The 67,756-nt window shown below is 37.1% G+C and overlaps 1 protein-coding gene across 1 annotated transcript; it reads left to right on the forward strand.

The window, feature by feature from the left end:
* Positions 1–32,407: 32,407 nt before the first annotated feature.
* Positions 32,408–45,342, forward strand: LOC109011667 (WAT1-related protein At3g28050-like). Its single transcript, XM_018992953.2, has 7 exons — positions 32,408–32,790; positions 32,878–32,943; positions 33,140–33,253; positions 44,063–44,300; positions 44,392–44,550; positions 44,644–44,795; positions 44,901–45,342. The coding sequence occupies exons 1-7, from the start codon at positions 32,618–32,620 to the stop codon at positions 45,052–45,054; spliced, it is 1,056 nt and encodes a 351-aa protein (XP_018848498.1). The 5' UTR covers positions 32,408–32,617; the 3' UTR covers positions 45,055–45,342.
* Positions 45,343–67,756: the final 22,414 nt, after the last annotated feature.

The following is a 67,756-nucleotide window of genomic DNA, read 5'->3' on the forward strand; positions in this document are numbered from 1 at the left end:
TATTTTTCTTCGGTGCCATAAATAATAAACCTTAAAAAAATTAACAACAAAAAGAATGTAGAAATAATAAATGTGTAAATAAATTAAATACAATAGTTCAACTGTTAAAAATTAAAATGATTACAAATTTAATAGTAATAATAATCATTGAATTTAATCAAAGGTGGCAGTTTCGAAATTCTCCTATTATATTTTAAATAAGGAGAATACAGAAAGTGACGCCCTGTTTGAGGATTCCTACGAACTTTTCTTGATGTTTCTCCCTTTTCAAAGAATTTTTGGCAAGAATATTGACTTATAGGTGCTTTGTATTGGTTTAACACCAAACTTGGAGCACATCGACTTTTGAACGGACTAAATCGGGCTTGAAATGACTCCGAACGACCCGAAATACCAAATTTGGCATGAACCGGTTCAGAAAATCAAGTCAATTGGTTCAAACTGGGTCCAGGAGAAGAAAATTGGTGGTCAACGACACGGTCAATGGCTTGGTCAATAGCTCGGTCAGCAGCTCAGCTTGGGGATTGGCTTGCGGCTCAGCTTGAAGGGGGGGATCGGCACCGTTTGAAGAAGACCGTTGCTTCTCTTCAGTGGTCAAAATGACACTGTCGTTTGGCACTATGGGCTGAACGACTACATCGTTGAGCCCATACAATTTTGAATTTTGAGGACCGTTGGACGAAACGGTGTCGTTTCGTCTAGGGTCTTCTTCCTCGCGCTGGGCCTCTTCCGAAACTGTAAAATTAGTATCCTCACTTCCGTCTGGCGAAATGGTCATCGGCGTTATGGATTCCGACGTGCTTTCGAGATCCACGAAGTCTAGCAGGGGAGATGAACTCGGGCCCCCCCCCCCCCCCGAAACAGTGACAATGGGTGATAAAAAATTAGAAAATGCACTATTTCTTTGCATAAAAATATGTCAATAATTTTCTTCAAAATATTTCAACAATTTTTTTCAAAATAATAATAATTTATAAGATTGTGAAGATTTTCAGTATACTCTAGACCTCCCACTGTGATTTGAAAGAGTTTATCTCTTGGATTAAAAAGCCTCCGAAGATGATTATAATATATAAGTGTGGTAAGTATTTGTCTATTTATCGACTTCTCAATGTGTGAAAAAATTTCCCCTGACATGACCTGACTCTTGATACCATTGTAGAATTATGAAGAACAAAGAGAAACGAAATTTTGGCAAAATGGTGATACTCCCATGAGGGTATTTGTCCACAAGTTGGTGATGGACAAAGGGAATTAAGTGAGTGTAATTGCGCACCAGTGACCCCTATTTATAGGTCATCATGCACCGGTTGGCAAATAGCACAACCATTGGTAACTCAATGGTTGACAAATGACACAAACTTAAGAAATGACACAACTTTTTGACTAAATTAAAAGGTTGTGTCGTTTGACACTTCCTTAACCGTCAGCCTCATGAAACCATCAGTATAAAGAGGGGTCATTTCAAGGGGTACATCGTTTAATGATCACACCCCTTAAAATTACAAAGAATATAGAGATTAATATAATATACAGATTTACAGCAAATTTATACCATTACATCCTAAGGATTAATTGCAATCAACTATCCTTCTAGAGTATTGATATGTGCTATATTCATTTTTCCCATCTTGGTCACGCGGAGATTGAGCTAACTTGCCATTTGTGGAACATTGAGATTTGACAGAATCATATATGTTAACAATGATGGCCTGATTTTTGTGCTGATACCGGTACGAAGTTTGTGAGGTTTTTCTAAGTGGAAAAGGCATGATCATGAAAGAGCTGGAAGCCACGACTTTCCATGAATCTAGCTTAAATCTAACCAATAATAACAAAGTACTGTTGTGTAAGGGTGGTAGCAAATGAAAAGAAAGCCAAAGAATGATAAAGATTTTGAATTTACGAGACAAAATGAGCAACAACACGTAACATGTTTTCCATGATTAGGATCATGCCCTAGAGTACGTACAAATATTATTATTGCCTTGTAGAGAGAGAGAGACAAAGAGCGTCAAAAATTGCGAAGACAAATGTTCACAAAGAGGGTGTAACTTGGGGTGGACGGTGAGATCAGAAGCTTGTCAGATGCCTGAAATTAACACTGCAAATTTTGTTTGGATCAAAGAGAAAAAACTAGAAGCTGGCATGCATCAAGTCATGGAAGGAATTTCTGGTCACAATATTAGCCTAAAAAAGCTTGTAACTATCCAAAAACCAAAAGTAAAAACGAAAAAAAGGGACCAAAATTAGAAAGAAAGATCAAAATCCTATGGTTTTTTTTTAGGCTAACCTTTTGGTCACTGTAAAACCAAGTTTTTCTTTCCAAAACATCATAACCCTGAACTCCTACACCCACAACAACTTTTGCAAGTCATCAATGTAGCAAAAAGGTCCCCGGCCACATTATTATAAGTACCTCAACATGGGCATATAACTTAAAATCTGTCCTAAAACATGAACAGTACTACTGCCCTATCAATCTGAGCCATTCATCATAAAACATTGGAATCCATACTTTATAAGTAAAGTCGATATGAACATTTCGAACTGTTAATTTTATCAACCGATCGAGATTGTTTAATTAGAACCTTTAGTTCATTAATTATAGACTTGATTTATCCACCCTCAATCGAAGTCAATATATAAGATAGGACCACTATCTTAGTCAATCTATTGGACAATCGATCGACATGAGGATCCAACTAGCTACTACCCTTATTGTGAATACAGATGTTTGACACCCTTTCCAGTGAGGCTTAGAAAGATTTTACTCAGCTCTCCGTCAACACCATCTCCTTTCACTATCATCATCAATCAACATCATAAATAAAGCAGACCTGTCGACAACGATGACATAATTACTAGTTTATGCTGATCCACCTTCTTGCTGTAATCATGTCCTTAAACCTAAGGAAAGATTTTGTTGATTACATTATCTACAAATCATATATTCAACCGCATTTATCACTTAATCTGACTTTAAGATTAACAGGAAAAACGGCTTGTTAATTTGTCTCTTATTTAGAATTAAGCTGATGATCATCAGATGATCTGTCATTATTCATATACATTATATGGTGGTCTAGTGTGAGATAGGGCATGATTAATGCAGCACTTGGCATGGGTGGGGGTGGGGGAAAACCTTTTGATGATGCTAGCTTCTTTAGCCAATAGAGCTTTGAAAGAGACTCACAATCATAGAGAGATGGAATAGGCATCTTAACGCTCTGTGCATGAGGACAATATGACTGAGATTTGCAAGGTACCAAAGAGATAGGGACATTTGATCTAATCACACTGAAATTGTCCCCTCCCCCCCTTTTTTTTTTTTCGTCCATATCTCTCTCCCTCTTTCACACAAACAAAAATGGAAGTGCGCAAGATCAGAGAGAGGGAGAGAGAAATGATCATAAGGGCTAACAAATCGAAAGACACCTTGCATCTTCCCCCCTAACTACCAACCATATTGTATTTGTCTGAAAGTTTATGATTATAATTTTTATTATTTTTTCTCACTCTTAAAGACTGTCTCCACCGATCTCTGTCATTCTTTCATGTCAAAACATTACCGCTAGTAATTTGACCTTGTAAAAAGATGACAACTTCGATCAATATATATATATATATATAGTATTATATTTACTTACAATTTTATTTATAAGATTCATTTTGTTAGTTTTATTTTAAAATTTAGATTTTGAATTTTAAATTTCATGATTTTCAACATATATATATATGATCAATAACTGACATACAAAAAGTAAGTTTCTTGTAAGTTTCTTTTTTAAATACATTTAGTATTTTATATATACATATATACACGTTGGCAGTGGAGAGATGGCACATGGGGCATGTCCAGTGCAAGTGGGATGCTCTTCTTCGCTTTTGTTCTCTGTTTATCAGGAAAAGAACAGAGAATATATGGGAACTGGGGCTAATATATTTATATATATATATATATATATATATATATGTATGTATATTTGCATGTTCACACACTTTTAGTTTTTTGTTTGGGTCTGAATGGTGGATTAGATTCTGATCTCTACTCTTCCTCAGAGAGCAGCAGGCCCAGCGTTTTTGGGCCCCAAACTGCTGGGGAGCTATGATCGTCGATCGAGATATTACGTTGGAAAACATGGTACATGCTGAAAGATCGAGTACCACCATCTTTATTTCAGACTGCACTAATACTTACGTACGAACCAGTTGCAACATGCTCATCCAATAGGGTAGCTATTTAGGTGGGCCATGGCCCAGTTCCAATATCTATGAGGGTTTGTTTTGTAGAGGTTTGCTTGGTGCATAGTGCAGTTAGTAGGAACCAGCCATGCAGTCACTGTTGTACGGGTGAGGGTAAAGAAAAGTCAAACTTTTAAGGAATATCACATTGATCTCTTCATTCCGGGAATGCAGAACATTGCTAATTAAATGTATTGCTTTCGAACAAGCTGGCGCTTAATCGAGGACTTTTGACTCTTTTTATATAAAATGGAATCATGCATCAATTTTAGTTCAAAGTACGCAGGATCGATGAAGAAAAGGTAATATTTTTGTGGCAGCTAAGCGCAGTGATCAGAAGAACAGCTCATGAGTTTCTAAATTAATTTTTTCTGATTTACAGATATGGTACTTTTGAAGAATTCCCTCAAGCAGCCATCAAGCATTTGGTTCTCAACATAAATGAATTTTATCCACCAACTCATGATCTGCCATCAGAACTCTATGCCAAACATCATAATGATCTCTCTACATCTCTCTCTCTCTCTCTCTCTCTCTTCACATTGATGGTAATATATATATATATATATAAATATATATATAGGCTTCATTCATATCCCAAACATGCACCAACAACCAGCTATGACTTATGGTTTTTTTGTTAAAACTATGCAGCACAATAACCTGCTCACATACTCTATACGCATGCATGGTTTGCATCTCTTCCAGCTTTCAACTAAAACCGATTCCATTGCGCGATCATACGTTTAGCCCGAAAGGAGAGAAAAAGAAGAAGAAAGAAAACAAAACAACAAAGCCGGCCGGTCACGAAAGGTCCACATAAATGATATTATCTGTGCATGATACATAAAGCACCAATAATATTGTCACAATATTCTGCATCGATAGACCATTTCTAATAATATTGCAGAAACGAGAAAGCTTTATATCTTCTCGTGTTTTATGAATAATGAAATGGAACCCAGCGTTAGGGCACTATCAAAGAAAAAAGGGTCCACCGGTAGCAGACCAAATGGTAACCTTTTATTGCTTTAAATTTCTTTAATTTAAGCATAAGTCAGTGTAGTGGGGGCATAGTACTTGGTACTAGCAGCCAATGGGATGCACTGAGTAGTCCCTCTCAATCCGTCCCTGACCGATGGATCATCTGCAAGACACACGTCAAAGGATAGGAGAGGGGTCACAGATCACGGTGTAGTACTTGTAAAAACTAGTCCCCCCCTCAAGGGACAACTGCATCTTCTTCCACGGCTCTTGGCATGACTTCCACGCGTTTAAGATCAGTATACTTTTCCTATGCGTGGCATCCTATCTTTGGCTCAGCTACTGTTCAAACAGCAATCTTTTTGTTTTAGGGCATATAATTGACGTTGGAGTTTTGGAAAGTGCCTGTCTAGCTTATGAATTTTGGCCAGACAGCTAAGTCAAGTCAGACTAATTAATTGCTCCTCTTTCTATATTATCAGCAGTGATCTCTTACTTGATGCTCCTCTTCTCCTATTATCCCAAATTCCCATTTCCATTTCTAATTAACATGCATGCATGCATGCTCGGGCGGGTTTGGCGATGTTATTAATGAATAGAAATCTAAGAACAGATAAAGCTGAAGGAATATTTATGATGATTTACACAATTGCTTCAAACCAAGTTCTGACTTTCGCTTTTCAACCACATATCGAGCTTCCGAATGCTGGTGCAACTCTATTCCTTTTGAATGGACCTTGGCCCATTTACTAAGTAACTAAAATGGAAAACCCGTTCACCAATGGACTAACCTATCCACACAAAATCAGCAGCCCAAAAGAAGGCAGACCAGCGAAATCCTTCGTAGAACATGAAACAAGAGATTCGAGGGATGTCTCCCCACTTTGGTCACCCCCATTTCAGGATCGAGGACTTTTCCTTCTTACATCCACCACTCAAAGCCATGCCTCTTTGGTGTGTTGGTGCAAAAGGGCTGCAAAAGAAGAAAATAGTGATAGAAAAGAGTTTGCTTTAAAGCGCATTATAATGTTACTTTTCATAAGATAATATTTGCCCACATCAGTAATGATATACACATGGATTACTAGTAAATTTACCTCAAAGATAAAATGAAATCCAGAATAAATCTACTGCGTTATGTCAAACAAAACTATACCCAATGTAACATCCCGTACCCAGAGGGCTAGGAAGTTATTTCGTGTCACCTAAAATCATCTCCCAAAACCATAATATATATAGTTCAAAGTCTCTATAAAACATAAATCTCATAATTCAAAATAACTACTCCAATATAATTACTCTAAGACTCCACAAAGTGTAACACCCAAGCTCAGCACCGAGCTAGGTCAAGCCTGCCTACTATTAATTTATTCAAATTAATATGCACAGGTAGCCCACTTGAGATTTAACGAGTAACTTTGAATAGGCTATGGGCCCAAAATTTATTTTGGTGGAATATGGATTTTTTTTTCGCATAAATTATGTTTAACGGGCCAATATTTTGGAAACCTCATTTGAGATTTATTGGATCATCTTGTATTAGTCCAGGAGTTATAATATTTTGTTAGCTAAGATCTTTAATTAGGCTCGAGAGTCAAAAAGTTTATTTTAAGGCATATTAGGATTTAGGGGATGATTTTGGGTTCAATAAATGAGTTCATTTATTTTAAGGCATATAAGTCCATTTTTATAATTTATAGACTAAGTGCTTTTTATTTTTGTAGTGACCCAAGAATTTATTCTAAAAGCCTAAGCCGAGCTACGTACTCAATATCTATGTACGTTTCTTCCTCCTTTAGGGTTTCCAGTGACTTATATATAAAACCTCAAATGCCATGAAAATCATTTCTTAAAATCTACAAAATCTGAAACCTTAACTCTAATAAAAATCAATCTTAATGTTTGCAGAATCCAAAACCTCATATTTCCAAAAAAAACTCATTTCATAAAGTATGTAGAATCTGAAACTGGCGCTGAAACCTTAAATCTCATCAAAGTCACCTTTTGAAGTCTGCAGAATTCCAAAGCCTTAGATCTTATCAAAATCATCGTTAAAGTTTGCAGATCAAAACTAGCTCTTATATCAACTGTAACGCCCCGTATCCGAAAGGTCAGGAAGTTACTTCCTTTTACCTAAAATCATCTCCCAACAACATAATATATATACTCCAAAGTCTATAAAACATAAATCTCATTGATTAAAAATAGCTACTCCAATATAAATACTTTGAGACTCCACAAACTCTCAAAATAAACATCAACCTTCTAAAATACCAGATCAACAAAACAAAACAAATGTACTGACTAAAACTTTATGATAATTAAAGTACCCTCTTTGTACTTAACCCATTATGATCACATAGCCGTTCTCATGCTTCATATTCTTGATCCTACCAAGATATATGAAAATATTGTGGAAATAAGGGATGAGTTATCAACAACTCAGTAAGCAGTAAGCATAAACTAATCTGTAAACATGAGCCAATAGCAGAATGCAGACCAAAACTTGTTATAAAAAAATCAGAGTGACAGTTCAAAAATATATGATCAACTGAGCAAAAACATAATGTGAAATCTTTCGCTTATTATTCTCGAAATCCGGAGTGTACACACAAGAAAGACAATGCAGAAAAACCATTTTGTTTCCAAAGTGGATGCACTAGAAATAGTGAAATTGGTACAAAGACCACAGTTTTACACCCGTGATAAGGTCGGAATGGAACAACATGTCATGCCAGAGGTTTTCAAATGCAACATTATATCATAACAGAGTACTGAACAGATAGAGATCATCATCATCTAATCATGCACAAATTTTTCAGATTTCATATTCGTTATTTTTGTATAACTGAAAACATAATGCTAAAAATTGCTCATGTCTACATTAGTCATGACATGAATTTTTTTCTTTTCTTATACATATATTATGAGTAATGCAGATAAAATGATCGAGGTTGTTTTCAAGTTTTTCATAAACAAATATGCATGTTTTTCATAAAATCAACATCGATCCATTCTTTTCATACAAAGTCTAGCATAAGAGCACTGCTTACCTGAAATTTTTAACATTTTTTAATTTCCTCACAATAATGCCAAGCGAATATCATTCATCACCTATAAAATAGGCACGTAACTTGTGTCAATATCCAATCGTACTTAAATTTCTACTTAACAACGTACTTGAAATTAAATCCTCAAATACTAATGGCCTATTTTCATAAAGCCTAATACCATCGTAATCCAAAAATCACATTAACTGTAAAATATCAACCTTAAAATTGTAAACCATGTATTCTCCAGATAGTCTAACATTTCATAAACCCGAATTATCTTAAATCTATGTACTCTGTTAAACCTAAAACACTAACAACTCAAACTCATAGCCCATTTAAAATTACATAGCCCATAATATATACCACAAAGGGAGAGAGCATTCAAAATTAGATAGAGAGAGAGAGAGAGAGAGAGAGAGAGAGAGAGAGAGAGATGCTTACGGTCAATAAGAACATAGTCTTTCTCACATTGCAGGTCATGTTGTGATGGTGGCACTGTGAGAGGATTATTTCTAACATGCTTTGTTGTTGCTGGCGGTGGTGTCTTGAAGAGGCTGAATATGGAAGTGAGGATCATGGTGGCTGACTACTCTTCCTTTTGGTGCCGAGCCAAATCAGGAAATAAGGTAATAAATCATGGCATGAAGGTGGCTAGGCGACTAGTTATGGCTTAGTAGCGGCATTTTCTTTGGAGGTTGGATAGGTGAGGAGGGTTGCAATTCTCCAGTTTGTTATGCTTGGAGGAACGGTTGAGCTCTATTTAAGGTTGTCAAAACAGAGGATGGTTAGGCGTATTGTTTGTGGGCTTGAGTCTCGGTCTTCATAGTTGCTCACAGTGGTCTGATTTTGGGTTGTATTAAGTTATGAGTAATCATGCACATGAGGTGTTTGACAAAAGATGTAAAAGAATTCCTCTGTTTGTATTACTGAAAGGCTATGTATGAAAAATTTTGTACAATGCATATATATAGGAAAAATTGCAACAAACTATTATTCCATGGCTCTTGGATCTTCTGCCACTTGTCTTTCTAGTTTGTTTTCCTTGTTGCTAGAATATGCCTTATTGCCTTGTTGTATTCTTCTAGACTTTTCCGAGATGGTTGTGGTCTTGCTATGAGTCTAGTGCTGCCTGCTTCTGCTGGTGGACGAGTCCTAGTGCTACCTTCTTCCTCTTGTGGTGCAACAGATTCTTTTGATGCTTCACTTTCCTTAACAGTCCTCCTCGATTCAAGTGGCATCGAGGAGATGGTGAGGCTTGAACGGAGTAAATTGAAGCGTGCAATAGACAATGATTTGGTCAAGATATCTGCTAGCTGATCTTTGCTAGATACAAAAGACACTTTAAGGGTTTTGGCAGCAACCCTATCTCTTACAAAATGATAATCTAATTCTACATGCTTAGTGCGAGCATGAAGAATTGGATTTACAGACAAATATGCTACTCCCAAATTGTCACACCATAAAGTCGATGGATCATTCAAAAAAATTCTCCATTCTTTTAAAAGACATTGAATCCAGAGTACCTCACAAGTAGTGTTAGCAATTGCCTTGTATTTTGCCTCAGTGGAAGATCTGGCTATGGTTGGCTACTTTTTGGAACCCCAAGAAACCAAATTTGAACCAAAGAATATACAAAAACCTCTTGTGGATTTTCTATCATCAGGGCAACCAACCCAGTCCGCATCAAAGAAAGCCGATAGAGTGAGTGGAGATGATTTAGAGAAATAAAGACAAAAATTGGATATAAGTCTAAGATACCTAAGAATTCTTTTGACGCCTTCCCAATGGGAAATTTTTGGATTACATATATATTGGCAAACTTTGTTTACAACAAATGATATGCCAGGTCGAGTAAAAGATAAATATTGTAGGCTACCCACAACACTTCTATAAAGATGTGGATCCTCAAATGAAGATCCATCAAAGGCTTAAATTTTAGTGGACATTGACATTGGAGTAGAAACAGTTTTTGAATTGTGCATATTGGTTCTATGAAGCAGATCAGAAATATATTTGGATTGACACAAAAACAAGCCATCATTATTTCTATGAATTTGAATGCCTAAGAAATAATGTAATGGACCTAAATGCTTAACAGGAAATGAGGTGCCAAGAGCAAGAATGAAATCTGAAATGAGACTAGAGCTGGATCTAGTTACTATAATATCATCTACATAGATGAGAACAAACATCATATGTGAACCATTTTCATAGATGAACAAAGAAGTATCGGAATTCGATTTTGTGAAACCAGGTAAAAGAAGCTTATTGCTAAGTTTGGGAAACCATGCCCGAGGGGCCTGTTTTAGGCCATAAATGGCCTTTTTCAGTTTGCACACATTAGAGGGATAGTCAGGATGTGGGTTGCTGCATATATTTGGCTTCCTCCAGTTCCTTGTGCAAAAATGCATTTTGTATGTTTAATTGTTGCAATGACCAATTTGATGAAACAACAAGGGAAATTAGTATGCGAATGATGGTAGGTTTGACTACGGGTGAGAAAGTCTCATTGTAGTCTATCCCAGCTTGTTGGTGAAACCCTTTGGGTACAAGGCAAGCCTTGAGCCTTTCTAATGTTCCATCAGCCTTCCTCTTTGTTTTAAGTGTCCATTTGGGACCCATAACATTAAAGGAGGGTGATGGAGGAACCAAATTCCAGGTTTTATTGTGTAATAGTGCATGAAATCAAGCTACATGGCTTCACGCCATTCTGAAAATTTCATTGCTTCAGTGTATGAAGTTGGTTCTTCAGGACCATTGTGTGCGCGGAAGTCGTGTATGAAGTGAGTGAGGTGGAGAGTTTTTGTGTGGGCGACGAAATGGTGACATCCATACGAGTGAGAGGTTTGTAAGTGTTTACCTGAGAGCGAGTAACCATAGGATGTGTGGAAATCGAAGGAGGAACCACATGAGGACTCAGGGAGGGAGAGTTGGAGGCAAACCCATGCAATGGAAATGATTGATCGAGAGACCTAGATGGGGAATCTGGAATCCCGGATGAAGGAGAGGGTAAATGAGGGGAGTGTGTATCGGGTTGTGTCTAAGGGTTTGGGCTAGAAGTGTGTGGGCTTGAAAAGTCTAAGTTTGGAGTCGGATGGTGCAAGTATGGTGTGGTGCCATGTATCAACGAGGAGACTGGGCTTGAGATGGACGGTGTGGGCCTAAGTACTAGAATAGAATAGTTGAGTGGGAAGCATGGTATTAATGGAGCTGTGTGAGATCGATTTTTGTGAAGCGGGAAAGGAGCTGATTGTTGTATAGAGGAGATGGATTTGGACTGGGTTGCAAAAGGGAATTGGTTTTCATTAAACAATACATCTCTAGAAATGTAGGTCAAACTCGAAGAAGGACCCAAACAAAAATATCCCTTATGATCTAGGCTGTAGCCCATGAAGACACACAAGGTGGATCGAATGGCCAATTTATACCAGCTAAATGGTCATAAATTGGGCCAATAGGTCGATCCAAATACTCGAAGAAATTTATAATTTGGAATTTTTTTAAAAGTGCTTGGAAATGGGATATATTTTGTAAGACTGGTGTATGCATTCTATTAATGAGAAAAACTGATGTTTTAAAAGCTTCTGACCAATATTGAAAAGGCAGTGAGGCATGAGCCAATAGTGAAATCCTGGTTTCAACTATGTGTAGATGACATCTCTCAACTGTCCCGTTTTGGGCTTGAGAATATGGACATGTGATGCGATGAATGATCCCATAGGATTGAAGGATTTTATTGAGAGGTCAAAATTCACCTCCCCAGTCATATTGAACCGATTTGATTTTAGATGAAAAATAATTACAAATAAACTGGATAAAAGCAACAAAAATGGATGACACATCAGATTTTGACTGAATTGAAAACAACCATATATATTTTGTGTGATCATCAATAATAGAAAATTAAAACCTACAACCAGATGAAGATAACATTGGGGCTGGACCCCACACATCTAAAAACATTAAATCAAAGGGACACTTAGATCTAGAGGGAGATGTAGGATGCGGTAGTGCATGAAGTTTGGATTAATAACAAGCAGTGCATGGCCGAACAACTTTATTGGACTGAAGTGTAAGATGAAAATGCCTAACAATGAAGTTTGTGGCTCGAGTGGAAGGATGCCCAAGTTGGTGGTGCCAGTGATTAGTGGATGTGCGCTCACCAATTCAAGCTTGAGGAGAAACAGAGATGGAATTGGAGTTGTTGGTGGTTGCACGTAAGACATACAAACCATCTTTAACGGGGCCCTGAAGTAGAACCGCCTGAGTGTGAGAATCCTTCACAAGAAAAAAAGTTGAGTGAAATTCAAAATATACAAATTGTCTTGACAAAACTGTAGGATAGATAATAAATTCTTGGTAATTGAAGGAACATGCAGTAGTTTAGAGAGTAAGAAAGTGCCAGATGGAGTATGAATTTGTGCCAAACCAGTATGTTGAATTGACATTGTTGAACCATCACCAATACTAACTTGGTCTGTGCCCTGATAGGAAATAGAATCTAGATTGAGGTTATTGAAATCTAAGGTAAAATGGTGAGTGGCAGCGGTATCGGGAAACCAGGAGATGAGATACGGAGGAGGTGGTGAGGCAGTGGTCATATTGGCGAAAAAGGTGGTGGGAGGAGATGTTTGATAACTTTGGTTGAATCGATGATTACAGACAACAACAGTATGACCTGGTTTGTTACAAACCTGACACAAAGGACACGGTCTAGGCGATTAGAAAAATAATGGGGCTTACCCCTACCACCCCAACTGCGACCCTTAAAGTTTCTGCCACCCTTACCACGATAAGAAGGTGTAGAAGGGGCAAAGGGTTTGGTGGTGGTGAGGTTTGCAGAGAGAGAGAATTTCCACTGAGCAAAGTAGTTGTCTGGTGGGTTAGGCGAGACTCATGGGTAAGAAGGTAACTATAAATCTGATGGGGGGAGAGAGGTTCGACTCTTGTGGTAAAGGAGGTGACAAGTGAGTCATAATCAGTACCGAGACCTATAAGGAGGTAGATCGTGAACTCAGATGAGGAAAGGGGTTGCCCAGCAGCTCCCATAGACGCAACAAGTGTTTGAGCTTTTTGGAAATAATCAGAGATGGACTCGAGACCTTTTTAAAAAGTAGCAAGCTGATACTGAGTGTTCATTATATGAGCACTAGATTGTGCAACAAACAACTTGTGTAGAAGCGTCCAGACCTCTTTCGAGGTGGTGCACTCCAAAACTTAAGCAAGAACTTGCTCCGACAGAGATGAGTTAATGGCAAAGAGGACTAGCTAGTCAGTGATGATCCATTTTGAGTGTTCAGGGTTCTCTTTTCCATCAATCATGGGGAGAGGCATTGCAACTGAGCCACCCATATGATGAAAGAGCTTATGACCTTTCAAGAAAGGCACCATTTAAGCCTTCCATAACAGGTAATTTTGTATAGTTAATTTGATGTTGACGAAGTTATTGGCTAAGTTGAGAATGGAGGGATTGACGGTGGTGGAATGGTTGGGAGGAGATTTTAGAGGTATCAAGAGTTGCCATTGGGCTTGTGTGAAAAAAAAAAAAAAGGGAAGACGCGAGTCTTTAGAATGCTCTGATTACCATATTAAGTTATGAGTAATCATGCACATGGGGTGTTCGACAAAAGATGTAAAATAATTCCTCTGTTTGTATTATGGAAAGGTTATGTATAAACAAGTCTATACAATGCGTATATATAGAAAAATTGCAACAAACTATTATTCCATAGCTCTTGGATCTTTTGCCACCTGTCCTTCTATTCTGTTTCCTTGTTGCTAGAATATGACTTATTGCTCTGTTGTATTCTTCTAGACTTTTTCAAGATGGTTGTGCTCCTGCTACGAGTCCTAGTGTTGCCTACTTCTTCTGGTGGACGAGTCCCTATGCTGCCTTCTTCCTCTTGTGGTGCAACAGATTCTTTTGATGCTTCACTTTTCTTGACAAGTTGGAAGGCTCGAAGATTGGCGGCTACAGTGCTGGCTGGTGATGGCAAAATAGGAAAAATTGGCAATAGAGCTTGACCTGAAAAGAGGGAGGGAGAGCGAGAAAGAAAGAGACGTTGGGGTTGGGTAGGGCTTGGGCACAGAAATCACACACACACACACATAGAGAGAGAGAGAGAGAGAGAGAGAGAGAGAGCAATTGTGGAGGTTGAGAAAATTTATTAGAGAGTGGGGCACACATAGATAGAGAGAGATTGTGAGATTAAGGAAAAGGGTTAGAGTAAAATAAGGAAAAGGAAGTGACGGGGGGAAAGGGAACTTGAGGGGGAAAAAATCTACAAAATCGGCGTTGTTTTACTTCTACGGGCTGGCTTTTATGGGAGGCCTGGGCCTTGCTTGAGCATGGGTGTTACACCCAAATACTCTCAGATTATATTATTCAACCAAGAGATTAGAAATTTGTTATCTGAAGAAAGAATAGATATTAATAAACAGTTTTGAAGAAATGAGAAACCTTTGAGAGAGAATTTTGAAATGGAGTTTTAAGATTTTTCTATTCGCCTGCTGGTCTATTTATAAATGACCAAATAATGAGAACGGTTTCATTGAATTTGGTTCCGAATAGATATATATTGCATTTGTTACCAAATCCCACAAAGGTTGGACTTGATCTGATAGTTACCATGTGTCTCCACCAACCGCATGGGCCTTATAAACTTTCTATAAATTTTATCTTTCTAAAATAATTGATAACTTCCAAAATAAGTTTCAAAAATAATATTAGTAATAAAAAAAAAAGGTCTTTTGAACATCTAATTTTAGGCCAATCTCATTGACAATCTACACGAGAATGACCTAGGTGATGCTGAAATAGATAGGACAAGGCCTACATCATGAAAAAAAGTCGAGGATTTTTACTTTTCTTCAACATTCTACTTGTTGAAGCTGTGTGAGTTGCTGTACTTAATAATGTTATATGAAAGTTGATATACTCACCAAATCAACATCAACACATCACTAGACTTGTCAGACTTTATTTATTATGATGTGCAATTAGATACACATGTACATAGCTTAGTTAGTTAACCAACTTAGATAGCTCAATTTATTACTTGGAAAGTTCTAGTGCATACAAATGTATAAATAGATTTTACTGTATAGAAAATACACAATATCAATATTACTCTTATTTTTCATAGTCTCTCGAAGGTTCTCTCCAGATTTTGAGATCTTAGTTTCTTATTTTCATTTTGATAGCAGTCTGCATCAGATTATTCATGGTATCAGAGCAGTAACTCTATTGTTGCTTCTGATCTTGATCTCTGATTTGTACTCATCTGGTATGAATTCTTCTTCATCATCTTTTCTTGGATCAGAGGATTTCTCTAGTCCATTTTTCTTGCATAATGGTGATAATTCGGGCTCGATTCTGGTTAATCAGCCTTTAGTTGGAGACAATTACCATTTTTGGGAGTAGAGCTATTCATATGGCACTCTGTGCTAAGAGTAAAATAGGTTTTATAGATGGATCTATCTCTCAGCCTGTTTTACCAATAGATCCACTCCATGGACCATGGAAACAATGGAATAGCATATTATTGTCTTGGCTACTGAATTCCTTATCCAAAGAGATTGCCACTAGTGTTCTTTACATGAATACTGCTAAGGAGAAGTGGGATGACTTGAAGGAAAGGTTTTCTCACAATAATGGCCCTAGGGTTTTCCAATTGCATAAGGGAATTTTAGTTCTTTCTCAAGATGATCTTACAGTGAGTGCTTATTTGACAAAGCTAAAGGCTTATTGGGATGAACTCCAAAATTACATACCCTTGCCAAATTGCACTTGTGGTGCCTTGAAGACTCTTGTTGATTATCAACAACAAGAGTATATAATGCAGTTTCTAATGGGGCTAAATAAATCATTCACATGTAAGGGGTCAAATACTTCTCATTAATCCATTGCCACTAATAAATAAAATTTTTTCTTTGGTGCTTCAAGAATAAAGACAAGGAGAAATTTCTTCTATTTCGTCTCCAAATATTGAATCAACAGCTTTACTAACAAAATCTTTTGTTCCTAAGAATGGTGGTAGATCTTCAAGAAAAGATAGGCCTTTATGTACTCATTGTGGTGTAGCAGAACACACAATAGAGAAATGTTTCAAGGTACACAACTATCCACTTGGTTTTAGATCAAACAAACCAAGGTCTACAGGTCATCAAGTCTCTGTACAATCATATCAGAATATGCCACAGTTGCCTATTTCAAAGGAGCAGTGTTAGCAACTTTTGTGCTTCTTACAACAACATTCTTTTCCTGAGGTTTCATCATCTAATCCCTCTATAAGTAATAATAGTGTTCCTTCTCATGAATCTTTGGTGAATCTTTCAGGTAATTTTTCATTTCTGTTATCTCTTGATGTTCACTCTGTTTTCTCTGCAACATATTAGTTCATTTCCTTTTCCAAATTTCATCTCACTCCGTGGATAATTGATATAGGAGCCATTGATCATATTGTTTGTTATATTTCATTTTTTACTACAATTACATCCTCTGTTAAGTCTACCGTCAAATTACCAAATGGTAATCTTGTCTTTGTTACTCATAAAAGTGTTGTGCAATTGTCTAGCTCTTTGGTTCTTACTAATGTTTTGTGTGTTCCTAGCTTTTCTTTCAGTCTTTTATTAGCTAGTCAATTGACTCGTTCACTCAATTGCTGTCTCATTTTTCTTCCTGAATATTGCTTCATTCAAGACCTGTCCTCATGGAAGATTATTGGACTGGGGTAGAGAAAGTAAAGGAGCTTATTACTTGCAGCAAAAGCCTTTCTCCAAACCAGCTCATAATACTTCATTATCTGCTTCAGTTTTTGTTCCACATTGTAATTTTCCTTATATTCCATTGTCTACTTCTCATTTGTGGCATTGTAGACTTGGTCACTTGTCTATTCCTAGATCGCAACTATTAAACAAGTTTGTACCTACAATTACAGTTGCTGATGATTTCCATTCTTCAATTTGTCCATTATCCAAATAGCATAGTTACCTTTTCCTCATAGTCATTCTTTTTCTACTCGTATTTTTGCTTTAATTCATTGCGATATATGGGGGTCCTTTTTCCACCACTTCCCTTAATGGTTCACGATATCTACTCATCATTGTAGATGACTTTTCCAAATCTACTTGGGTTTATCTCATGAAATGCAAATCTGATACTAGGAATACTTTTTGTTTTTTTCTTAATCTTGTTGTGACTCGATTCAATACTAAGATCTAGATAATTCGAACTAATAATGGACTAGAATTTTCTATGTCTGATGTCTATTTTGCTCGTGGTATTATTCATCAAAAGAGTTGTATAGCCACTCCACAACAAAATGGTGTTGTTGAGAGAAAACAACATCTTCTAAACATGGCTAGAGCTCTTCGTTTTCAAGCTCATTTGCCCTTATAATTTTGGTGTGATTGTGTCTTACATACTACTTACTTAATAAATCGAATTCCCACTCCCATTCTCTCTAACAAATCTCCACTTGAAATCCTATTTTCTGTTTCTCCTACATACACTCACTTGCGTGTCTTTGGTTGTTTGTGCTATGCCACTACCATTTCTCATTCTCGTTCCAAGTTTGATCCAAGAGCTAAACCTTGTATTTTTCTTGGTTATCCTTTTGGTGTCAAAGCTTACAAGCTTTATGATTTGTCTTCTCATATAGTCTTCCTTTCTTGGGATATTATCTTTCATGAGAATATTTTTCCTTTTTCTTCTTTAGCTTTGCTTCCTTCTGCTTCTTTGCCTTTGTCGTCTCCTATTTTTCCTCCCCCTATTCCTCTTTCTTCTAATGATAGTGGTAATGCTTCTCAGACTACTCCTCAACCTAATTCTACTTCTGTGCCATCAACTATTAATCCTAAATCTGATCCACCTAGAAGGTCTTGTAGGATTCGTCATCCTTCTTCTTACTTGCAGCAGTATCATCGTAATCTCTTATGTTCTTCTACACGTATAGTCTCTTCCCTAGACAATGTTTCTTCTACTTCAAATTCTTCTCTTTACCCTCTGTCTTCTATTTTGTCATATAATCGTCTTTCTCCTTTACATAGAGTTTTTACTGCTTCTATTTCTTCACATGATGAACCTCAATCATTTTCTTAAGTTGTTAAGTATGAACATTAGCGCCATGGCTAGTGAGATTGAAGCCCTTGAAACTAGTCACACATGGTCTCTTTCTACTCTACCTCCTGGTAAAGTAGCCATAGGTTGCAAATGGGTTTACAAAGTGAAATATAAAGCTGATGTTTCAATCAAGAGATACAAGACAAGACTTGTTGCTAAAGGTTTTACACAACAAGAGGGCTAAGATTATCTGGAGACTTTCTCTCCAGTAGCTAAGCTTAACACTGTTCGTGTTCTTCTTGATGTGGCCGCAATTAAACAATGGCATTTGTTTCAGTTAGATGTGAACAATAATTTTTTACATGGTGATTTAGTTGAGGAGTATATGCAAATTCCTCCTAGTTTTGCTCAAGAGGGGGAGTCTAAAGTTTGTAGGCTACACAAGTCTTTGTATGGCTTGAAACAAACATCTAGACAATGGTTTGCTAAATTGTCTATCTTTGTTGCTTCTCTTGGTTTTGAGCAATGTAAGTGAGATTACTCCATGTTTGTCAAGTCTTCTCGAGATCATTTTATAGTAATGTTAGCATATGTTGATGATACAATCTTGGCAGGAAATGATTTAAAAACCATCTCTGCATTGAAGGCAAAGCTTGATGATGAATTCAAGATTAAAGACTTGGGGAACCTGAAATATTTTTAGGCTTGGAGATTGTGCGTTCTGCATAAGGAATCTCTATATGCCAAAGGAAGTATGCCTTAGATGTTATTAAAGATGCTGACATGCTTGGAGCATGACCAGTAAAGTTTGCCATGGAACAAAATTTAAAGCTTAATCAATCTGATGGAGCTGTACTCACAAACCCAACAGTTTATAGAAGATTAGCTGGGAGACTTTTATACTTGACCTTCACTAGACCGGATCTGTCTTATTCAGCTCAAGTGTTGAGTCAATTTATGGATAAACCACATGAACCCCATTTGGCTACTGCTTATCGAGTTTTGAGATATATCAAAGGCAGTCCAAGGCAAGAATTGTTCTATTCATCCTCTTCATATCTTCATTTGAAAAGTTTTTGTTATTCAGATTGGGTAGGATGCCTAGATACACGGCGATCACTTACTGGTTATTGTGTTTTTATAGGAGATTCACTTATTTCTTGGTAAATCAATAAACAAACCACAATATCTCGAAGCGCAATAGAATCTGAATACCGAGCTATGGCAGCTACTTGTTGTGAAATCAGTTAGTTGTTGTCATTGTTTCATGAGTTGAAATTACCACATTCACGACCTGTTTTACTATATTGTGACAATCAGGCGGCTCTACATATAGCTGCAAATCTTGTATTTCATGAAAGAACAAAGCACATTGAGTTGGATTGTCATTTAGTGAGAGAGAAAGTACAAGCCGGAATTGTCAAGACCTTTTATATTTCTTCAAAGCATTAGCTTAGTGACCTTTTCACAAAACCACTTGGTTGTGATGCTTTCCATAGATTACTTGGCAATATGGGCATTCTTAATATACATGCTCCACCTTGAGGGTGAGTGTCAGAGTTTATTTATTATGATGTGTAATTAGATACAGATGTACATAGCTTGCTTAGTTAACCGACTTAGATAGCTTAATTTATTACTTGGAAGCTTCTAGTGCATACAAGTGTATAAATAGATTTTACTGTACAGAAAATATACAATATCAATATTACTCTTATTTTTCATAGTCTCTCAAAAGTTCTTTCAGATCTTGAGATCTTAGTTTCTTAGTTTCGTTTTGTTAGCATTTGCATCAGATTCTTCAAGACTCACCCTCTACAGTGCCTTCCAGAATATCAATGTGTAAAAAAAACAAGAAAAAAAATGGTAAGTTGTCCCCTAAATGTGCCTCCAAGTTTACCCCCGGACACATTTGGAGGCAACCTAGCACCACCCAAAGCAAAATACCATTGTCAAAGTTCTAATCAATCAATGGTATGAATGGCTAGCTTTTCTATTTTGTTTTTGGTTTTGGTTGGAGAGCCTGATTGATAGAGCAAACACCCAGCAAAAGCATCATCATTACAGTAAATTAACTTAAAACTGTGGATCTGATGGGGTTTAGAAAGGTGGAAATAGAAATGGACTCAAAATTGGTAGTGAAATGGCTGAAAAAGAAACATTGTGGTTTATGGTATTTGGAGGATTTTTTAGAAGAGATTCTGCAGAGATTGGAGGGGATTCAGTTCTCTATTAATCATATTTTTAGAGAATCTAATGTCGTTGCGGATGATTTACCAAAAATGGGTGCTAAAGGTTTGAACAAGTTATGGGTCGGCAATGATGGAATTCCGACTTCAATCAAATGATTAATTAGACTTGACATAGGAAGTGTTCCTTATATTTGTTTTTGTTCATATTTCATAATGATTCTTGTATTTTTTTTTTTTATTGGCTGTCTTTGCCTATGTTAGGGGAAATAAATGTACCGCTGGGATGAATTTATTGTTTATTTGTAAGTCCCTAGCATTGATGAGTTGTGTATATGGTATTTCTTAGCCATAAATAAGGATTCATTAATAAACTTGGGCGGGGATCACTCCTAGACATGTGATCACTCTCTCTTTATTAAAAAAAAAAAACTTAAAACAACTGCATGTACAGTATGCAGTAAATGAATAAGATTAAATGAGTTTGATTCTCATGCTTTGAAATGGGGGCAAGCCCAAGAAAGAAGAGGGATGAAGATGCAGCAGGAATTCCCAAGGAATAAATAAAAGGGAATGTACAACATAACAAGTTTAAATCAAGATATTTGAAATTCCATTAGGTTGTGTTTACATTGACGAATTTGCATTTAGGCTAACATGTTTAAATCAAGATATTTGAAATGTTTTGATTTTGAAATTCTTTGTTTGGATAAATTTTATAAATGAACGGATTTGAAATTCTATTTATTAAAATTTCTTCTTAATAAATAGAATAATTTGGAGTGATTAAAATCCTGCTTCAATATAATGTCATATAATAAACATCTGTCGTTTGTTCCAAATTCATCCTAAACCTGTATGTTCTTGCTAAATATTTGCTTATGATCTTAAGCCACTTTGAAATGCATGTATTTATTAGAATGACAAGATGGGGATAGTGTTCTTACACACAAGAACCATATTCTGATCGAATCATGTATGGACAGACAATAGCATGACTTATACCCTAAATCCATCCCCATTTCAATACCCAACCCTTAAAATATTATTTGATCTAAGGCAGCTCTGAGCCACAAACTAACAGGTAGATTGAAGATATTTAAATTCAAAATCGCAAAGAATTCTAGCAAAAAGCGAGGAGGAGGAGTAGTAGTTGGCCGAGTAGTCACCACTCTTATCCAATATCCATAGCAAGCAACTCTGGTAATTAATTAAATAGGAAGGCTAAAGTGGACCAAATGGTAGTGACTCCTCAACTTGTTGAGGTTGATCTCTGCAAGCATATACAAGAACAACATCAATAATATAGAGAGGCTTAAAAGTGAGCCCAAAGGCAACAAGCACAATGATTGACATAAAGTGTGTTGAGTTCCAATTTGCTCTCTCAACCTGCTCCCAATGATCGAAAACACATGAAAGATATAGATAAATTATAAGTTATTGTGTTGTGTCTTTGCGCGAGTGAGAGAGAGAGAGAGAGAGAGAGGAAAATGTAGAGGCATGAGTGTCAATTGGGTTCCATGGACATCCCAACAGGTGAATCCCAATTTCCCAACCCCATCTTTCTTTCTTTCTTATGTAAATGTAATATTTAATTAAATGCGGCATCTTAAGTTTGATATATATAGTACGCTTTTTTCTCCACTTACCGTGTATGTAGGTGGTAACCCTAACACTTGCGGTCAGAGGTATGTTTTTGTTTGCGATGGCTGGTTTTGGTGGAAGTATTATTTTTTATAATTGAAGTTTGATTTGTTAGTTTTTTTAGAATTCGAAACTGCAAGTGTTATTATGATAATTTAAGTGTAGAACATCTTGGTGTGAAATCAACGATCACAAACGAAATAAAAGCAAATACTAGCAAACAATCACAAAACACAAATTAATGTAGCTTGACAATGTGTATACATTCACAAAATTGCAAGAATTTTATTCAAGAGAAAATTACAACCACACAGGCTGAGTTACAAGAGTACCACTCTACTCACATAATCTCAACTCTCACTTTCTAGGGCTTTTCTCTCTTAATATGCTCTCACACATTCGCCTCTCTTTATTTTCTATGATCTATTGAAAGGTACACACAAGAGAACAAACATTACATATATATATATAGAGAAAACGACGCTGAAAATCCTAAACATCAAAATTGGGTTCTTTGCTCGAGTGAGTGTTGAGCATGCCTTGAGCAAACAACCAATCAAACATTGGATCGAGTAGTCTGTCAAGCATTGCTCGAGTGAATACTAGGGTTAGTGCTTCGCTCGAGCCCAGCATCACGCGAACCTTGAGCAAAAACTTTGTCTAATCTTCGCTCGAGCCCACTGTCGAGCGCACCTCAAGCGAACTCATGGGTTGAGCTTCACTCAAGCGATAGTCGAGAGAACTTTCTTTCTACGCCTTATCTACTCACAAACCAAGCTCCACATGCAACCCAACAATCTCCCACTTGAAGACTGGTTCTCCAAATGCCAACTACTATTTCCAGTACAAGCCCTAGCACCTTGACAACTCACAGCTCCAATCTTTAAGCTAAAAGATGCACTGAAGTCGAGCCCGACTTCACTCTCTCAAGTGCATCACCCTCAGTTAACACATTTACTGGGCAACTCACAACTCCTACTGCACTAGGAATATCTGATCACAAATCGACCCTTTCAACCTTAGCCAACTTCCACTTGCGAGATCTCCCGTCTAGCAAGATTTTCTTGTTCTTTCGTGGCTCACCACCGTTTGCCAGTAGGATATAGTTCAAGGTAGGTGTCCACCGTGGAAGTATAGTTCTCTTGGCAACTATGAGAGCATCAACTATAGGTGTATACATCCCTGGAATACTAGACACTCTGCTCCCATGTCTCACACATTTGCTCCGCACCATGGTCTAAGAAGATTTCCTTAGGCTTATATGAGGAACAACAAAATTAACTCCAATTTGCTTCCCCATCTAATTCAGGCGACCCAGCCTGCTTTGACACACCTTTATATTTTCCTGCACATTACTAGACCTTGATGTTAAATAGAAAGTATTAGCTCTCTTACCACGTGCCAAGACCAGCGCACCCTTTATGACCTTCCACGCTCCTTTAGAAAATGTTATTGTATGATTGTTGTCGTCGAACTGTCCCACAGAGATCAGGCTTCTCTTCAGATCTGGAACGTGTCTGACATGCTGCAAAGTCCACGTGCTCCTATTCGGAACTGTGATGCGTACATCGCCCACTACCACTACATCCAATGCCTCTCCATCAACCGTGTACATCTTCCCAAAATCACTAGCAACATAGTTCTGCATGATCTCTCGATGTGAGGTGCTATGAAACGAAGCTTCTGAATCTAACACTCAATCGTTAATCAGATTGTGCACTACAAGAAACAGAGTGTCTTGTATTTCTTTAGCCACTGTGTTCACAGGGTCATCATCAGTACATTCCTGATTCTGACAGTCTGTCGTACATTCCTGATTCTGACAGTCTGTCTTGATGTGGCCCAGCTTGCCACAACTTCAGTAAGTGATCAGCTACCCAGATCTCGTCCTGCTCTTGCACCTGTTCTTGGATTTGTCAGGTCCCCGACCCCAATCGTCAACACTCAAGGCCAAACTCGTACTAGAAAACTCCCCCAAAGTCTTTCATGCGTACCTCCTTAGCAAGAATCATGTCATGTACGCCATCATAATTAGTTTCATCTTGCCAGCTAAATTACTCACCGCCATCCTCATGACCTCCTAACTATTTGACAGTGATGCCAACAGAATCAATGATTTAATCCCATCATCAAACTCAATATCTATAAAAGACTATTGATTTGTGATCGTATTAAAGTTATTCAAGTGTTAGGCTACAGACATACTTTCTGACATCTTCAAATTGAACAACTTCTTCATCATATACACCTTGTTATTTGGTGAAGGCTTTTCATATATACCAGACAGAGCCATCATGAGATTCGTCGTGGTCCTCTCCTTAATAACATTGAGTGTAGCAGATCTTGACAGTGTCAGCCGAATAACCCCTAGAACATGTCAATCTAACAGGTTCCAATCAGTATCGTCCATGCTCTCCGACTTCTTTGCCAACAATGAAAGATAGAGTCTCTTTCCATAGAGGTAGTCCTCTATCTGCATTCTCCAGTACCTGAAGTCAATGTTGTCAAACTTCTTGATCCTAGGTGCTTTTACTTCTTCTCCAGCTATCATTCTCCCCTAAACTCGAACCTTGACTCTTCATACCATTTGTTTTGAAGCTAGTGATGACAAACGAAATAAAAGCAAACACTAGCATACAATCACAATACACAAATTAACATGGTTCGGTAACGTGCCTACATCTATAGAGTTGTAGGGAATTTTATTCCAGATGAGATTACAATAACACACAATGAGTTATAACAGTACCACTCTACTCACACAATCTCAACTCTCACTTTCTAGGGCCTTTTCTCTCTCTCAATATGCTCTCACACATTTGCCTCTCTTTTTAAACTCTGATCTACTGAATTGTACACACAAGAGAACAAAGATTACATATATATATATAGAGAAAACGACACTAAAAATCCTGAACATCAAAATTGGGTTCTTCGCTTGAGCGGGTGTCGGGCGCGCCTCGAGTAAACAACCAATTGAACATTTGCTCAAGCAGTCTGTTAAGTGCTGCTCTAGCGAATACTAGGGTTAGTGTTTCGCTCGAGCCCAACATCACTCGAACCTTAAGCTAACAATCTATCAGATTTTTGCTCAAGCCCATTGTCGAGCATACCTCAAGCGAACTCACGAGTTGAGTTTCGCTTGAGCGCTAGGTCGAGCGACAGTCGAACGAACTTTTTGTCTATACTTTTTCTAGCCTTTTCTACTCACAAACCATGCTCCACATGCAACCCAACACATTTCTTAGAGCACTGGCCGCAATGGATGTTTTAAAACATCTAGTGAGAAAAAAAAAATATATAATATGTTGTAAAATTATCTCTGCTTCGGAATAGTTGAAAACATAGTTAAACTAGTTAGAGTCACTCTATACCAATAAATTTATTGGATACTGCAGCCTATGTATCCCATAAACTAATCTTATAAATAATCCACATTTATGTATAACTCAATGTGTATAGGAACTAAATTATGTAAGCTACCCAAATTACATTTTCTAGCTAAAAATTAATAAGAAAATGACATAATATATAGGATATCAATGTTCTAGGCTTCAAAAAGAGTAGTAAATGAGTAGTAGGAGGGTAGTAATCTTATTATTATCTTAGTTCAAGTATGTACTGAACTACTAAAAGCAGCCGCTTATAGGTCAATAGTGCAAAAAAGTGGGCACAAATATTTCGAAAACCTAATTATTGTTTAAGTATTGTTTTTCATCTCTCGTTAATTTGGTTATTTTTTATTTTATTTTTTTAAAAAGTGAAAATTGGTGTGTTTAAGAAGCAATTAATATTGTAATTAGATTTGATACTACATGAGGGGATCAGAAGGCTAATGAACTAAACAAGATGAGATGGGTTGGGACTGGGGGGTTACAACACTAGTCATCCTGCCCAAAAGATCTCTCTCATTTTTTCTCTATTTTCTTTTTTAAGTAAAAGAAATCAAAATATGGAAAATGTTTAGGTCACCACACTTTTGTTTTTTTAGATTTCTGTTTGTTTATATTTTAGTATTGTAAACTATATATCTATTTCAAAACAAGAAACAAATATCCCACATAGAAATTAACTTTTATTGGGATGTTGACTTCTGGTGGGTCCATTGTCAACGCTTTGTGTTGCAACACGCTGCAAAAATATGGCCACAAACATCGATACGCAAGAGAGCAGTTTATCTTGGGAATCACTTAAAATTAAAAGAGTAATGATATATATATATATATATAATATTATAATATATTATCTAATATATTACATAATAATGTTATAAAATAAATATATTTTTTATAAAATGATATTATTTTTATAAAATATTTTATAAAAATATTCTTTATTTAAAATATAATTATATAAAATATTATAAAAAATATTGTATGTAAATCATTCTCTAAATTATAATAGCACTAGCAGTAAACTCAATTTAAGTAAATTTTAGACAAGATTTAGTTAGGTTGTACAATAATTTATTATAGTAGACTTAATAAATGAACATAATTTTAATTTTCATTATTTTCACTGGCCAACATCCCTTCTTGCTAGCTAAATATTATTTTATCATAAAAAATTCAAATTTATGAACTCCTAAAAAATTATTATTTTTAACAAAAGATTCATCTGACCAGTTCCCTTCCTCTCCGTCAAGTTCTCCAACATGAGCATATCAGGATGCATTTCTGTATGAACTCCTAGCATCACTGCAGAGAACGTTTGTGAGGTTCAACTTTTCTTTCATACAAGGGATGAAACCTAAAACAGAATTAAATATTACAGAAGAATACCAGAAACTATCGAAACAAATGTTCGAGAGTGTTAGAATTAAAATAAATGAAAATATCAAAATTAATATTTTAATAAAATAATGACATATTTATTGAGTATGTTATTTGGTGTTATTAAAAAATGACAAGCTAAATTTATAAAAGTGAATTCTTTAGTTAAATTTTAGCCAAACTTTGTTGATTTCACTACAAGTGCTTTGATTGGTTGTGAAATCTATTTCAATTTATCTCAAATTAATTAATTATTATTTTTGTTAAGAATAATGTTAGTGTGTCATCTCATTTTGCCCTTTCATTTTGATAGCGCATGTATTTAAACTTTTTTATTTTTTAGTTTTTGCTTACTGATTAAGGAAGTGACTATTAATGTATTGATAATTTTTTAAAAAAAATATTTAAAGACGTTAAGAAAATGTGAAAAATAAAAAATAAAAAATAAAAAAATAGATTTTGCCTAGGGGCTGAGCGGTCACTGTTGAGCGGCATCCTAGCAGTACTCTTTTTTTAATTTATTACAAAAAGTTAAACATATTTCAACCTATTTTATATATTTAAACACATCTCAATAGGATCTACAAAATACTACTATTTACATATCAATTCAAATTATCTGAGATCAACTCAGCACCCAAACACAGTCTTACTTTATATGTTGTGAGATAAACTTATAAAAAACAATTTCTAAAATCAATAGATATGAGATATTATAAAAACAATATCAGTTTGTATTTTTTTTTTTTTATAAATCTAACACTTCTAATTTAAATAGGAAAAATTTAATTAGCATCTCATACACTACACCGAACACCATATATTTTTTATTTTTTTCCTATAATAAGTATATGGTGTGTGTGTATATAGGGTTGTAATCGAGCTTAGCCGAGTCGGTTTTTGACTTGCCAAGCTCGACTCAACTCAAAATACTCAAACTCGAGATTTCTTTTTATTCTTTGTTCGAGTTCGACTCGATAAGCTAAACTCTCAACTCGAGCTCGAACTCGAGCTCGAGCTCGTCCCACAAACGAGTTTGAATTGTTTATTTTTTCAATAAGATTTAATAATTAATAAATTAAATAAATAAACAAATAAAAGACATAATATTGAATTTATACAACTAACAAGTAGAACCTCTATTGAATTATAAAATTATAAATATTTTTTAAATAATTAATATCTAACTAGTTGATATTTATCCAAATAATAATATATTATATGTTTACATCTATTATTAATACATTACACATAATATGATAGCATATATCTATTTCATATATGGTTCTCACATACTACTAGTATATGAAATTATTAAATTTTATCGACTAATTATTATATAAATTATAAAATATACCTATGAAGTATATTCACTATATAGACATAAGTAATTAGATTACATGTTATATATTTAATTATAAGAGTGGTATGCTTATATTATTACCTAATACATATATATATGTATATATACATATGTGTATATATATAGTTATCAATATATGAATGAGTTTTAATCAAGTCAAGCTAACGAGTCAACTCGAGCATAAATGAGCGGACCTTAACGAACCTTAGCCGAGTCGAGTTGAGTTTTGTCGAGTATGTGTTATTTACAAATCGAGCATGTATCTGCTTTCAAGAACGAGTTTTTTTTTCATGAATCGAGTTCGATTCAAATTTAATCGAGTAAATATCGAACGGATTATCGAATAGACTGATTCATTTACATGCCTGTATAAATATATATATATTTACACAGCCATTTTTGACTTTGTATCGAAAGAAGAGACGTGACAACCTAGAAAAATCCACCACTAACAAAGAGAAAAGGAAATATCACAATTAACCAAGGACTTTTTGCACAAAGTTAGGTACATGCACAAGAAAAAGAGTCTTCTTTTTTGTGTTCTTCTTCATTTTCTCTTCTTTGAGTTGTGAGAAAGAATTTAGAGAGTTTTTGTAGTCTACACTTTAAATGGTGAATTGCTCCCTCCAAAATCTCTATAGGCCTCAATGTCGGATTATATATACAAATTCTTGTATTTCCCATTTTATTTATTTTTCCTTCATTTACTCTTGTGCGACTTCTATCTTTCTGCCATTATGTACTATACAACCAACTATTTACTACATTTAATGAATTGTAAGTTTGTAACATATAAATTTATTTGAGTACTTATTAAATAATTCCAGAACACGGATTCATGTAAAATCCATTAAAACGGTACTTATACGAGTAATTTTAATTATGTAACATGTACGAGATTAGGGGCTCGTTCGGACATCTAGGCCTTTTTTTGGGGTAACAATGAATTATCAAGATTTTTCATAATTTTATTCTCAAATAACAATCAAACATAAAACATTTTATAATTTCAATTTTTAAATTTTTTTTATCTAATTATTACCTAATTATTATCCAATCACAAAATCCAATACAACTTTTTCCAAACTTAAAAAAAAAAAAAATTTAAATTTTAACATAAAAATAATATTCCACCGTTTTTTTAATTTTATAATTTTATAATTTAATTTTTTTCTCTAGTCCTTTCCTAAAAGAGTTGTGGTATATACAATTATTTTTGCATACTCTTTGTGCACTCCAAAGATGTGATTAACTGCTTCACCTTTTTTAATATAAAATAACTACTTTGACTAATCATATCGGTAGAGTGCATAAAGAGTATGCAAAAGTGACTGTACATAGAATTTTTGTTCCTAAAATCCATTAAAATATCTTAACTCAAACCATTTCATTATTTTTCACAAACTATTTCACTATTATTCACAAAAATTTAAGATATTCTCAAGGTCCATTTGGCAACACAACTATTCTAAAATATTCTCAGAAATTTCATTTCCTAACATCACTCAAATATAAAATATTTTCGATTTCAAATCTTCAATTTTTTTATATAATTATTATCTAATTATTACAAATTTTACAAATTTTAAACAAGATACAAAAATACTATTTTTTTTTTCAAATTTCAAAACAAAAATAACATTAAAAATCATATTCAAACAATTTTTTAACTTATAATATTTTTCTTCAACTTTTTATCTTTCATTTCCAAAACTTGAATAAAACATCTTAACTCAAACTATTTTAATACTATTAACAATTATATTGAGATAATCTAAATATTCAAATGGGTTAAGTGTCAGAACTAGCCTACGTGTCTAAATATGGAAAATGATTGTTGGACCGATGAAAGTGACCGATTGGATTTTTTAATTTTTTTTTACTTAATGGTTAAAGAAGTGATTATTAGTAAATTAATAATTTTCTTTTATTTTTTAAAAACTTTTAAAAATATATAAAAAATGAGTGAAAGAAAGGGAAAATGAAAATAAAAAATGCATTTGCACTAATCCGTCGTTATTATTGGTTAAATCTCTTGTTCGAGTAGCACGTTCCAAAAAATATTGAGAAAAGATATTTACAATTGTGAATTGTACAACTATCGCGTAATCGCTTTGAAAAAAGTGAATAAAATATATGGCCAACATGAAAAAATTAATTTTTTAATAGTGAATCATATTATTTTTCAAAACGATTACGCGACGTTTACGCTGTTCACGATTGTATGTAGAATTATTCAAAAATATCACTCCGTTCAATAGTAATCATTTTTGAGAATATTTGCAAATTGCTTATCTTGACCTTTCCTCTCCCTACTCGTGTTCCCAGCCACTCCCTCTGTTTTCTATTTGCAAGATAAAAATTTCTGGATTTGCAACTAATTTTTCCAATAAAAAACAGTATTGGTAATATTAAAAGAGAAGTCTATGTGATTCTTCAAATTTATTTTATAAAAAAAATATAATTTAAGATAGCATATATCACTTGTTTACTTGTTTATTTTTTATAATTCACTAATATATTTGTCATATTAAGAGCATTCCAATCTGGTTTCCTATATTCTCAAAATCTCTAAATTTTAGACTTAACTTTTTGACAAAATAAGCACTCTTTCCGGTTCTCTATTTTAAGGTATAGGTTAAAATGTGATATATTTGGGAAGTTACTATTTATTCTTTAAAAAAAAAAGCTTGTTGCAAGCGCCCCTATGCAAGCGGCGTGCAAGCGGGGCCTACGTGGCATAAAGAAAACGAATCGTTTTGTTTTCGATTGGGTTTTCGTCTCCTCAGTTCCCCGCATTTCCCTCCCACCCTCTCTTTTCCCTCAATCAATTCACGAGCCCGCATGGGCAGCAGCAGCACACGGCAGCGCACTCAGTGGTGGTACCGCCCGCTACCTCGGCGAGACGGGACCCCCCCGATAAGGCTTGGGTCGTTAGGAGCGGTTGGCGGCGGTTTGACGACTGCGGGCGAGGGATGAGTTGGTTAGACATAATGGGTTATCATCAGAGAAAAATGGGTACAAGAAAATCTCGGTCTCTTTTCTCTCAGAGCAGAGAATGAATTTGAAACTCGGAAAAGAAAAAAAGTTCTTAATTTGGATCGTGAACGAGGGAGAGAATGAAGCCGTGGAGAGGAAATTGATCGGTCGTCCCTTGGCCTAGGTATCTATCTACTGAAAAGGAGATCTCCCCACCAAGACAATATCAGATGGCAGGAAACGAAAGCCCGGTCTCCAGAGAAGATGCCAGAGGTACGGTGAGGGGAAATGGTGAGCAGAAAGACGAAGGCCGTGCTGGAGGGACACGACAAACTGGCCTCGGTGGAGGTCGTTCAGGAGATATACACCAAAGACCGAGAGGCGAAGAATACGGTGGGGAGTAAACGATATCTATTGGCTATCTGATTTTTTGGAGAACTGGAATTGGAAGTTTTGACTGCTTCTTGCCTTTCTTTTCTTTAACATACATATATATATATATATATATATATATATGGGTCCTACGAGACGATGAGTGGGAGTACGAAGCTATGAGCACGAAGTCGGACGCTGAAAGAAGAGATTGCGGGGAAGGAGATGTTTCTATATATTATTTCGAAAAAGCTTGTTGCAAGCGCCCCTATGCATCGAAAAATCAGAGTGTTCTGTTTTCTTTATTTCTTTAATTTTTTTTTTAATTTAATCGGCTGACGTGGCGTAATACCACGTCAGCCGTTTGCACGCCGCTTGCGTTCGGCGACTGTGCCTAGAAGAAGTGTTCTTTAAATTTGTTTTTATATATATTTTATAGGGAATAGTTAAATATGTAGAAATAAAGTAATAGAAATAATAATAAAGAAAGAATAGAAAAATATTATTTTAAAAGAATAGAAAAAGGATAAGAAATTAAATATAAGATGTTTTAAAGATTAGTAAAATTTAAAAAAAAATTATAAAAATTATGATTTTTAACTAAAATTTTAAAAAAATTATAAGAAATCGAAAGTGAATGCTATAAAGTAATGCATAAAGCGACACGTAGGAAAAAACAAAGGAAGAAGTCGAGAGAGGATTCTTAATTGTCACGTTTTATGGGAGCCAGAGCCACTCATGGATCACCACGGGACGTCCAGGAATGGAGTTGCTTTATCCCGCATCTCCTGCCCTTTCGTTGTCGTATTAGTTTTTGTTGGATATTATATTTCTTTACTCGACCAAATGCCATAGATCCTACCCATTTCCAATAGATTATCGAGTAGAGGGTTTGACTCGTTTTCTTTCATTATCTGTTGAACACTAGCGGTGTAGCAAAGAAAGAGCGAGAGATGCAGGGCTTGGGAGTAGTCGCAGCATTGGTGACAGTACAGTTCCTGGAAGTTGGCTTGAACACTATGGTCAAAGCAGCCATGAGTAGAGGGATGAGTAACTATATTTTTGTTGTTTACTCGAACGCCCTCGCCATCTTCGTCCTTCTCCTAGCTTCTATAATCTATTACAGGTTTATATATTCATCTGCCAGCTCCAACTTTCCAGCTCACCAACTTCCTGCAACACTTTCTTTAACATCTTCTACTTTGATTTGCAGAAAAAGAAGTCTTCCTCCACTAAAATTTTCAATAGTCTTTAGAATCTTTGTGCTCGGCTTGCTGAGGTAATGTTTAAGATTATATTTTCAGTATTCTTAAGAATTTTTGTTCTTGGCTTGCTAAGATACTGTATAAGATTATAATTAGGGAGTTATAAATGGGTTTCTAATTGGGGGTCTGATAATTTGATCATAAATGTGCACCTGCAGCCCTGCCGACACTAATTTATAATCAATCATAATTTTTTGGGCGACTTTGTAGTTGCTCTGTGCAGACCTTCATGTACACTGGGATTGGGTACAGCTCCCCAACTCTGGCCTCAGCAGTAGTTGATCTGATGCCAGCTTTTACCTTCATTCTGGCTATCATCTCCAGGTGCATCTCCTCTCTGTTCACACTGCCACATGCTTAAGCTACTACTCTCACCAGTCTGAATATGCTACCAAATTCAAATGTGTTGGTTGAAACTTTTTTCACAGCTAAAATATTCTTGTTAAACAATGTTGCTACTAAATTCAGAAAAATATCCTGTAATTGGTGGAGTGCCCACTGTTAAGTCCATCATTTTGGACCAGAAATATGTTTGTAAGGTGTTTAAATACAAATTCCATGATACATGCTGGCATTGGTTATTAGATCCTAAAATAGCATTGGGACGTGATTGACTAATAAGTTGCCAGTGGACAATGGAGAAGCTAAGATTTTTATTTAGACGCATCGTATATGCAACTCTAAAATATAACATATTTGTAAAGATGAGAATATGTTTTAACCGACTATTAACTAAGTATAGGATAGCAAATTTAACTTGTATAGATGATTTGTTGCAGTAATACTGGCTAAATTTATTGGAAATGGTGATCATCTTTTATAAATTGTTTCTGGCACCAGTAAAACCTTTGATGTCACTTTACCATATAATCTTGACATCGCCAAGGTTCCTGGGCCCCTTTCGTCAACCTTCTGATATTAAATTCCTAGAATAACCTGCTATACACCAACCTATATTTTGGTGGATCAAGATCAACCTATATTTTGTAAACATGATTGGTCATAAGGTGGTAATCCTAAATTTTAAAGAAATAGTGCACAATTATAGTTCCGTATTGTATAAACATATCAACACTAAGGAATTAGTTCTTTAGTCTAAGTGGGAGCTTACCCCATAGTTCTTAAACCTAAGTTGGATTTTCTGCAAAGTGGTGGCTTCCGCCTAAGGAGGTCTTACTACATGCCTATGTGGAGAAGTTATGCGGTTAGAAGATAACTCATAGAAAAATGTGGGGCGAGTTTCTTCAATGAAGTTGTTTTTCTAGTTTTGAGGTTTTGGATACATTGGGGATCAGAGTTTCAAATGTCTCTCATCACCGTTATACTTCATCTTATGTTGGTGGAAATTCCCATAGACTATATCTGATTATGGATGTAAGCCTTTGTATTGAACTACTTATATCTTATGTTAGTCAAAATTGATGCTTTAACTTTCACTTTGTCTTGGTCTTGATGAATTTCGTATTACTCCATTGGGAGAGTGTGGGTGGGTCTCTGAATGAGTTGCCTCTAATAATTTCTGTATTGGTGCAACACTTTGTACGAATGATACACTTATGTTTGGACTTATATTCAAAGTATCACTTTCTCATAACAAACGCGCATCAAAGCAGTGGGCTCTTCATTGGGATTTGGAGATGTTTCAGTTTGGTGTTTGGGTTGTGTTAAGAATTGAACACTTTATTTCTGAAAAGCTTCAATTACAGTGTAAGGACATCTAAAATATATAGATACAGTCCTAGTCTTTCTATGGTAAATATTAAAAAGGAAATAATTACAATTGAATGACAAATTTTCTAAATAATTACAATTAAAAAAAAACAAATTTCCTAAGATCAAGAGATTGCTAATTTGGTGGGATTTGATTCTGTCAATACTCTCCCTCAAGTTGGTGCATGGAGATTCGTAATGCCCAACTTGTGTAGAAAGTGTTGGAAAAGTTTCTGTCCCAAGGCTTTGGTGAAGATATCAGCGACTTGCTCATGAGAAGATGTGTGAACGGCTGTAAGGAGGCCGGCCCGAATTTTATCACGAACAAGGTGACAATCAATTTCAATGTGTTTGATGCGCTCGTGAAAAATAGGGTTGTGAGCGATATGTAGAGCGGATTGATTGTCACAATAATGATTGATAGGCTCAGAATGAGAGACGCCAAGGTTTGTGAGGAGTTGTTTAAGCCAGGTGAGTTCGCAAGTGGTAACTGCCATGGCGCGATATTCGACTTCAGCGGAGGAACGTGCCACTGTCGTCTGTTTTTTTGTGCGCCAAGAAATAGGGCTCGTGCCAAGCTGAATGAAGAACCATGTGGTGGATCTTCGAGTAGTGGGACAGTTGGCCCAATCAGAGTCTGTGTAAGTGGTGACATGCAAAGTGCTAGATGATGAGAAAAAAATACCTTGACCTAGACTGCCTTTGAGATAGCGAAGAACGTGGATGGCAGCTTGCATGTGTGGATCTCGGGGAGCATGCATGAATTGGCTGAGAATGTTTACTGCAAAAACAATATCAGGACGTGTTATAGTCAGGTAGATAAGACGTCCAACCAGTCGTCGATAGGCACCAGGGTCGATGAGGAGAGAGTCGCCAGGGTTTGTGAGCTTTAAATTTTGTTCCATGGGAAAGTGAGCGGTCTGAGCACCAAGTTGACCACTATCAGTACTATCAGTCAGGATATCAAGTGTGTACTTGCGTTGGTTGAGGAAGATGCATTTCTGAGATCGAGCAACTTCGAGACCAAGGAAATATTTGAGGGGGCCGAGATCCTTTGTTTTGGAGTGTGTAGAGAGAATGCTCTTGAAAACATCGATCTGGGAAATATCATTGCCAGCAACTAGGATGTCATCTACATAAACGAGGACAATAGTAATGCTGGTGTGAGAGATAAGAGTGAATAAAGAGTGGTCTGCTTGAGACTGATTAAAAGCTGCATCAAGAAGCACAGTGGTTAATTTAAAAAACCAATTGCGGGAGGCTTGTTTGAGACTGTATAAAGATTTTCGGAGCCGACACACACGAGCCTCCCCCTTAGGGCAATATCTAGGTGGTGGAGTCATATAGACCTCTTCATCAAGATCACCATCTAGAAATGCATTGTTGACATCAAGTTGTTGAATGACCAAATTTTTCACGGCAGCGACTGCTAGTAAGCAGTGGACAGTGATCATTTTGGCAACTGGAGCAAATGTTTCATGGTTGTCAAGACCTTCAACTTGGGTGTAACCTTTAGCAACTAATCGAGATTTGTACCTCTCAACAGAGCCATCAACTTTGAGTTTAGTTTTGAAAACCCATTTACTTCCAATGGGTTTCTTACCAAGGGGAAAGGGCTCAAGAGTGCAAGTTGCATTAGCCTCTAAGGCTCATATCTCAGCACTCATGGCCTCACGCCAATGAGGATGGTGAATGACAGTGGAATAACAGGAAGGATCAACAGATGTTGTGAGAGCAGTTAAAAAGGTAAGATGAGAAGGAGAAAAACGAGAATAGGAAATAAAAGCAGATAAAGGATGAGCAGTACCTGAAGCTAATGCAGTTGATGAGGATGCAATGGACTCCGTATGTATGGTCGAACAGACGTAATCTTAAAGATATGCGGGTCGAGTGGTGGTGTGTCTAGGACGAATGGAGAGTGTAGATGGTGGAGGTGGTGGTGGGTCGGGAATAGAAGTGGATTGGGGAGGAGAAGTTATAGGACCGGGAACGGGAAGAGGAATAATGGGTAGTGATGGATCTGAGAAAGAAGTAGTTTGGGATTGGAATATTTGTTCATGAAAAGTAACATCACGAGAATAAAAAATAGTTTGGGTTTTTAGGTTGTAAAGCTTGTAAGCTTTATGTTGACCAGGATACCCAAGAAAAACGCATGTTAAGGCACGAGGTGAGAATTTGTCGCGGGAAGCATGGAGAGTTTGAGCTTAACAAAGACATCCAAATATGTGTAAATGAGCGTAATTTGGTGGGATATTGAACAGAAGTTCAAAAGGAGATTTATTTTGAAGAATACGACTCGGGGTGCGGTTAATAAGATAAGCGGCCGTGAGAACACATTCACCCCAAAATTTTAAGGGTAAATGTGCTTGAAATCGGAGACTATGAGTGACATTCAAAAGGTGCCGGTGTTTGCGCTCCGCAACATCATTTTGTTGCGGAGTTTCAACGCAGGTATGTTCATGAATGATCCCGTGATCATGAAGGTAATTTTGAAATTTGTGGGAAAGAAATTCTTGTCCATTATCAGTTCTTATAGTTTTAATCATGGTGTTGAACTGATTCTGGATAAGTGCAAAAAAATGTATGAGATGGGTATATGCTTTAGATTTATGTCGCAAGAGATAGATCCAAGTGGAGCGAGAAAAATCGTCAACAATGGTAAGAAAATAATGTGCATCACAAATTGAAGAAGTATGGTAACCACCCCATATATCACAAAAAATACGATTGAAAGCAAAAGTACTTTTATTAGCATTTGAAGGAAAAGGAAGTTGAGTATGCTTCGAACGAGCACAAATATCGCAATCAGAAATAATACAAGCATTATTATTGAAAAAATTGAGAATATGTAAACGAGAAGGATGACCTAGGTGTTGGTGCCATAGGATCTTATTAGCAAGAGTCTGAGTAGAAAGAGTTGTGACGGGTTGAGGCTGATACATGTAAAGTCCATTGCAAAGCTCACTCGCTCCAATCAGCTTCGTCGACTGAGGGTCCTGAAAAAAATAATTAGTAGAGGAAAAAAAGACAAGACAAAAATTATTAGAGGTGAGTTGGGGTACATAGAGTAAATTAAAATGGAATGAAGGGACAAAATAGACATTAGTAAAGTTAGGAATTCGGCCAAATGAATTGTGCCAATCCCTTCAATGGGAAGGGAAGTAAAACACCCGTGGGTAAGCATACGTTTGGCGCATGGGGAGGAGATGAAAGTGCAGAGAAAAGGGTCCGATTATGGCACATGTGGTGGCTAGCTCCACTATTGATGATCCATGTTTGGCCTTGAAGAGAAGAGAGACTGGGAGAAACATTACCCACGAAATTTGCGGAAGGGTTTGATGGGTTGAGCAAATCCAAGAGTTTTTGGTAGAGATTGGGAGTGAGACCAGGTACCAATGAGCTCGCGGTGGAGGAAGAGGCTTGGTGAGCCATTGGTAGCGGATTCAGAGGTGGTTTGCCGAGAAGAGATGGAGGAGACTTCGTGCGGGGTTCACGACTTGGAGGGTACCCGATGCGGCGCCAACACTTGTCACGTGTATGGCCGTTTCGGCCACATTCCAAGCATTTGAATGGTGGTCGTTGGAAGCCACTGGAGTGGGCGGCGAACCTTTGAAGCTCTGATGGGGTATTTCGGATTTGAAGAAGTCTTTGTTGTTCCTCCTGAAACAGAATAGAAAAAATTTTAGTGATGGGGGGAAGGGGTTCCAGTGCCAAAATCTGGGTTCTCAGTTGAGAGAATGAGTCATTGAGGCCGAGTAAAAACTGGTAAACTCGTTCATCCTCCGCTTGTTGTTGAAATTCTTTGAGGTCACTGCATTTTTGGAGATGACTAAGTTCATCTCAGAGTTGTTTAATCTAGTTGTAGCATTCATGGATGGAAGTGGTATTTTGGTGTAGGGAGGATAGCTCTCGTTTTAGGTGATAGACCCAAGCGTTGTTCCCATGACAGAAACGGGATTGAAGGTCAAGCCACACCTCACGAGGGTCAGTATGGAATTCGAGAGAGTTTGCAATGGAGTTAAGATGTAACGTCCCGTTTCCGGAGGTCTGGAGAGTTAGCTCTTAATACTTAAGATTAACTTAAATAACACAACTACAAACTCCAGAAAATCCCATAAAATATTAATCCACTTAATCAAACCAAAAATCTAAGTTCCTCCATGGCAACAATAAAGAAATTCCCAATAATATAAATTAGAAATTCTCCAAAAACTCGAAAACATCCTCAACTCATCAAATCAAATACCCAAAAAAATAAATCAGTTTACTAACTACGACTCTCAAATAAGCATTTGTACCCTCAGACACTTATTCCACTACGATCATCACACCTTACTAAACTTTCTACTCTTGTTTTCCAGCTGAACCATCAAAATTATCTGAAAAATATATGGAGATAAGGGGTGAGTTATCAACAACTCAGTAAGCAGAGAACATATACCAGTGTATAAACATGAGCATTTACAGAAATCAGAATGCAGAACAAAATATTTTCATTTTCAGAGTGTTATCAAAATATCAGAGCGAAGATTTAGAAATAATTTCATTCAAAATATTCTTTGGCATAGCATAAATGATCATCATCATCATCGGAACATCATATTAGAACAGAGGCCATGTATAACTCCCGTGGTAGGGTTGTGCATCTGCGGATAGTCAAGCAGAACATAAAACACTCTGTCACCAAGGTGTGCACTCAAAACAGAGACCACTACTATAACCCGTGGTAGGGCAGAAAATACTTTCTTCTTAAACAGAATCTCATGAGTAATGCAGAACAAATAACTGAGGTAATTCAAATTTCTTTTCATAGCAAAACATGCACATTTTCCAAAAATGACCTCAGTCCATTTTATTTTAATGCAAAGTCTAGCATAAGAACTCCACTTACCTGGACTTCTTAACTTTTTTTCTGAATTTTCCTCAAAATGTCGAACAATAATTACTCGTCACCTATAAATAATCACATAATTCTCGTAAATTTCCAATTAATCTCATATTTCGTTATTCAATCCTACGCTTCTAAAATAACCTATTAAAATCCTCAAAACCTAAAATTTCAAATCGTCACTTTCTAAAATCATCTCTGTTGATTTAATAACTATGACAAAAATATTTAAAAGTCAGACCTATGTATTAATGAAAACAACTTATGAAGTTTAATACTGAAAAAATATAATTATCCCACAATATTTTAAAAATAAACCATAACTATTTTTAAATAGACTAAAACATATCTAAAATGTAAAAGTAACATTACATCAATATTATTTACTCTTAAAATAAATCTTTACATAACATGTTAAAATATTTAAGATGTCTCTGTAAACATAAATAAAATCGAGTCTACTACTATATAAAATAAAAGTTTAAAACATACTAACTGTGAAGAGTAATAATGTAATTAAAACACGTTTTTATTTTTAACCAAAAGACTTGCATCACAACTAAACTATCCTGTTAACACTGTGAAAAGACACAGAGACTAAAAGACGCACGGAGGCTCACCGAGAGAGAAGTGAAACGTGCGGCGGGGCAAAGGGCTGGGCGGTGGACGACAGTGGTCACGACGGCAGGGCACTGTGATAGAGAGACCAACTAATGAGAGAGTGAGGGTGAAACGCGAGAGAGCATGGAGAGTGAGAGGGAGAGATGAGAGGAGTTTACGTATCATGCGGCGTGCATGGGGGCTTCGGGTAGTGGCGCTGGACACCTCCGGGCGGTGGATGCTTGCTTTTCGGTGTGGTTTGATGCTGCTGGCGGTGGCGGCGTTGCGCAACTGGGGCAAGGCATGGTTCTCACTTTGAGCGACAATGCTCTGTTTCCATGGTTCCAAAACAGAGCAGCTCCGGTTCTTTTCCTTTCGATGGACGATGGTGATGGTGGCGTTTATATGTTGAACGGCTGAGGAATATGGGTCAACGGGCGGGTCTGGTGGCTTGTGGTGGTGTTGCCGTGTGAGTGGAGCTGGTTCCCGTTTGATGACACGGAGGGGTTGTGAACGAGAGGTTACAGTGGGTGATGGAGGTTGAGGCGTGAAAAGGAAAAAGCGGCGACTATCGACTTTCGTTGAGGATGAAGAACGGGCAATTATAAAGATGAAATGGGCGACCAAAAAAATATAAAACCCTAGAGAGCCGAGAGAGAGACTTGTTGTGCGGATGGAAGTTTGTGTTGTGTGTGTGCATGGAGTGGATGGAAGCACTAATGGGTGAAGAGAAATATAGACGGAAAGGATCAAACGTGCGGAAAAAAAGAAAACGTGCGAAGAAACTAAAATAAAATAAAATGAACTAAAAAAATAAACAAATAAAAATAAAATAAAATTTGAGCATGATTGGGTCCGGGTGTTACATAAGAAGCTAGGTAAGGACCATGTCCTTGGTTTGATTCCATTGAATATAATTTGGTGAATCTGTGGTGGGTGGGGAAAGAGTACCATCAACAAAACTGAGTTTGTCTTTGGCGTTGAGTGCACGGGTCATGGCTTTTTGCCATTTGGGATAGTTATCTCCAGTGAGTACTCCAGAGACGAGAATGAGGCTAGGGGAATCAGATGGGTGAAGGAGGTAAGGAGAAGGAGGGGGGTTGGAGGAAGTGGCAATTGAAGGCGTTGAGTTTGGAGGATTAGGAACGTTGTTTGGCTGATACCATGTTAAGAATTGAACACTTTATTTTTGAAAAGCTTCAATTACAGTGTAAGGACATCTAAAATATATAGATACAGTCCTAGTCTTTCTATGGTAACTATTAAAAAGGAAATAATTACAATTGAATGAAAAATTTCCTAAATAATTACACTTAAAAAAAACAAATTCCTAAGATCAAGAGATTGCTAATTTGGTGGGATTTGATTCTGTCAATAGGTTGTTTGATAGAAGATTATTTTAATAGCTTTCGGATTTGCTAACTATGTAGTTGCTCTGATTAGGATTGTGGGACGGCACCTATCATATTGTTTACAAAAATATGATATGGAAACATTTGATAAAAAAGTAATCAATCTGTGGTGTATGTAGATGCGTACTTTTCTTTCAAAACAGGAAGTTGTTAAATCTTTAGAAATTAAAAGTGAAGTTAGTGATGAAGATGTGAGAGGGGGATTGAGGTGAAAGAAAACAAGCTCGAATAGAATTATGTCCCTATAATGTCCAGTTTCTATTGCGATTGAAATTGCATTGGCAGTTGTGATCTGGAGCTTTAATGTTGGATGCCAAATGTGGAGCATTGTCTGAAGATATTGTCTTTGATGCACAAACGGCTGAGAATTGTTTCTGTGATTGATGCCTACCCTAATTTCCTTCTGTCCCCCTCCCATGGCACCCGCTAGCTGATGGGAGGACACACCAGCAACTTGCCCTCAATGAGTTGCTTATAATAAGTTCTTTGTGGCCCTTGGTGATAATATCTGCAATTGGTGAAGAGATGAAATAAATTTAATTGAAACGTCATGATTGACTACCTTGTCACTTGTGAAGCAATAGTCAATTTATATGTGCTTTGTGCAGCCTTGAAAGCCATAATTGGAAGCTAATACTAAGGCACTAATATTATCACACTATTATAGTACAAGTGGAGAAGACAGAGAAATGAATAATTCGTTTATGAGCATGCCAAACCAATAGAATTAAACCAGAGTTATTAGCCATTGCGTGAGATTCAACCTCTCTGTAGTCTTTACTTGTGTGTGAGACCACTTCTTGCTTCGCTCCCCATGAAACAAGACATGAGCCAAAAAAAAAAAAAAAAAAAAAAGATATGCAAAAGCCAGTGGTGAAATTATGGCCCTTCGAGGTTACATGCCAATTAATTCAGAGGAATGAGGAGTAGAAAGAGTCACGATCAACAGTCACTTTGAAAAACGAAGGACCTCATTTTTTTTTAATATGTTATTCAGAGGAACATGGTTTATTTGGTTGGAGGGGAATGACTTGAGCTTTGAAGATGGGGAACGCTCTCCTGAAGGAGCTAAAATGATTTTGTTTTCAATACTTTATTTTTATGGGCTTCTGTTATTGATTTAAGTGGTGCTAGTTTTCTTGATTTTTATGTTTCTTTTTCAAGCACCTAACTTCCTCTTGTTAGCTGTATACATCCTACGTACTTGGATTATGAATATTCCATTGATTCAATAAAATCTTTCTTCTACTGACAAAAAAAAGTATGGCATTTTATTAAATTCATAGAGGGGTGCAACCCTAGCACACATGAAGTATTCAAAAGGTTGCACCCACTATTGAGAAGAAAAAGAGCAGAACTCTTTGGAAGCTAGAAAACTGGACAGTTGGGAGCTTTTTCAGTAGCAATCCAATCATAAACAATGTGGTTGTCATTTTCCACTCATGTTCTTCAAAGGTTCGGGTGTCGAGTTCTTGTTAAACACACTGCATTAAGCACAAAGGGATCCTGTTCCTAACTTCTAAGTTTTAATGACTACCACAAGGATTCCGTCAGTAGGCAAAAAACTTCACTTTTGGGGACATGATCTACTTGATCCCAAAAGTGTACAACTTTACTGTCCATAATTCCCTAGCCAGCTCACATTGTTACAACCGGTATGTTATTACCATGTGCGTCTTTTGCAAATTGTCTGTTTTTTGAAGGTCACGGGGAAAAAAAAAAAGCTACCGTTGAAGGAGCCTTATTTATTCAAATACATTTCCAGGGAAAAAGAGAGCCAACTGGATGGAGGAATAAGCGCATTGAAAAAGATTTGACCTCAAAGTTCTTCCTCTTGGATGGGATGAAACATATCTGATCCTCACATTCTATTCTCCACACAAAAGGAGTATAACTTGTCAAAAAAGAAAAGTAAACAACTACATCTCCCACCAGTGGAGCATATTATCAGAAATTTGTTTGTGTTCTTCAACCGAAGCCACCTTGTTTTGGGATGGATGAAACAATTTTGGGAAGAGAGACTTCTAGGGCCGGTTTTGCACCACACACCATGCCTAAATCTGATTTTAGACCCATCAGCATGCTCATATCTAATGAAACGAGAGAAGTCCCCTACCCTCTCCTAATCTTCAATCAAATTAGAGACTGCAATCCAATTGGAAGCCACAATTAGGGTCTTTGATCGGCTAGGGGACTTCGGTTAATTTGAAATTTCAACCTAAGCTGGGTTTTGACCTCAAGTGGTCTTCCCACGTGAGGAAGCTTTATTGTTAGAGGATGGCTCTTAAAAATGAGTTTCTATGAAGAGCTAGTTTTGGAATTTGAAAACTTGAGTGTATTGGTGTAGATAGATTTTTGTGCCAAGGCATATAAATATTACCTGGTTAATTATTTTTCTTCTCCACGTATTTGACATCCAAATATGTTAACATGTCTTAACAAACTAATGTTAGAGTTTCCATCGGCATAAAAATCACATTCCAAGGCATAAAAAATAAGGCTTGAATCAAACGGTGGTTGTAGGATGGAGAAGTTGGACTTGAGAGTTCAGAGCAGTCTGGCCAAGTGCATTGGCACCATTGTATCTATAGCAGGTGCATTAGTTGTGACTTTATACAAAGGTCTGCCCATCACAAGTGCTTCATCACCTGATAGTCGCCAACCCAACGAAGTTCTTCTGTCACCAAAATCAAACTGGGTCCTTGGAGGCTGTCTTCTTGCCACTGGTAGCTTTTGCCTTGCAGTATTGTTTATTTTCCAGGTACACCTTGTTTGTACGTTTAACTCATCTCTTGATGAATTTCTTGCAGGCATTATATCACAATGATTTACTCTTTTTTTTACTTCTACAGACCCTGATTATTAGAGATTATCCTTCCGAGTTGATGGTAACACTCATTTGTTCCATTTTTGTAACCATCCAATCTGCCTCAATCGCACTATTTGCAGAAAAAGATCCAGCCGCTTGGCGACTAAGGCTGGATACGGAGCTGATAACTATAGGTTACTCGGTAAGCATCGAGAAGGTGACATGCTTGTCTTAGGATTATAATTTTGACGCTAAGTATGAATTTCTGTTTGGTTCTGTGATAACATGTTTCTAGGCCCTATTTGTGATTGCTACACGAAGCGTAATTGTTGCATGGGCATGCCGTAAGAAGGGTCCTGTCTATGTTGCATTGTTTAGCCCTCTAGGAATAGTCATTGCGGTTGTCATGGGGGTTACGTTTCTTGGGGATACTCTTTATCTTGGAAGGTATTCTTCTGATCAAATCTCCGTGTAATAAATCTTTGCAACAGTGCTCCTTTTTTGGATTCTTGAGAACTATTCGCATTGTGATTCAATGTAATTCATGTGCAGTGTGATAGGTGCTGCTGTAATCGCTCTCGGGTTTTATGCTGTAATATGGGGACAAGCCCAAGAAGATAAGACGATTGAAAACAGAGGAATTTGTAGCTTTGAGTCATCTTCTCCAAATGTCCCTCTTTTGCAGAACAAAAACTTGGATTTCTAAGACTGCACAAGAATTAAGACAGTGAAAGAATGGTATAAAACCCTGAATTTCAGCCTGTGCAGTTTGAAGACAAGATATCTAATCTGTAACTAGATTTCTTGTAAACTGATTTTTAAGTTTATGGTGAAAAAGATAAACCCATGACCATAGATAGGACAGTTGAGTTGAATATTGATAACGTTATTTTCTTCAGCTGAGTGGTTCAGATTCACAAATGGAAAACTGGGTTGTCATGAGATTTAATGGTGGTTGGTGTCTATAAGGAAAAAGTTAGTAACTTTATTATCCTGTTTCCTCTATCTCTTAAGGTTACTTTAATACCAGTTTAAGGAAAAATTGGGTTTAATGTTTGTTGTTAGATCCACCCGAATTAGCAGCAATTTTTTCGGACAGCTTGATGGGAAGTACTTTTTGTTAGGAACTAAACGGATTCAAACTTTGTTCTTGTTGGTGGTTTACGGGAGTTTTTCTTGTTTCCTAAGCTTTTTGTTTGATTTCATTAGAATGATCATAGAAATCTTAAAAAACTATGACAAGTTTTTTTTTTTTTTTTTTTTTAGCTTCAGCTTCAAACTTTTATGGAAGAAAATTGAAGAAAAACTAAGTAAATGGAGTCAGAGACACCAAATGGAGGGACAAAGGACTACGAAAGTGAGACAAGGAGATAGGGCTCTAGATACTCAGACGGGAGGAAAGTAAGAGACGAATCGAGTAGTTCTGGAAGGGAAGTGAGAGACGAATTGGAGGAAGGGGTTAGGATACTCATACGAGAGATGAGAGGGATAAATGGCTCCAGTGTACATAGACGAGAAATGGGTGTAAAACCATGATGTGGCGACCTGATCGGGTTTACCACATCATGGTGTGTGGTGTTGGAGTAATCGACTGGTTTAGGAGTAGAATTTCTCTATTCATATTGTTAGGAGGTAAAACCTCCTGGTCCAAAAGGCATCCCAGCTCAGCAAATTAAAGGAACACCTTTGAAAGACAAGTGAAAAGAACAAAGAAGAGAGTAAGAAGGGACAAAAAAGGATGAGGAGGAGACAAAGGCGGGAGAAAATAAGGTGTGTTAGGAGGTGGGATGTGACATAAAGAGAGGAAAGGAGGGGACATAAAGTAAGGATAGGCAGGGGAAGAAAAAGGGAGAAGGGGGGGGGGGGTTGATTTCTAAACAACTTTGACTTCTTGAATTTCATTGGGTTCTTTAACCTCACAACAATTGCTTCACAGAGAATATCTTTTCTAGAAAATAGTTCTTTGACTTTCATTGTATAGACGAGTGAGAAGAAAGAAAAAGAGAGGAAGAAGGGACAAAAAAGGATGAGAAGGAGATAAAGGCGGGAGAAAATAAGGTGTTAGGAGGTAGGATGTGACATAAAGAGAGGAAAGGAGGGGACATAAAGTAAGGATGGGCAGGGAAAGAAAAAGGGAGGGGGGACTTCTAAACGACTTCGACTTCTTGAATTTCATTGGGTTCTTCAACCTCACGACAATTGCTTCACAGAGAATATCTTTTCTAGAAAATAGTTCTCTGACTTCCATTGTACAAAAAAGATGAGAGACTGTAAAAAAAATCATCTTATAGTGGATTTGTCCTCCAAACAACGAGGGAATGTAGGCATTATGCCAAACCCTATAAATTTGTTTGTCTCTGTCTCTTTTATTTTTCTTGCATTTATTTTCTATTCATTGTTGTGGATGTACATATGGACATCGTACAGTCGCTCTGGACCATTACCGGGGGCTCCAAACCACACCGATCGAGGCTTGGATTGTCACAGTGGGTCGGGAATGACTTTTTCTCCTCTTTCGGCTTGTTATGCAATTTTTGGCACTAATTCCTCGTTGAGAGTCAATAGGTACGTCCAACCACTCTATTGCCCGATCTCCCTCACGGCGGAAAAGGTCAATGACCACCCGACCTCACTAATTTCTCGTTGAGAGTCAAAAGGTGGGTCCAATTACTCGATTGCTCGTCCTCCCTCATGGCGAATCCATGGCAGCAAAGGTCACGGACCGCTCGACTTCACTAATTTCTCATTGAGAGTCAACAGGCAGGTCTAGCCACTCGATTACCCGACCTCCCTCACCTGGACAGCAATACCAGCCCATCATCTTCTCTAGCAAAGGTTGAGTGTTTATACTCATGCCATAATCGCTGCCAGTGGATTACCTTCGGAAACGAGTCGACAGGCTAGACAACTGCTTAAGATAGACCCAGGGGGCTAAAGTGCTCCTTGACACTTAATGCGGGTTACTACAAACAAACTCTAGCATCAATACCAAAATAGAAATGGCAACAACAATTCACATCAATGGGGAAAAATCCGTTGACACTACGAAAAACAAAAACGTCGGAAGGATAAACACTCTTTACTAATGATAAACATTCATACAAATGAACTCAAAGCCAAGTCACACCTCATTGAGAGTCAAAAGGTGGCAAAAGTCATTGGACTGCCTGACCTCCCTCATGACTAGCTAATAGGTGGGAATGGTAATAGACTGCTTGACCTCACCCACACCTTGCCGAGAGTCAATAGGTGGGACAAGTGACTTGACTGTCCGATCTCCCTCGTGACGAGTCAATAGGCGGGAAAGGTCCTGGACCCCCCGACCCCCCAGACCCAACAGGCAGGCAAATCACTTGACTACGTGACCTATCTGCACTCGCATCTAATGCGGTCGAGCACATCTCCCGCCCAAGCCAAGCTCTGTGCTCGCACCTCTTGCGATCGAGTACACTTCCTGCTTATCTCACCAAGCCCCACCCCGTGCTCGCACTTAACGCAGTCGAGCGCCAAAGCCGAGTTTCACGCTTAAACCTAACGTGGTGGAGTACATCTTCTACCTAGCCTCGCACTCGGAAATCTTTATCATTTAATGTGAGCAAAATGGAAAATTAGGGATCTGCTCCCAGAATTTATTTTTCTAAAGATTGCTGCGAACTATCTCTCTCACAATTTAATTTGAAGATTCTCAAGGCCTCCATTGAGCAAGTCAACCTTAAAAATCGCGAGCATTTGTTAGGAGGTAAAACCCCTAGCCCAAAAGGCATCACATCCCAGCCCATTAAAGGGGCACCTTTGAGCGATAAGTGGGAAGAGAGGAGAGAGGAAGAAGGGGCAAGGAGGGAACAAAGACTGGGGAAAATAAGGTGTGTCAGGGTGAAGGTGGGATGTACATAAAGAGAGGAATTGAGGGTACATAAAGCAAGGATGGACAGGGGACGAAAGGGGGGTGGGGGGGACTTCTAGAAGAGTTCAACTTCTTCTTGAACTTCTTCAGCTTTTTTAACCTCATGGCTAGAGCTCTAGAGAGAAAATCTCCTCCAGAAAATAGCTCTCGGACTTCCATTGTACAATGAGGATGAGAGGTAATAAGAGACTGTAAAACAATCATATTATAGTGGATTTGACCTCCAAATGAGCTGTGGACATATGTACTATGTGAAACCACATAAATCTATGTTGCCTATGTCAAACAATGTAAATTAGTGTCTCCATCTTTTTTATTTTCTGTATTTATTTTTTATTCACTACTATGAATGTAAATACGAATACTGTACAACCGCTCTTAACCACCATCCGAGGCTCCAAACCGCACAGATCGAGGTCCGAATTGTCACAGTGGGCTGGGAATAACTCTTTCTCCACTTCCAACTTATTTTGCAATTTTTGACATTAACACATATCATCCAACAATACTCAAACTTTCAGTTCAAGTGATAAATTTACAACAAATAAAGCGGAATTGTACCCAATAATAAATGTGCACAAAGCAAACTCAATGATGGGAGAACTAAAATTACCCAAAATTGTCAAAAATATTAAACTCAGTTTTGACTCCATCTAAAAATTATTTATCTTCATAACAATATGAAAAAAGATACTTTATTTTTATTTTTAAAGAAAATCTTGGTCATACTTATGCTATACGCCACTAGTTTAGCATCATGTGCAATTTGTTTTTGAATATTAGCTCTCGGTGAAGAAGTTATTTAAAAATAGGAATGCTGATGAAAAATATGTGATCTAATTATAGGTTGTTCACGTATAAACTTTATATTTTTTTTAGAAAAGAAAAACGTTTATAATATTAAAAAATAAGGCCGTCGTGGTGGAGCCGCCACTACCACTGTAATACCCAAGCGCAAGTCCAAGCCTAACTCTTATTAAGACCAACTCCTATTCGGCTGAAGTAGTATCCCTTTTTTGTTAAAAAATAGAGCAAGAGGGTTGTGCGTAGAGCTGAAATCGAGCTGAGCCAAGCCGAGCCAAGTCGAGCTGGTTTTTGGCTTGTCGAGCTCGGCTTGACTGAAAATACTCGAGTTGAAACTTGAGCTCAAGATTTTTGTTTATTCTTTGTTCGAGCTCAACTCACTAAGTTAAACTCCCAATTCGAACTCGAGTTCAGCTCGAATTGTTTTCTTTTTTAAAATAAAATTTAATAATTAATAAGTTAGATAAATAAAAAAAATAAAAAATCTAATATTGAATTTATACGACTAACAAGTAAAACCTCTATTAAATTATAAGATTTTAAGAATTTATAAATAATTAATATCTAACTAGTTGATATTTATCAATTATAATAATATATTATATGACTACATATATTATTAATACATATACATAATATGATAGCATATATCTATTTCATATATGGTTCTCACATACTAGTATATGAAGTTATTAAATTTTATCGAATAATTATTGTACAACTTATAAAATATAACTTTAAAGTATATTCAATATATATACATAAATAATTATGTTACATGTTATTTATTTAATTATAAAAGTGCTATGCTTATATTATTAGCTAATACATATATATATGTATATCTACATAGGTGTATATATATATTTATCAATATATGAATGAGTTTTAATCAAGTCAAGCTAATAAGTCGACTCGGGCATAAACGAGCAGGCCTTAACGAGCCTTAGCCGAGTTGAGTAAAGTTTTGTCAGGTATATATCATTTACTAATCGAGCGAGTAGGGGTGTAACCGGTCTGAGCCGGTCTGGTTTTGGAGAAAATCTAGGATCAAACCGGTATGTATTGGTTTTGCATTTTTCAAAACTGATTACGCTCCTGTTACCCTCCTAAATCGGTACTTCCGGTTTTACCGGTTTCAAGTACAGTCCTATCCAGTCCGATTTTCTGATTTTTTAAAATGTAAAAAATATATAATAAAATGTTACTTCTTATGATAAAATATTATTAATAATTTAATATATATATTATGTTTAAAGCGTATGATCAATTAAATTTTCATATTTAAGATTAAACTTTTATTTTATAAATTATAATAACATTATCTTATATATAATTATACTAATAACATATGATCAAACAAATTACAAATGTTCATACTTAAGATTAACATTTAATGTTATAATTTATAAATTATAATATGAAATTATTTCATATGTGATATATAATTATATATATTATATATAAAAATTTAATATATATTTTATATATTATATATAAAACTTATATATATAAATATTTTGTATAATATATAAAATTAATTTATATATATATTTTTTCCAACCGGTCGGGTCCCGAAAACTACGAAACCGAAACCAGACTGGATCCGGTTGGTTTTCATAATATAGGAACCGGTTCCGGATCGGACCGGTTCAAAACCCGACCAATCGGTCCGGTTTGGACTGGTTTTCCGATTTTTCAATTGAAATTTACACCCCTACGAGCGAGTATCTACTTTCATGGGCGAGTTTTTTTTTTTTTTTTCACGAGTCAAGTTCAATTTGAGTTTAACCAAGTAAGTATCGAGCGGGTTATTAAATAGATTGATTCATTTACACATACTTGTGCGCCTAAGTTAAAAGGTCAGTTTCACCTAGGGTTTAATTTTCATTCAACTTGAAAGGAAAAGCCATTGTGTCTGTAACCCCAATTACCTCATTTTGTTCCCCTCCCAAGCTGCTACAAAATCTCCCTATTTGCAACAATAGCTCTTCCAAAACCTCTCTCTCAACTATTGTGAGGAGCCCAAGCATTATCGACACCGACTTCACCTGAAAAGGTTAATGCCGCCGATTGTACCATACACAATTTACTCAAGGGATGAAATAATGAGATTTCTCCTTATAAATAAGCGTAGAATGAACACACCACTCAAACTAGTTATCTCTTCTCATTTCGTGCTTGCTACTCTCTCTAGTTTTCCACGTTTTGGTAAGTCCTTTTGTAGTTTATGTTAATATAATTTTTGGTGCTGATTGCGTAATTTTTGTTGTTGTAAATTGCTTATTTGTTTGGAATATGTATTTTGTTCAGTACAACATGAGATTTGGGTAGGAGTTTGAAATTAGTTCTGTACGTATTTGGAGCAATGATCTCTTTGGTAGGGTTTTGCATGATTTTCTTTTAAATAAGAAATTGACTTTTAATGTGGCGCCCCCGACCCCCATGTAAGGAAACACGGGAATTGAGACGCTAGGATGATGACAACACGGTCACACATCCCAACGAAACGTGCCCAAGTGTGTACAAGCGACAGTGTACAAAAACAACGCAGCGGATTAGTCAACTAAGTACCAGAATTTAAATACAAGTAAAACATCAGTAAAAGGGTTTACAAAATTATACAGTCATCCCAAAATAAAGTTTAACACATGTCCCAAAATACGAATAAGTAAAATAAAATAACAAAGCCAGTGATCCCAGATCACTCTCACCATGGAGCCAAAGCCTAAGACTCATCATCCTCATCTGCATCAAAAGCTACGATACCATAAAACGGTACCGCAGGTAAGTATAACCAAAAAATAACAACGTAATATAAATGCATTAAAAGCGACCAACATGCATGCATAAAAAAAGAATATACATTTCTCTCAAAACATCATTTTCTCCGAAAATGATAATTTTCCAACACACGCCAAAACATATAATCCAACATTTTCCCAGAAAATGATTTACACAAAACTCAACAATTTATCTGACACTGTAGGCGGGACTCTACCACCATCCCTGCTTACCACCATCCCTACCGCGTGCATCGTAGGCGGGAATCATAGGTGGGACACAACCACCATCCCTGCTTACCACCATCCCTACCGCGTGCACCGTAGGCGGGAATCACAGGCGGGACTCTACCACCGTCCCTGCTTACCACCATCCCTACAATTCCTTTCCACACAATAGATACATAACATAGCACTGTAGGCGGGAATCACAGGCGGGACTCTACCACCATTCCTGCTTACCACCATCCCTACCGCGTGCACCGTAGGCTGGAATCACAGGCGGGACACAACCATCATCCCTGCTTACCACCATCCCTACCGCGTGCACCGTAGGCGGGAATCACAGGCGGGACACAACCATCATCCCTGCTTACCACCATCCCTACCGCGTGCACCGTACGCGGGAATCACAGGCGGGACTCTACCACCGTCCCTGCTTACCACCATCCCTACAGTCTCTTTCCCTTCTTTCTCAAATCAATCAATCCAAACAAAACCAATTTCTCACACATGAAATCATAACTTTTCCAAATCACACATGCACATGAATGCAATACACGAAAATCCAGTTTTCTTTACAAACATGATCATGCATGAAATATTGATATGCACATGTACCAACACAAATCCACATTCCTCAATAACCAATAACCAATCCAATCAAACCAACCCAAACAACTCCAATCATAAATCCATCCGACCCCATAACTCCTCGGACTCAGTCCGACGTGTCAAACAAATACAGTGTAACATGTTAGTGCAAAAATACATTTAAATTACGAAAGTGCTTTGGAGAAATACTTACAGTGCAATATAATAATTTCCGGAGGATCACGAAGCTGCAAGTGGTGACGTCTGAGCAGCACCACAGTGTAAAATACACTGTGGCCGTGGGTCACAAATACCAACTTTTCAACGGAGACAAACGAAGACTTAAAAATGGTAGGGTAGGGCCTAGAGAGGTCGGTGAAGCCAATGGTGGTGGCGGTTTGCCGTGGGTGGCGGCGCAAGGGGTGTTTTTAGGCCAAAAATGCCGAAATCGGAGATGGGCTTGGTTGTGCTTCACCGGTGACGGATCGGAGCCGGGGTTGGGTCCATTGGGTTGCCAAGAGGTCGGGGATGAAGTGGTAGGAAGATGGTGGCCAATGGTGGTGCGACGGCGGCGCTGGAGCGAAAGTAACGCCGCGGCTTGAAGGGCTGCGTGGAGGAGAACGGTGGCGCGGATGGAGGTGAGGTTGGTAGGGTGAAGTCGCCGGCGGCAGGGAAACCGAATGGAGTGGGCGGTGTCAACCACGGCGGCTCGACGGCGGCGGGCTGGGGGAGTGGACGGACGCACGGGGAGAGAGAGAGGGAGGGGGTTCGCGCGGGGAAGAAAGGGACCGAAGGAGAAATAAGGGGAAAAAGAAAAGAGAGGGAAAAGAAAAGGAGAGGAAAGAAAAAATAGGGGAAAAGAAATGAAGGCCAATCCTCATAACTTGGGTCACGAAAATGATCCAACGGAAACGATATTAAAACCACAAGTAAAATAAAATAATTTAAACGTAATGGTAAAGTCAAATTGAAATAATTAAATCCCACACTAATTAATTAAATATGAAAAGCAATTTAAATGCACAACAATAAATAAATAATAAGAAAGCACATAAAAATAATTTTCACCAAATTAAAAATCCTAAAAAATAATCCAATTAAAAATCCAATAATTTTAAAACAAGAGAATAATTTTTGAATAAAATAAAGATAATCCTTCAATAAAAATACACTAAAATACGGGATGTTACATTTAATGTAGGTGCATTATGAGTAATTTGAAATTTATTATATTTACAACCCGTTATTACATATGAAATCTTTGGAAGAACATGTGTTTGTTTTACAGCTTTGGGTATTTCGTTTTACTTAAAATGAAATGATAAAAGCAGACCACTACTCCTCTAGCTTCTACAAGCTTCTTTTCAATAATGATAATGTCCTTTGCCTTCTTTATGATGGGGCTAAGGTTTCCAGTATTTTACTGGCCTGAACCATGGGTTTTGCGCTGGCAAGCCAAAAGGTTCGCATACAACAGTACGTAATAGAATCGCAGTGCTTGATTGCTTCGAGAGTTTTAGTTCTTCCGATAAATTTACATTTTCGACAGCCGACTATGGGCAATTACTCCATAGAAGATTGACACTTGATTACGATGGTAATCTTCGATTGTACAGTTGGGATGAGGAGGGCAAGATGTGGGTTGTTTCATGGCAGGCCTTTCAGGTACCTTGTATTATTCATGGTGTTCCTGGCATTGGCAGAAATTCACTACAAGAAATATGGCTTTTTGCGGCGATTTTATGTCTGTTGCAAATAAAATCGCCGTAAAAAGCCTTTAATTGTGGCGATCTCTACATCGTCGCAATATTTTTTCATCAAGTTTATAAAATAGTCTTTTGCAGCGATTTTTAATTTTTTGTGACGAAAACATTTCGCCGGAAATAGTAAATTGCTCTTTTGCAGCAGTTTTTCTTTTTGCAACGGAATTATTCGCCGCAATAAGTAAAAAAGTTTTTGCGGCAGTTTAAAAATCGCTGCAAAAAAATCAAAATAGTTTTGCGGCGACTTTAAATCGCCGTAAAAGGAAAAATTTAAAATTAAAAGGAATTAAGCCCGCGGCCTTAATTCCTTTTAATCGCCCGCCCGATATCTCCCCCTCTCATTTCCCCCCTGTTTTGGTGGCCTTCTCTTCTCTCTCTCTCTCTCTCTCTCTCTCTCTCTCTCTCTCTCTCTCTCTCTCTCTCTCTCTCTCTCACGATGTCCGCATCTTTCCCTCTCACTGTTTCTCTCTCTAGAGTCTCCGTGTGAGTACACAACGCCGACGGGCTGGAGTTGTTCTGCGCCGCTCATCCTCTACGCCTCCTCGGTCATCTCTCCTCCACCGTCTCTCTCTCTCTCTCTCTCTCTCTCTCATCTCTCTATTTTGTGCTGCACGAGTGGGTAATAAACAAGATTATTGTGTCTTTGATGTCTGTGTTGGTGGCTTAGAGTTGTGAGGTGCTTTGTGATGGAGGTAATTCTTTAATGCATTTGGTTTATGAACATGAAGTTAGGATTTTGTTTCAATTTTTGTGTGAATGATGTTGGTGTTATACTGGCAGCTCTAGGATTTTATTTGCTTTTGGATTTTTTTTTGGGTTTGAGAAGATTTTACTTTGCAATTGTCCTATTCATCAATTTTTTCTTTAGTTTAGCGTATTGGGTTTGGAAAATTTGCATATTGTTTTAATTTAACAGCAGCTTGCATTAATTATCCCCAAAAGTTATTATCAAAAAAAAAAAAAAAACCATGGAGTTTTGTTCTTATAAAAACCACATCATGTTCTCTTAACTCATAAATTTTATGCTGTGATAATCTTAATGATTTTATACATACAGACGTAGTCCAACTACAATTAGTTCTATGTATTTTGTTCGAGTTATGCACACAAAGCTGAACAAAAAAGGGAAAATAGATCATAAACTAGGAATGAAGAAAATCTTTGGTGCTAAACTAATTAGTGATGAAGTTCTTTGCTTAACATGAAAACCTTATAACCAAAAAAGAGAAAAAAGAGTCCCTAACAAGACTGTCAATTCCATCTAAAAAAGAGAATTGGTCCAAAATGGTACCGTGGTGTCCATCGGCATGGCTTGATCGTGGGTTGCTCTGTAACAGGTGTGAAGCCCTTATCTGGTGACTCTCCCTTGCAGGTAACATATACTTAGGGGCTTGCTATCTTTTTACTTGCAGATAAACGCTAAGAGACTCTTGATGTTGCCCTCTTTCCATTATGATAATCTGCTCTTTCACTTGTTTCTTATTTGGTCAGTAGCAAGAATTAAATCCCAAAACCCAACCTTTGCCTTGTGGATGACTTTGTTCTTTATAAGTCTCCTACGAGGCTAGAAGCCACTTGTGGTGGCTAAATTTAATTAGTTGAAAAGATTTAGATATGCATGTCCTTGGCCTACATCTGACCACTTGCATTGTTTGTAAATATTTTTTTAATTGCTTTATGTTGAGTGTTTTTCTTCAAGAGCATTTGAATATCATCATTGTTATTAAGAGATCTTTCATGACACTAGAATTTGAGGTGCATAGTACCTCTTCAGAATTTTACATAATCTCATCAGAGAATGAGAGGTAGTGGTAAAATTTCCCAATCAATTATGGGACTTGTATAAAGATCACCAACATTGACTGATACTTGTACCTTCAAGCTACAAATTTTGTCAATAACACCCTCTGTTTGAGTCCAACTGTTAAGATGGCTAAAAATAGCGACATGGGACAATTTTAGTGATTTTCTTAACAAAGGGCCTTGGAGGCAAATAATTTTTTCTTTTGGTGTGTGTGTGGACTGATAAGTGGTTTATACGTTCCGGGGATTTAAATTACTCTAATCTTACAAATATTACTTTAAGGGTGTCTTTATTCTCTTCTTTTTCTCTTTTTTGGCACCCATTGGGGGGGTCCAAACAAGTTGAAATATTCTTCCTGTTTTCCCTCGTTCAAGAGCACTGCAGTATTATATGCCTGACTTGTGCAGTGCTCTTCTCCCTTCGCTCTTGTATTAAACTTTGTAGTTGCTAGAATTGAGGGTAGAGGAGCCATTTTCTATTGTGTGAAGGCTGATGAGGCCAAAGCTTGCTTACAAGAGGACTATAGAAATTAAAGAGTAGCTTGTGTTAGGCCTTTTAACACCTATCTGTTTATGATATTTTCTACATTTTGTTTAATGTGAAAATGTGTTGCCTATGAATTTCCCATGACTTCCAAGCAAAAACAGTGGACGTCTCTAAATGCATGCATCAGCTCCAATTGTAATTTGTGCTGGGGCATACTTTGTGCTGGTTCCAATTTACATGTGGATCAAAGATCAAATAGTTCCAAAAGGGGTGCCCATCTGAAATGTGAGGAACCAATGAGACTAGATAAAGCTCGTGATGATTACTCTTCCCGCTAAAGCTTTCCCAGCCAATCAACTAGATGTGCCCTTCTCTGCTCAAGATAAACCTGCTAAAGCAGTCATTTAGGCGGACAAACATACTTAAATCATATCCACAAGCCACCCTGCACTTTGGCCCAATCAACCTGCCCAATGTCATGCATATGTTCGTTTTTTCTTTAAAGAAAGAAATGCCCCCAAAGTGAAGATGAAAAGACTGGTCTTTGCTCCTCATTCTCATAAAGTACTGTTGTGGGTTCCATCCACAGCTTGATCTGCTGAAATGAAAAAGGAGGAAACAACTTAAACTATAGTGGGGGAAATCATAAAGTACTCATATATATATAGGAGTTCATATATTATATTGACTATAAAATGAAAAAGGAGGAAACAACTTAAACTATAGTGAAGTCTATAGAAAAAGGAGGAAGCTCGAAGGTTAGAGAAACAACTTAAACTAGTTCAAGTTTGAGGTGAAAAAAAAAACTGTCATCTATAGGGACGATGTTTCTGGTTTGATTTAGTTACTGCAAATCAGTCCCATTAATGGCTTGGTGCTTTTATGGAGTTGCAGAATCATTTGGAATTACTTGTCTTAATTACTTGTCTCATCATTCCCTTGAATTTCCCAACCACCATATTATTTAGCAAGGTTAGCCCTGCCTTAGCCGCCGGCTGCACTATGGTCATCAAGCCCGCCGAGCAAACACCACTTTCAGCTCTTTACTATGCTCATCTTGCTAAGCTGGTATGTTCCCATTTAGAAGAATCAATCGATGCATGCATGGTTGTAACTAATTAATTATTAAATATTTTGGAAAAGTCTAGGGCCACTTCTATATTACTTCAGTTGCATCTTCAATATATATTAATCTAGTACTTGCATCTTCAATATTTTTTTCTCTTCCTCTGTTTAAGTGGTTTCCCTTTTTGCCTTCATATGGTCATTAGTACATATCTCAGACAACTCAAAACCACTACCACCAAATGCTAATGTAATGTATTTTGTTTTACCTCTTTGTTTAACCTAAAGTGATGCTTCTGCTTTCAGCTTTCACTTGGATCATGCTGCATCCCTACCATATTTTCTGGAAAAGGTATCCCATTTACTTTGTGAATTAACATAAGTTGTGTGCTGTCATTTATTTCCCTGCTGACAACTAATTTATTGAAACTTTGTTCAGCTTGTGTTTTGTGCATTCTACTAGCCTTTGTGACTGCATGCACTACAAACTTCATTTGTTATGTGGTTCTGTTTTAGTGCAGTGATGTTTTGGTGTAGTGGTATTTAATATTTTGTTTGTCTTCTTCAATTTTTTTAATCTTTATTTGCAGCATTTAATATAATTATAGGGAAAAAAACAAGCTTGGTGGTTGAACATTGCCTTCTCATACTCATGTACATGTTCCCATTTTTCTTAGTCTATGTTCCTATTTTTAATACAAAGATAATTTTGGTTGTTAGCCTTGTTCTGGGATTAGGATTATCAACATCATATATGTATATATGCCAACATATCTATATATATGAGAGAGAGCTCAAGTAGTACTGCATGTGGCTGTCAATGTTTTAGGAATATATAGTTATCAATATGTTTTCTATATAATATTCAAGTATAAAACTGTGCTAATTAATGTATGAAGAGTTATATATAATTTGAAAAATGGAAAAAGTTTTATCATATGGTATGGGTTTTCAATTTAATCTTCAAGTTAATCATGATAACGTGCTTCGACCCTAAAAAGTTAAGCGTGAAACATGACTATATATATATATATGTAGATTCTCATGACCATGATCAGTCAAAGTGAATTATAAGCTTTATTGTCTGGATTTGAGGCCATATATAGGTGATTGATCAAAAGCTGAGGTTCAGTAGCTCATAGAATATATATATATATATATATATATATTTGATCTTCTTTAATTTGTGCATATATTTCTGGGATGCAATTAACAGATTGAGCTGAATTAATCAAAATCATACCTTTATTTAATTGAGCATCCACATGATTTCTTTTCTTTTTGTTTCATCTTGATCTACATGAGTTATTTGAGGGAGAAGGAATATAAATATATATAGGAGGAAAATGTCTTCATTCTTTGATGTGTAGTTTTTTCATTTTTTTTATTTTGTATGTTATTTGCTTATATGTTGTGGGTTTGCATGTTGGGAGTTTGGGTTGTGATCTCACTGTTTCGATTTCTTTCTGATTGCTTGAGAAACTATACGGATGATTTGTACATGTGCAAGTATTTGCTAGGTTCATAGACTCATTCTCAGAGGATACTCTAGTGAAGAGAGATGATATGAACCCGCGGGAATGAAATCCCTTGAACCCACAGTCAATTTGAAAACTTCCCAAGAAAGCCAAAATCAAGTCAATGGATGGAGAACCTAGACCCGATGAGAACTTGTTTCAAGAACCTAGATTATATTAAAATCTAGACCCGTTGAAGAACCCGTCTCAAGAACCCAGATTACAAAGGAGGAACGCCACAAAGGTTGTGATTTACCTTTGATAAGTTCAAAAGTTCAATTAAGAACAAGAGGAGTAAAACTCAACTCACAATGAATAAATTCATCAAATTTCATAAACTTCATAATCTGATTAGAATGAGGCTACATAGAATATTTAAAGGAAAACCTAATGAAACCCTAGCCAAAATAAACCCCCCATCTTCCAAAAGTGCCCCTGGATGAACAGTGCCACGGCTACAGTGCCGTGCTATAGTACTCGGCTACAGTAACCCTAACCCTAATTCAATAAAATAATAACTTTCCCAACATGCCCTTGCATAGGCCTCCTTAAGTGCTTCCCATAATAAACTCAATTATTCTAAACTAATAAAATAAGTTATTTAAATGAATTAAATAAGTTGAAACCCTTCAAAAGCCCAAAGCCTTTAAGTCTTGTCGTTGCCTTCTTCCGTAGCTGATCAAATGAATTAAAACAGGATCCTCATCCTTCAAGCCCCATCTTGAATGTTGGCCTCTTGCTAAACTTATCCCAGGTGGATTGCATCAATCCTTGCATTGTCTCTTTGATCTTCTTGGCCCATCTGGAAGTTGCAAATGATCTTTAAGACTAGGCTCATCTTGGTTCCCATCATTCCCCCTCTCCTCAAAAGGATTCGACCTCGAATCTCCACCTGGATCAAAGGGAAAGTGGTTAGTCCCATTGAAAATAGTAGAAACATGATACTTACCTGGAAGATCCATTAGATATGCATTTTCATTAATTTGTTCAAAAATTTGGACTAGTCCATCCAAGCTACCCATATCATCAACTGGTGAAGATTTTAAATCTAAAGGAGGAAATTGATTAAGTCTATAAACAATTTCAATTGGTGAAAATTTAGTAGTGGCATGAACATTCCAATCATATGTAAACTCAATGAATGGCAAAGAATACTCCCACAAATGTTCATGAAGCACATCTAAAGTCTTCCTCGAACCAAAATGACCACTCCAATATGCAAACTCAATGAATGGCAAATAATACTCCCGCAAACGTTCATGCAACAAGTCAATGAATGGCAAATGATACTCCCATAAACGTTCATGCAACATTTCTGAAATCTTATTTTCACCAGAATGACCACTCCAATTATATGCAAAATCAATGAAATACAAATGATACTCCCGCAAACGTTCGTGTAACACATCTTTGAAAAGCAAATGATATTTCCATAAACGTTCATGCAACACAACAAAAGTCTTCCTTACACCATGGTTACCCAACAAACCAGCATGTCCGTCACACACAAGCAACTTACGCATAAAACTAGTAGGCACACAAAATCTATTCATTCTAAACAAGTACCAATCTAGTTTATAGAACTTACCAAAAGATGCATTCTCACATGTTCCATACACACTAGCAAAGTCATCATTATTAGCATGCAATTCCTTATCATATTCAAATCTCAACAATTTCGCATCTAAAATGAAGACAAGGACATACCTTCTTGCTAAAGCATCAACCACAAAATTTTTCATACCTTGTGTGTATTTGAATACATGAGGAAAAGTCTCAATACAATCCTCCCGCTTAGGATGCATTCTAGTCAACAACTTACCTTGTCCCTGTAAGTGTGTCAATGATTCTTGTTTTTCCAAGAAAGGTCGATTAAGAATTGCCGCACCTGGCATAAAATTAATGTAGTGCTCTATCTCCCTAATAGGTGGCAATCCACTAAACACACCACTTGGAAACACGACCTCATATCCCTGCAACAAAGAGACAACAATACTAGGCAAACATATGTCAAGTTCGTTAGGATTAAGACTTGCCTTAGCATAAAAACTCACTTTTCTCTTTGTTTTTCTCTCACTTTCTTCACACTCTCTTTTCTTTCCACTCTCTTTTTCTTTTTCACTCTCTTTTTTCCTTTCACACTCTTTTTTCTTTTTACTCTCTTGTTTTCTGTCACTCTCTTTTTCTTCATTTTTTTTTGTACTCTCGACCTCACAATTATTTTTCAACTCATTCTCTCTTGTGCTTGAGGTCTTATTCTCACCCTCTTCTTTTTTCTCTCTCATTTTTCTCTCTTTCTCCATTTCGGTCTCACTATTTCTTTTCTTCTCAATCTCATCTTCACTCTTGCTTTTCAGCTCAATCTCACTTTCACTTTCACTCTCACCTTCACTCTTGCTTTTCAGCTCATTCTCACTTTCACTCTTGCTTGTATGCTCAATCTCCTTTTCACTTTTTCTTTTTTGATCACTCTCAGTTTTACTCATTCTTTTTTGATCACTCTCATTTTCACTCTTTCTGTTTTGAGCAACCTCACATTTCAGCTTCAATTGATCCCCATGGACCTGTGTTGGAGTTAAAGGAGCAAGTTTGATTGTTTTTCCATCTTTTTCAAAACTGTACATGTTCCTTAACCCATCGTGGATCACCTTCCTATCATACTGCCATGGCTTCCCCAACAAAATATGACTAGCATGCATAGGCACTACATCACAAAGTCCCATAGCAGAAATATATTTACGGCGACATGAAATCGCCACAAATAGTTTTTTGTGGCGAAAGTTATCCGCTGGGAATAGTTAATAAGGGTGATAATTTTAAATCGCCGAGAAAAATAATAAGTTATTTGCGGCGCTTTATTAAGTTTTTGTGACGATACATATCGCCGGAAATAGTAGTTCGCAGCGATTTTAAAGGCAAACCGAAAGGCCATTTCTGTCGATTTTTTTGAACATTTTGCGGCAGACTAAAATCGCCGAAAATAGTAGTTTTTATGTCGATTTTTGCCTATCGCCGAAATTGATCAAAAATGGCTTCAGGATTTCGGCGAACCTGCAGCGATTTATAAATCGCCGCAAATGATCAAATGTAGCGATTTTGAAAGGTATTTGCGACGATTTTGAGCGCTGGAAAAGGCCAGATTTCTTGTAGTGATTGCTCGTGCCTTCTTGGATATAAGATGATAAATCATAGTGATTGGTCTCAAGGGTGTGAACCCGAATTTGCTCTCTCTTTTGAGAAGAACGTGTTTGATTTTTTTGCAGCTATTCCATCTTTATTTTTTGCAGTTATGATTACAAACAAGGAAAAGATGCAAGAGGGATTGTGTAGAAAGGGGAGTTGGTGGACAATTGAGTTGGGATTTGGGGGAGGGGAGGTGAAGGAGAGACGAAAATGGATTTGGGAAGCCATTGGTCTTCTACTTTTCTTTTCTCCTCGTTTTTTTTAATTAATTAATTTATTTTTATTAATAAAAACAGCTCTGACAGCAGCAGGCCACACCATCTTTGTACGCAGATTTGTCTGCAAAATCGTCTGTACCTAGACGAACACAGGCTCATGGAGGAAGAGTAAACCAATTGAAGACACGAGGACGAAGATGGTACAAGAGAGTAGTTTTCGAAACAGTCTCATTAATGAAAACAGTCTCATTAATGAGACTGTCTAATTTCATTAATGAATTGAAGTTACAACTGTGACTTATCAATACATGGAAAAATCCAGACTATAAGCCAAACTACGCATAAGCTCTGGGGCTTCCCCACACACAAATTCCTTTGTGGCAGACATTGTCTTAACTTCTCAATAAACTCTCTCATAACAGAGAAAGCGTTGTGTAAACAGAACTTGAAGGCTCCTCTATCCTCCTAGGGAGGAAAGGTACGAGACACTGCTATGGACACTAAATCTAATAGCCTATTTCTTTTTTATAAAACACTAAAATAACAAAAAAACAAATAAAACACATTAACAACAAACAACTAAACTACAAAACCACAAGCTTCGGTGTGACCTGGACGTCACGCCGACAGCAAGCATCGGCATCTCGAGCTCTGACGGCACGAGCAATAGGCTCATGCACGGACACAACAGCCTCCACTACGCAGGTAGCATGTAACACCCCGTATTTTTTTTTAGTGTGTTTATTTTTATGATTTTTAATTTGTGAAAATTAAATTTGACATGTTTCCTTAATATTAATTATTGTTATACATTTAATTTTCTTTTCATATTAAATTAACTTGTTGTTGGGTTTAATTATTTATTTTCATTTTAATCACTACATTTGAATTATTTTATTTTACTTGCTGTTTTAAAACCGTTTCCGTTGGATCTTTTTTGTGACCCAAGATGTGAGGATTGGACCTCATTTCTTTCCCTACATTTTATTTTTCCTCTTTTATTTTTCCTTCCTTTTTCTTTTCTTCCTTTCTTTTCTTTCTTTTCTTTTTTTTTCTTCTTCTGGTTTCCTCCCGTGTGCGACGCCAGGCCCTCCCTCTCTCTGTCTGATTCTTCCTTCACCCCTAGCGCCGCCGTGCGCCGGCGGTGGTCGACACCGCCCGGCTTCCCAGCACCCCCACCCACCGGCGACCTCCCCCTCCAGTTTCCAACCCCAGCCGCGTCGCCGTTAGCCTCCACGCACCACACGAAGCCGTGACATTCCTTGCACCGCTGCGCCGCCGTCACGCCACCTCCGGCCACCATCTCTTCACCACATCATCATCGACCTCCTAGCAATCCAATGGACCTAACCCCACCTCCGATCTGTCACCGGTGAAGCCCCACCATCAATATTTCCGTTTTGGGTATTTTTGCACTTCAACCACCTATTGCGCCGCCACCCACGGCCAATCACCACCACCACTAGCTTCACCGACATCCCTAAGCCCTACCCTATCAATCTCGGGTCTTCGTTTACACCCGTTCAAAAGTGGGTTTTTGAGACCCACAGCCACAGTGCATTTGACACTGTTTTGTTGCTGCGTTGCCGCTTCTAGCACCTCCGTGATCTTTCAAAAATTATATTATAACATTGTAAGTATTTTTCCCAAAGAACTTTTGAGATTTAAATGTATTTCTGCGCTAATTCATATTTACTGTGAATTTATTGGTTGTGCCGGACTGAGTCCGAGGAGTAATGGGATCGGTTGGATTGGATGATGGAGTTGTTTGTGTGAGATTGGTTTATGCTATGAAATTTGTTGGCTGATTCGGGTTTAAATATTGGTGTTTTGAGTTTGACGTTGGTCATGATGAATATTGGTGATTTTTAGGAGGTGATGATATATTTTTGGATTATTGGTTTGGTGTTTTGGAAATGTTTAGAAGGGTTTGTTGGGGCCTTTTAACATCTAGAAGTGTTGAGATATTTTTTCTTGTTGTGGAGTTGTGAACGGAGAGAGAGTAGTGTGTAGTGTCGTCCTGGTTAAATTGTTGACGATTGCTTGGGAGTATGAGCTACTGAAATAAGTGTGAGTTAGTGTGTGATAATCGGAGTTGACATTGGTTTTGATGCTTGTATTGGACAATACTGAGATTGGTATATAATATTTTTGGGTCGAAGTGTGGGCTGTCCAGATTGTTATTTGGTTGTTTGAGTTGGATTAAACTTGCTGAATTATGGTCTAGAAATTGGGTCTTAAGTTGTCTAAGACCAATTTTGTGTTGTTGGACTTTAATATTTGTTTATATTATTTTTTATGAATAGGTGACGAGATGGATAGAGACCGTATTCAAGTCATAGATAATGCGCTGCAGGAGTCAGGTAAGCGGGGTTCCTATGCTAGGTCTTACACGAATTATTTGAGACTGAGGTTGATTTTCTAAAAACTTTGCATATTTTTTGTGGTGAAATGAGAATTTGGGAAAAACAAAACCAACCTCGGTCGTTTATTTGCATACTCATGAAATCTGTACGAAAAAGAGAAAAATATGTTCTGACATGCATTGTGTAGACATGAGCTAAATTCTGTCATGTGATTTCTGAAATCTGAAAAATGAGCGATATTGAGAATATGAAAAGTTGTGCATTTATTTGAAAAGATATTCTGGCTTTTGTGTTCAACGTGTGTAAACTGTCTGATTCTGTTTTGGTACTCTGTATTATTTTAATATAACATCTGAAAACCTTTGGCATTGTGTACTGGTTTTCGTATCTGACTCTGTCTCTGCTTTGCTCTGCTCTGCTCTGTTATGCTCTGCTCTGTTTGGGTTGGTACCAACTTCTCTGTCTCTGAGTGCACCCACTTTGGAAATAAAGTGGTTTTATTGTGGTCTTTCCTGTGTGCACACTCGGGGCTCCGAGAAGAATAAAGGAAAGATTTCACCTTTGTCTTTGCCTGGTTTGGCCACCGGGGTTAGCACAACCCTACCACGGGGGTGAAACATGGTCTCTGCTCTGTTTGATGCTCTGTTTGGATCTGATGATGATACTCAGTTTATGTTATGCCAAAGTATTATGGGTTTTACTTGTCTTAAAACCATCGCTCTGTTACTTTTGAAAGTATGTTTTGTTCTACATGGTAACTCTGGAAAATATTTTGTTCTGCATGCTATACTTTGTAAATGCTCATGTTTGCACGCTAGCATATGACTTCTGCTTACTGAGTTGTTGATAACTCACCCCCTATCATTATAATATTTTTCAGATGATGTGGAGAGTCCAAATGAGGACCTAGATTAGATTGCTGTTTGTGTTTAAGCTGAGTAGATGTTGGTAGAAGAAGGACTTATGGTGTTCTTAGTTTTAATGTCTTTGAGTTTTATTAATATCTTGAGTTTTAGTAAGATTTATGAAATTATTGGTTGGGTTGTTATGACTATTGAGAGATTTCGGACTCCTTAGTTTATTTTAGCTGCAGTAATGACTTTGTGGAGTTTTCAAGGTGGTTATTTAGAACTCTTGATATTGAGTTTTGCTATTAAAGATTTGAGTTTTATTTTAGTTGTATTGGTAAATAAGTTCTTAAGAGACAGGTAGTAAGTCTCCAGACCATCCAAGTTTGGGGCGTTACATAGCACCTACACACGAGCACTGGTCGCACAATATCACCGATCATGACATCGCCCCTACTCTCGAATAGCTCTTTTCCCAGATTGCGTCCGATCCAAAGGTTCAACACTTCACTCAGGTCAACAGAAGAACAGAAGAATAGAAAAACAAACAGCAACAAAATACTGGAATAGAACAACAAAGAAACAGAAAAATAAAGCGAATTAACAGTGCACGACATGTCGGTAGTGGCGCGTGCAGGGTTTTGGTCACTCAAGGAGGAAAACTGAAGGTCAATCTTGGAAGCCTCGGAGTCAGGGAGTCCAGAGAAGTCAAGCAGGGCAGCGACAGAGGGTCCACGGTGGCGCGTGATGGGCATGCGTAGACGAGATCCGGAGCTTTGTCCCGCGCGTGCGGTCTATGCTCCACTTCAATGAATGCCATATTTGGTGGTCTTGAAGATTGGCGGCTGGTGTGCTGGCGCAGGCAATCAAAAATAAAACTTATACTCCTAAAAATACCTGCAGTAGTGTAAGTAAGGATCGTTCACAAGGAGAGTATTTAGCCTATTTTTATGCTATGTGAACAAGGATTGGGGGGGGGGGGATTTGAGTATAACGAAAAAAATTTTAAGAAGAATAACTAAAAAATAATTCAAATTAAAATATCGAAATCAATCAAAAGAACAAACCTTAGTCTAAGTCAACATCCACCATCAGAATTTTACAAATGATCATCGATGCAAATATATATTAATTCATACTTTGAATATTCACCGTTGGAATTATTTTCCTATCTCTCCTTAGTTGTAGTTAATTAGAAAACAAGCGATCTAATTAACCTTAACCACTAAACAACCCAAGACAAGCGCTAAAGGTTTAATCTAGTAGCAACCTTAAGAATTAGAGAGATTGATGAAGCTAAATAACACAAGCACAAGCAGTTGCATTTAATTTCGTCGAGCGTTCTTCCTAAGATCTAATAATTTCTGACGCAGCAACATCAAATCTTAGTTGCTTCACAAATTAGAGGGATCAAACATTTACGAATTTGATGCCTAATCTAGCAGTAGATTGCAACGAATAATAAACTAGTAGGCCTCCTAGTAATTAAACGAGACAATCATGAAAATAGACATAGAAAAACATTCGATACTCAAAGGCTAAATTGAACACTAAAAACAAATAAGATCTCACAGTTTTATTGATTTCGAGGCTTCTGTTTCCTTCGACCAATTATGAAAGTTTAGCCACACCAAGCTATCATGAAAACTGGAAGGAAAAGTTAGAGAAGAGGGGAGAGAGATGCCCTAGTGTGATGATTTTCCTCTTTTACACGTCCATGCCCCCTTATTAGAATCGTACAAAATATACTAAAATATTCTAAACATTGTCCTCAAATAACCATATCTAAATCTTACTTAATTAAGGGAAATATAAAATAAAATAGAGTCCTAATATCATTAGGAAAATGGTGTT

Source organism: Juglans regia, chromosome 13, assembly GCF_001411555.2.
Source record: "Juglans regia cultivar Chandler chromosome 13, Walnut 2.0, whole genome shotgun sequence".
Classification (NCBI taxonomy): domain Eukaryota; kingdom Viridiplantae; phylum Streptophyta; class Magnoliopsida; order Fagales; family Juglandaceae; genus Juglans; species Juglans regia.

Coding starts and splice junctions, on each gene's coding strand:
- LOC109011667 (XM_018992953.2), top strand. CDS start 32,618: ATGCAGGGCTTGGGAGTAGTCGCAGCATTGGTGACAGTACAGTTCCTG. Junction 32,944..33,139: donor TTTGTGCTCGGCTTGCTGAG/GTAATGTTTAAG, acceptor GCGACTTTGTAG/TTGCTCTGTGCAGACCTTCA. Junction 44,551..44,643: donor TGATAACTATAGGTTACTCG/GTAAGCATCGAG, acceptor ACATGTTTCTAG/GCCCTATTTGTGATTGCTAC.